Here is a 72,089-nt window from a genome sequence, read left to right as displayed (position 1 = left end):
CATTATCCACTGTGATTGTGCATTGCACAGTGCAAGGAAAGGTTGATCAAGGTTGTGCATAAGGCAAGTGTAACTGGCATATTTGAGTGGTTGAGCACTATGATTGCACAGTGTGTAGTTGAGGGATATTGTCCTCTAGGACTGCACAATGTGTAGTGTGTAGTTCCAGTAAGCAGAATATGCTTCACTATGGCTTAGGATTATGTAATGCATAGTTGGAGGAGGCAAAAATTTCAATCTTTGATCGGGAAAGTCTCGAGGACAATGAGAACTTTGAAAATGACTAAGTGTGGGATCAATGACATAAGAAGGTAAGAGTGAAATCATATCACATGACTTGAACATTATCATGCACCCATAAACGGTCAGCCACATGAAAAGGAAATACACGGTATCCAAAATTATCCAACACACAGCGAAACAATAGTAAAATGACACTTCTCTCCAAGTGCGACACTTGAAACGTAACTTTACAACACTTAGGATACAATTTATGACACAAGTTTCAATTGCAACTAAAAAATGTGCTAAGTTGTGGGAGACTATCTAGCACATATGCTTATGATATATAAGATAATCTAATGCATGAGAGTGCACTAGAGCTGACTCTAGCAGTGCACTAAAGTGTGACACATGCAGGAGTGAAAGCAATCAAAAGAGACACTTGTGATAGGAAGAATAAGTGAAAATTATACTTGCAAAAGCTAAATAAAGTGGAAGTGACATGTGTGAAAGTGAAAGAAAGCAAAAATGACACTTGCAGAAGTAAAAGAAAGCAAAAATGACACTTGCAAAAGTAAAAGAAAGCAAAAATGGCAGTCATTAAAGTGAAATTGGCACTTAAGAAATCAAAATCGTGCAAAATAGATAGTTGAGAAACTCACCTAAATGATGGTACAATTGAAACTAATAGTGAGAGAGACTGTCAGATGAAATTGCGCACTGACTTTCCACATGGATTGTGCAGTCATTGTCCCTGTCAACTGTGCAAGCATTGTCATCAGGGATTTCCCAATGTATGAGGGTTGTGCAATGTCTTCCACTAAAGACTTCGCAATAATTTTTACCAAGGGCTACGCAGGCACTGTCTTCCAAGATTGTGAAATGCATATCTTCAAAGGATAGTCATGGGTTTCTAAGCTTGCCAAAATAAAGTGTGCTTGTGAAAGAATCAAAATCTAAGCATGTGTAATAAAGTGGCCTTAATAGTTAAAATCTCAAAAGAATACTTGAACCCTCATAAAAACATTAACCAATCACAAAGTGACAATGAACAACTTGAGATGGCAAATCATAAGATCACAAGGAGGCTCCAAAATTTAAGTGTAGGAAAAATTTTGGAGGGCCTTTTTCACAACGACAACAGAAAGTAAAGATTCTCCTCCCTTAACATAAAATAGGTGAGAGAGGCCAACAATAATAAAGTGGACAAGGTCCACAAAAAACTACCTTAAGCAACTTAACTAATCACTGGATAGGCCCACATTGGAAGCACTCCAACTCTAACATGACACATCTCAAGTTTTAAGGTAAGCATGCCCATTAACTAAGGGTATCACGTTGAATGCTCCACAAGACAAGGTGAATCACTCTCCTTCAAAGGCATCTAATGGTCCAATGTTACTTACTAACCCATGTGCTCCTCTAAGTGCACCACAACTCCATGAATGATACTAAGCCCAAGTGTCCTCAAGACAAACATAAGTCTCCATGTAAGCAATTAACTAGTGCATGCAACTTATCGCTCAATTCCCTCTTCTTAAATACCCCCAACAATCCTCCAAACAAGTTCTCATTCTAAGAAAGAAACCAAGCTCATCATGAACACTTCATTAATAGTCACCATATCACACAATATTCCAACCTCCCAAGGAAGTGCACCACATAAGTATTAATTCAAGATATAGCAATCCATGAGTACACTATGTCCAATGTGTATGTCCACTAAGATACAACCAAGGGTAGGCATCACACCATGCTCTCTACATCACATGAAACACCCCCAAGAATGGTGTAAATAATCGAAGTAACCTTAAAACCTATGAATGAAAAATTAAGTGATCATCAATATTGATTTCTAGCTCATTGATTTGATGTCTAGACTTAGTATTTCTTAGATATACACTTTTTCACTCACCAAATTGATATGAAATTATGATATGTAATGTATAGACTTCCCCTAACTATACTAAATACATGTTGGTAGAGGTAGATGGGTGGCTCGATGAACCTTTAGACTGATGGCTTTTGTATATGAGTTTCCTTGAAACCAGCATTCCAAGTGAAACGAGGTAATTACTAGAGCTATGAATTCCTCCCTCTGTGCAATTTTCCATGTGAGATGTGACAATCATTCTTCCCAAGGAAGGGTCCAATTATATATACAAGGAAGATGATGGATCAATATTTTCTATGCATGGAAAAGTATATATCAAGTGTAACAATAAGAAAACTAAATCCATTGGTGATCATTTATAATTAACTAAAGATGAATTTCATCTCCAATTAATCAAAATGGTTCCTAACGCCTTATGTCTCCCGAGGCTCTATTTTATTTGAATTAAACAAATCTTATCAAAGAATCAAGATTTATTATATATCAGTATAGACTTCCATTGCAAATAAAGTAAGGAGGTTTTAGCTCTTCATAAAAAATATGTTAACCTCGTCTCCTTGTCAAATAATAAGTGATCAAAATTGGAGGGATCATAGAAAGATCACAAGATTCCCTGCCTCATTTTTAAGAAATGGCACTCCTCATTATAACTTTTAGATTTTCTTTGTTAGCTTAATATGGGTGAATGTTAAACAACAAATCACAACATATTTTTCAACATTTGAATGTCTTTTCAGCGTGGCAATGTTGCCTAAGAAGGACCAAATAATCTTAAATACCAAAAGAAATAAAGTAAATATTGCAGGACATTATAACCAACAAGCTACCTATGACACAAATTTAGCCTTTCATTGTATAATGTAAGCACATAATCAACCGTGAATTTATAAGATGAAAGAAACAAAAAAAATATGGATGAGCCATAAAATAACTTTAAATAAGTATTGTATTAATAATCAAACAAGTTGAAAAAGAGTCACAACATTGATTGTTGGAAATACTGATAGGGGGTTGAATCAGTATTTCTTAGAAATTAGCAATTTATTAATCTTTTCAGAGCATTAGTTAATCTTCAGCAATGTTTAATCATATATCAGAAAGTAATAAACACCATTCAACAATGCACAATAATCAAGACAGTGGACACATATATTTTTTTAGTGGAAAACCCCCTCCGGGTCAAAAAACACCGAAGGCTCCTTATTTTTTTCTTCTTTTTTAAGAAGAATAATTACATCAAGTTTTTAACTCCAACTAAAGCGGGCTTCAACCCCCTTATTTATAGGCTCGAACCTATAGGATGCTCCAACACCCTGTTTACCAACAACAACTAGGAGGACACTCCAACGCCCTAGATCTCAGACTCCAACCTGACGGATGCTCCAACACCCTGTATACCAACTGCAACTGGACATATGCTCAAATTCCCTATGCAGGATCCAACCTGCCCTAGCACCATCCTACCACCCTAAAGTGTTCTTAGGCTCCAAACTGAAGGTGACTCCAATCATCTGCCTTACACCACCCTGCCACCCTAAAGTGTTCTCAAGATCCAACCTTAAGGTGACTACAATCACCTGCCTTGCACCACTCGACCACCCTAAACAAAATGACCACTTTTCACAATTTTCAGACTGGATCCCCTTTTGCTCTAATCAATATAAGAGAACTATAAACACGATTTGATGCTTTACTCAGTATGGATATCACTAACAAGTCTTGGTAGCCACACTACTCAACACTACTTTAATGGACCATTATACTTCAAATATTGTTCACTAAATTGACATGTGTGCAATCACAATGCCAAATCAAGCCACAACACAAACTACACATCAAACACTAATTGTCAAAGATGTTACATCCATTGACAACTACGCAATACGTTGGCACTGTTGTTGCTACTGTATTGCACTACTCATGAATGAATATGTGTTCAAAGGCTCATGAAGCAGTCTATCCAAATCACTATACCAAACTACTAATGTTGTTTAAGTATTGGGCACTGATGTTTGATGATGACTAAAACCAAGATGCCTTAGGTCATCCCTATGACCATCTTGCGATTGTCTCAAACTTTTCCCAAGGAGGGCTACTAGCATATGTCTTATAGTTGCTCAAATATGGCTATGAAGTATCATATGATAGTTTACTAGCATAAATATGTCAACATAACCATATTAAATTATTCTACAAATTTTCCCAATGCCTTCCAATCACTATATATGAGACCTTATATCAACTAAGCAAAATAATAATACAATCAAAACATATTAAAGTATTCTACAATTCTATACTTTTAATCACCCTACTACAAATTAAACCTTTTAATTTTGGACTTTTATTTAATCGCAAAATTAAAAGGACTGGAAAGAAAAAATATTGTTATTCCAAAGGGTGGGACCCAAACTACTTACCATATGATATATAGCATGACAATTGTGTTATGTATACTTGTAAATATATTTCACTTGTTTAAATGCCAATGACCTGAGATCTTAGGTGAACGAGTGTATGCAATTCTTATAAATTTTCTGACTTGTTTTTATAAAATTAGTGTAGCTATGTGGGGATTTCACTGCATGCCTCTCAACATATAGTTACAGTGTATAATAAAAAAATGAAATGTGATCTAACCAAAATACACTTAGCCAGTTTTTCAACAAAAATTCCGCATGCCACAAATGTGATAGGCTCAATGCATAACATAGCGATGTATTCACAAGAGAATTTGATTCCTTATGAACATAAGTGCCACCGAAACTAAGTGGTTTTTAATTCAAAATCCAAAAATTATATCTCAGAATAGGATTCAGATCTTCAATGATATTTTATAAGAGATTTAGATCAGATTCTTTGCTTGTCAATAAATTAGTTCTTCAATGAGACTATAGTTTTGATTTCATTGTTCTGGGCTTGTATCACGCTAATGAATTTCTTCAATAGATGTACTTGCAATCATCAACAAGATCCAACGAGACCCTTTTCCCAAGCCAACCAAATCTTATGATGCCCTAGCCGCAGATGATTTTTTGAATTCTCTTGCTCGTTAGATCATAGTGGATATGCTTTAAAATACGTCCTCATAAAACATGGTTGATAAATCACGAATTTGTTCATCCTTCTAGTTTTTGTATAGATTTTAGCAAGCTTGATCATGTATATTGTAGAGAGAACAAGCTTTGTTATTTATATAAGTTGGAGAGGCCAAAAGAGAGGTTCGACAAGATATCTGACGTGTACCAGGATACCTTAATATAAGATTTGACCAAATTGAAAGATTATATACATATGCCTTGATGGATCATAAATTCAATTGTTTTATTATTATTTCTCTTCCTTTTTTTATTATATATATATATATATATAATTTAAGTTATACTTATTTATCAGTCATATTGGTGAAACCCCTTCTTTAACATTATCTCTCCATGAAATATGACAAGAAACCCTTATGCTTGAAATTTAATGCTAATAACCAATAAAATTATGCCAAGTCACTACACCTTGGGGTTTTAGCCCAGAAACTAGGGTCATCAACTTCAAACTTAAATATCTCTCAAACTAGGAGGCCTCTCAGGGTGTGCCACATACCACTGGAAAGATCTTGACAAATAGAATCCAATGACAAGGATATATAAGGTAAAATCAAAGTTTTTCTATGTAAAAAAACCTGAAAACTTTGGGGCACGTCCTTAGTCCAAGGAACCCAAACCCCTAGGACTAGAATTTACAACCATCCAATAATGGATCTTCCAACTTGATGTAACCCAAAAAAATATAAGAGTGTTCATTAATTTTTTGACATCAATAACTTATTTAGAAAACAGTCTTTCGGATTAATCACATTGTAAGGATTGGGTCGACATTTCGAACCGGCTAATGTGGTTCATCCACATTAGTTGGTTTGAAACGTCAACCCAATCCTTACAATGTGATTAATCCGGAAGACTGTTTTCTAAATTATGGATCACAAAAGTCTTAGATCTATCAATAACTGATGTTTAGTCAAATTCAAACACTAGGGTTGACATCAATGAAAACATCGTCCAACAATCTCCCCCTTTGTCATTGATGGAAACACACATACTCCTTCTACGTGTATGACTCCCCTTGTCTTCATACTTCGATCTCCTTCTCATGATTTCTCTCCCCCTTTGACATCAATGGCTAAGGGTGACTCCACCCTAAAAATTTGCCTACTTCCTGTGGACTTGTAAATTGCTCATGCTTCCTCTTGAAAGAGATCAATGTGAGTCTGTAATCTACTTGTGCTCCCCTTGACGAAGTAGTTCTCTAACTTCCTACAAAGTACCTATCATTCTTTTGAAATTATTTCCTCGAGACTTGTTGCAACACCCTATCCCCCCATGTCATGTTATGCTTCACACGAATTGCAATTGCTGACTCTACCTGCCAAAACTACTACTCCACCGAAACTACCCATGACACTTCGTCACATATGCCAACTTTCAACCTATCAAAGATCGATCTTCAAACGTGCAACTACTGCTACTTAGACTCCCCCTCTTCAATATCCAAGGAGTCATCATGTTGGATTCTTCAAAATAATATATCACCCAACTCTTCGATTGGATCATTCTAACTTTCAACATCCTCCATTTGAGAGTAATCATGTTCTTTTTCCTATACAAACCCTGAAAACATGACTATTGAGACTTTCTCATTTTCTTGATCTTACTTCGTTTGTTTTCTTCTCCAAATCTTTATGTACCAGCCATTAAGTTTGTCATTCATGATTGATTCCATCTTGTACCAACAATCTCAAGCTATGTGTCCATAGTTACGACACTTGTAACATTCAATGTTGGGGTTGTCATTCATGGAAGATTCCTCAGTTATGAAATTTGAAACATTCAATATTTGGCCTAAGTGATGGAATAGTTGACATGTACATTATGCTGACAAGGTCATTGTGAAACATGTCTTGTGATCCTGCGAACCTGCTTCTAAAGTTTTGAGAATACCCTCAATAAGTGTACTTGTCAAAAACTTTACAATCCCTATCCATATGTCCAAATTTAATACATGAAAAACAATAACCATTAAATGAAGTAGCGTACCTGGATGAGTTATCTTGTCTGGATGGTCTTTCATATTCATTCTTCTTCGGAGGCAGTGGTGTAGTCTTTTGTTGTCATTCATCCTTGATTGCTTCAGCATCATTCTTAATCTTCTTCAATCTTTCACTTCGATCAGTCTTCTCCTCAATCTGACTTTGTGAAGTCTTGGATCTTGTGCCTTCGCCACATGGAGCCTTACCTACCCTTTCTACCTTCATCTTCAACTGAGCCAATTCTTGTTATTTTCTGTCAAAATATTACAAATGTTCCTTTTTCCAATCCTTGAAATTGGTGAGTTCATTAAGAACTTCGTTAAGTTCTTCTTACTTTTGAGCAAGGTCCTCTTAATGAATTTTCAATATTTGTCTTCTTCTTTCTACTTCTTCTATTTGTAGCTTTACAAGAGTGACCTTTTCCACTTCTCTGTTGAAAACTTGTATATGTTCCTTCTGCGTTCATTTTCCTAAGCATGTCTATTTCTACAACAACTATATCCAATTCCTTTTGCTTTCGATCAACTTCAAATATGTACCTTGTACTAGATTCCTTTTTTGGGCTTATCAGGACCTCCTCTTTCTTTTTTGCTTCGTGCACCTGGAGTTTCAATAGAGAAACTTTTTCTTTGAGTGTGTGGTTTTCCTTCTCTATGTTCTTCCATTCTTTGTTACTTTCTTCAAATTATTTTCTAAGTGACTCTTCAGCTTTTTTGGCTTCTTCTAGCTACACTTTAAGGATGACGATGATCTCCTTTGATTCTTCATTCTTCTTTCTGAGGCTTTTGGCATGTTATTTTTCTATTTTCATTTCAGCTTCCCCAAATTTGACCTTTTCTTTTTCAAAATTAAGCTCCTTATAACTCAATTTCGTTTTGAAATTTGATCTCGGTCATCTCTTCATCTTCTTAAGAAAATTCATTCATTTTGTCATTTTCTTTGTTAGTGATAGTAGAATCTAAAAGCATTTCAATACCTTAAACTTCCATTGAATCCTTTGAATGCTTGGCGGATTTGCTATTGGATTTTCCCATATCTTCACTCTGAGATCTGCCTTCCAGCGGTTAAGCTGCTAGTGAAGGAACATGCTCCAATACCAGTTGTTGGAAATACTAAGATGGGGGTGAATCATTGTTTCTTAGCAATTAGAAATTTATTAATATTTTCATAGCATTAGTTAATCTTCAGCGGTATTTAATCAGATAGAAAAAAGAAATAAAAAACACCATTCAACAATGCACAATAATCAAGACAGTGGACATGAAGCTTTTTTAAGTGGAAAACACCCTTTGGGTCAAAAACCACAGAACCTGTTTGTTGATGGTGCTGGACCCGCCAACATTCAGGGGATCTCCCCGGTATGAAGTCCCAACTAGACCTCACACCATTTGGTGTAGGAGTCCCATCCGATACGATGGCCTGGTTTCCATTTACTTAGAGATTTTCCTTAGCTCTTGTTGTTCAACACATGAGAGTGTTATACTTGTATCTTCAAAAAGTGAGGTGAGTATGCCTAGTGAGTGCGTAATGTAAATTGTGTCCAAGTTCTCTTACTGTAAAGGGGGAGAGTAAAGTGATCCTCTAAATGATAGGTATTAGTACCACCCAGGAAGAGACACACGCGAACCAAAAAGGGTTTGTCCAGCATCCAACGGAGTAGTCCATAGTGGATGCAGCAGTCATTAAAACCGAAGTGTAAGGTAAAACACATACACCATCCAACAGAATAGTCCACACAGATGTGACGGTCGTTATAACCAGTAAACAAGATAGGTTTGTCTAATGTCCTGCGGAGTAGTCCATAAGGACGAGACAACAATGATAAGCAATACAACACATATTCAACAATGTATGCACTAAAACAACTAAAGTAGTTCAACTATCTTATTACATGTTAAGCAAACATGCATTAAAAATCTTTAAAGAGTAGTGTTACAAACATCTACAAAACATGCATGAAAATGTGTTGGCCTTAACAGTGTTTTGAATTAAGCAAAATTCCCAAGACACATATGTACACCATACATTACTAGTCCCAATAGTAGGACATTGGAGCCACTCCTCACTCCTCAAAGAACATATTGAAAACTCTCAAGGCTATGTGAGAGGAGCCAAGGTGAAAATTCCTTGTTCATACAATGGGAGGGGTATATAGCCAAGGGTGATGCTTGACCCTTGTGACTCTTGGACTACCCTCATGACCATTCAACTTCCTATGAATTTTCAACTGACATGACTCTTCAACTTCTTGTGTGCATCCATTGGACTTTCACTTTACATTACATTTAGTTACAACGGATATGGCCCATAGTGGTGTTGTGGCCTCGACAACACAACTTGAATGACACTACTGACATGTACTAGCTGGTTGTGGTGGCCATGTCAAGCTGTTGCATTGCTAAGTGATGGATGTACTCTCAAGTGTGCTTTGTCTTCTCATGCACGTGTTCCTTTCGCTTGTCATTTGATGTGCTTCTTTCATCTGTCCAACTGCAAGTAAGTCTTCTACTATGTGTGCTCCTTATTCATCCCATTCGTCATCTCGACATGATCTATCAGTGTACCTATCCCTTGAAATTCACTCATGACGGGATGACATCAAATCAAAAACCTCCTAGTCTAGCATGATGCATTTTTTATGTGTTCTAGGCATGGGACAAATGACAAGTTGGGAAGAGGGCCGAGTAACTACACATTGTGCAGTTCCAGGTGATAGGGAGGGGGGACTAGTCACTCAAATTACACAGAGCGTGGCTCAAGATTGGACAAGGAACTTTGGGGCATAGTCTTCACTGTCGGGGGAAACTGCACAGAGGCTACTGCGAAGCAGCATTGCGAAGTTGAGGACACCAGTGGCAGCTGCAAGATGGGACACTGAGGGACACCTCTGCACAATTTCCAGAGGGAATACAATGCAGGACAGCAAAGGGGCCAAAAAACAGTTCCACGCAGTTTTTGAGAGCAGTCAGTCCCGGTTGAGGGAGCTCATTGAGAGGAAACCTCTACACAGTTTCTGGGAGTAGTGCAAGCTCAGGTCTCTACGCAATGCGGGGTTCCAGCGAGCGAGAAGGAGGCTTGATAATTGATCTTGCGAAGTGCGCAGTTCAGGTTGGGCTTTGAGGCAGTTTTTACGCAGTTCTGGGAAGGAATACAAGCTGCTCACCTCTGGGATTGCGCACTGCAATTGACCCAGAGGACAGCCTCAAGAACTATGTAGTTCCAGACAGCAGAGCAGCACCATTGAGGGTTGAGACTACGTAGTGCAGCTCAGTCAGGGTCCGGTGAAGTGGGGTTGTTCTGTCGAGAGATTTTCAAGAAAATGGATAAGTATGAGAGGCAAGTGAACCTGTGAGGACTCAACATTATGATCACACACTTAGCATACTTCGACAACATGACAACATAGCAAAGCATGACCCTATATGGGACTGTCTAGTGCTGAAAGTGGCAAGTGCAACACTTAGGATAGACCTTTGGACGACCGTGACGACACTTGTGCGATAGTGCTTACAACTTTGTGTGTGAGTGTGACGGGTGTTCACATAGCTAAGACAACCCAAACACACAAAGACAAACCTTCGAAATCACCAGAACACGAACACAAGCATGACAAAGAAATCAACATGCCAAAAGACGGTAGTTAGTTAAGCAAGCAAAAGGGTGAAAAGACTTTGAAGGAGCTCAAGGAATGAGCTCGAGCATTTGCAACCATAAAAATAAAAACCAAGGAAGGCTCTGAAATTTTAGTGCAAACCAAAATTTTGGATGGTGTTGCAGCCACTACAACACTTGGCGACGCACTGGTTGAATACTAGCTTTTCTATTTTGGTTCGCTTTTAGTGTAGGGCCTTGGTCCTTCAAGGAGTAATGATTCACCTTGCAAATTACTTCGACTTCCACACTTACCCCATGGACAGACATGGTTCACCTTATACCGGCTCAATTGAACATAGCATAAGATTCAATCACATCACAATGTTTTGAATTGGGAAGGGTAGTTTGGGTCGCGAGCTTAAGATTTTCAGGGTATATTTTTTTGTCTCTAGTGTTGCTCCGCTACCAGCAGGCCTGGAAAATACCCCGGCGGAGTCACACAGGAACACAAGCATTGCTCCACTGCTAGCGATCTTACACAGTACCCTAGTGGAGTTTCCTACTTCACCTCTCTGTGGAAGAATCATTTCTCTTCTTTCATCTTTGTTATTTTTTAAAGAGAACTGTGCATAGGCACTTATTTATTTTTGGGGCAAAAGAGGGATCCTGACTTATTAAGAGCAGGAGAGGTTGATCCTTCATAGAAGCATGTAAAGACCTCTGATTCAAGTTTGCTCGTTTATATTTGCCCTTCTTCTTTTCTACTAGTTGGATAATCTTGAACACACCAAAGCAGAAGACTGAGTACAGGCATGAGGTTTCCCAGACTAGACACAGGTTCATGGTTTGACCAAAACTCTCCTTACAGACGGATCGTATTTTCCATCAAGGCTTCATCGACCAAAAGTTACAACCAAAAACAAAGAATATGTAGATAGGACTGGCCAATCGTTGCAGTGTCACAAGACTCTTTGAACTTCAGCCACATACATATTCAGAAAACAGAACGTAGTGTGGCACAACACTTATTTACAAAATAAAAATGACAACAGAAAAGCAAAGAAAACAAAATAGCAAATAAAAACAACACAGCAAGCAATGAAAATACTATGTACATAGCGCAGGGCGTGGCCCCGGACCTCATTGAAAGTAATATTTTAAGTCTTGGCCATTGAGAGGGACAGTGTCAATCTTCCTGTCAAGTGATTGAAGACGATATGTGTGTTTTCCAATATTCTCGTGGACTGTGAATGGACCAATCCCCAGGAATTGAAACTTTGTGTGCTTGTCTTTGTCCTCGTGGGGTTTGTCCCACTTTAAGACTAAGTCACCAACACTGAAGCTAGCACTCCTTGCAGACTTTTTTTTGAACCATCTCTTGATACGGTTCTGGTGGAGTGTAAACTCTTCTTTTGCTTTCATCCTTTCTTCCTGTAGCTTGTGCAATGTGTCCATGCTACGCTAAACTAACAGACGCGACTTGCCTTGGGATTCTTGGGACAACTGGAGAGAAAGCAAGTAGATGTTCGACAGGAGGATGGCTTCCTTTCCATATACCAAGAAGTAGGGGGAAGTATTCAGAGAAGGCTTAGGTGTGACTTGGTCAACCCATGGAGCATTCATCAGAGCAGAGTGCCAGTTTTGTTGCTTAGAGTAAATGGTCTTTTTGATGATGAGGTTCTTGTTTGTAGACTCAGCAATACCATTTCCTTGCGGGTAGTAATTAGCAGAATGATTCAACACAAAACCATTTTACAATACAAATTCATAAAGCTTTAACGAAGAAAAGTACATTGCATTGTCAAAAACAAGTGATGTAGGAGTGCCAAACCTGGAACTGATGTTCTGTTGTAGGAATTTGATGACTTCTTGGTCATTCACTTGTTTTAGTGGAACTTCTTTTGTCCACCGTGTGAAGTAATCTGTAGCAGCACGAATATAGTGGTGTTTCTTTAACTAATATGGGAAAATTTTCCCAATGATATTCAAGCCCCACTTTTGGAATGGTTCTTCCGCTACAACAGGATGCAGTGGGGCTGCTAACCTTCGGTTTCTGTCGGCACATCTCTGAGAGACTGGACACTTACGGGCATAGGCATGTGCATCCTTGAATAATGTAGGCCAGTATAAACCGGCTTGCATGACCTTATGCATTGTTGTATTACCTGCGAAGTGTCCCCCATCTGGTCCATCATGGAGATCACATAACACATTTTCTGAATCATGTGCCTCTAAGAACCTAAGCAGTATACCATTGTGGTTATTTCTATAAAGCACTCCATGCACCAATTGATAAGATAGAACTTTAAGTCGAAGTGCCCTCTCCTGCCGTATAGAAAAATGAGAGGGCATAGTGCCATGCTCTAAGTACTGGTGCACTTCTGCATACCAAGAGGTTCTGTGCGAAGTGGGAGGGGTTCGCTCAACATTATACATCTATGTTTCTTGCCCCGAGCCTACGAGCTCTTCTTCTTCCTTTTTCGCATGAACTGCTTCCGCTACTAGTCTACAAAGATCGTGACCCTTTGTGGTGTGAAATACTTGATGTCAAGTTCATACTCTTGTAGTCCTATCATCCATTTCTCCATCCTTTCACCTAGATCTTGCTGAAAAAACAGTGCTCTGACTATTGGGTGCGGCACAAAGACAATACAATGGTTCTTCAAGAGGTAAGGTCTGAAATGCTTCACCGCCTTGTACATTGCATATGCTTATTTTTCCACGATGGGATAGTTGAGTTCGGTTCCTTACAAGCTTACACTCATGAAGGAGATGGATCATTCGTTGTTCAACTCGTCCTTCTGAGTGAGTACAATAGTGAGTGAAGTATCGGAAGCAAAAGTATAGAGCAAGAAATCTTTGTTGAAGTTTGGGTTGTACAGCGCGGGTGCTTCTGCTATAGCTTGCTTGATACGGGCGAACTGTAGACTACATCTTTATTGATCATCTCTTGGATGGGCTTGACAATCTGCACATAATCAGAGATGAACTTTCCGAGGAATTTGATCTTCCCCAAGAAAGACTGCATAGCTTTCTTGTTCATGGGGTAAGGAATCTGTGTGATGGTCTGAACTTTGTCTGAATCTACCTTGAACCTGCTTTTAGCAATGATGTGTCCAAGCAGGTTACCCTCAAACACTGCGAAGATGCTCTTCTTGGGATTCAAGGATATCTCGTATTTTTTACATTGTTCGAAAATTTCTTGAGATGGCGCAAGTGGTCTAACCATTGTCTAGAGAATATTGTCACATCATCGAGGTAGACCATTGCGCTCTATGAAATGAGCCCATGGAATGTGATTTTCATTGCGCACTGAAATGTTGTACCTCCATTCACTAGCTGAAATGGAATTCTACGAAAAGCGAACGTACCCCACTTGGTATGGAACATTGTTTTGAGTTTATCAGGCTCTGCTACCAGAACTTGGTTGTATCCTGCAAAAAATTGTCAAGCAAAGAAAACATCTCTACTCTAGATATTGTCTACAGTATATGCTCCATAGACAGTGCTAGGTAGTTTTCCTTGTCTGAGGCGCGGTTGAGATTATGGAAATCTATGTACAGGTGAATCTCCCTGGACTTCTTTCTAACATGGACTAAATTGGAAACCTGTGTGGAATAACAAACTTTATAAATGATCTGAGCATCTAGCAACTTACTCAGCTATTTCCGTTTTAGGGGCTCAAGTGAAGGATGAACTTTCCTTAGATTCTACTGAAAAGGGTTGGCCCCTTCCTTGATTGGAATGACGTGCTGGATTATTCACGTGTCATATGTCTTCAGGTCATCGTATGTCCACGCGAACACATCAAGGTACTTTTGAAAAGGCGGACGAAAGCTTTCCGCTCTTGTGATGTACAACATGTATTGATATTTACGAACTCCGGATCCTTTTATGTTCCTAGATTAATTTGTTCGTGCAACAATGTAGAGTTGTAGGTGTTGGCATTCAAAAGGCTTGGCCCCTTCCTTGATTGGAATGACATGTTGGATTATTCACGTGTCATATGTCTTCAAGTCATCATACTTCCACGCGACACATCATGGTACTGTCTAAAAAGGAGGATGAAATCTTGTCGCTCTTGTGATGTACAACACGTACTGAGATTTACAAAATTCGGATCCTTTTATGTTCCTAGATTGATTTGTTCATGCAACAATGTAGAGTTGTGGGTGTTGGAATTCATGGGTCCCTAAAATCGATTTTTCAAGTCATACAACTTATCAAGTGATACCACACCCTTGGGGATGAGGTTTCCTTTGCTTATATCGGTTGTGTCCTACAGAGACTGCTTATGCTCATCCTCTTCTATCACTGGGTCTTTGAAGACGTCAGCGTTAGCCATGAAATGCAGTATCTATTGATCATCATCAAAAACGTGTAAATTATTGATGTTGTCCAGGACAGATGGCTTATACAAAATCTCAACATAAATTTATCCCTTAATGGTGACATCCTAGCAGCTGCATTTTCCAAGGAATCTGCAGTTGCATTACGCATTCTTAGTACTGAAATAATATTAAAAGCTTCGAATTGAGAAATGAGTCTCCATACCTCTTGTTGATAACTCTTAATGACACACAATGTCTAGTGTTACATACCTAATGCACCACGCTCTCTGAGTCACGTACCACTTTTAGAATAGCAGCGTTGAGGCTGATGGCTTTCTGTAAGCGCAAGACGAGTGCTTCATACTCGGCGGTGTTGTTCATGCACTCGAACTCCAAACGGCTAGAGATTAAGTGTTTTCTCTGCAACAGGTATGTTAAAACACAACTGGCTCTAGAGCCCTCCTGCGCCTTGGGTCCGTCAAAGTACATGGTCCAGATGTCATTTGTGCAACACTAGTTGACATTGCATACGTGTAGTAGTTGGTAGTGATGGAGTCATGAGTTTTGGTGTTTGCGTAGAACTTGTTCAAAATGCGGTTAAACCTCTTATTGAAATCTTTGAATTTCTCTTTATGCTCCATATTAAGACTACGCAACTCCTTCAGCAACATGGCGAGGGTCTTGTCTTCAACAAACTTTTCAAGGAAAATTCTCTTGAACACCCCCCAGTTCTGGATGGAATTTGGTGGAAGGTTGTGGTACCATACAGCTGCTCTACCATCCAAGGTACATGGAAATAGTTTGCATGCAACATCATCATAACGTACCTTGAGTGTCTGCATATGTAAGTAGAATGTGTCTAAGTGGTCTTCTGACTTCACTCTCTTGTCAGGGTCATATTTTGTTAAAATCTTCTCCACATGTCTTAGCATCATGTGCAGGACACCCGGGAGTGCCAATGGGCCCTAAGTTATCCATTCCAGATTTTTCTCTGCCACCTTGTCCTCTTCTTCGTCATCCTCCTCTTCTTTGGAATCGAATGGTTCATCCTCTGAATATGTTGGTTCATCTTTGCCTCCACCTCCTCCATTGCCTTCTCCTCAACCTCCTACGTCGGAACTCAAGCCCAAGCATAAGAGTTCGTCTTCTTCTTCCTTTTGAAAGGTTAGAGGTTCCCCTTCTTTTTTCACAACTTCTGCCAACTCTTCAAGAGTGGCGAAGATTGCTTCTTCCACAAGTTAGACTACCACTCTTGTGGGATTAGTATTTTTCTTCCTCTGTGAATATGGAAGAGATTACACTCCCAGAATAAGTCCAACAGCTTTAGTGAATTGACGGGTGATGAGACAGACAACATGTTTATGCTGATACAGGATTTCACGTTTGGGTCTGAGAGGTGAGAAATGACCAACTTCAGAATTGTGTGTATGGGAGAGGGAGTGAGTGTTACTGCCTTGACCAGACGATGGATGAGTGGGGTTGGTGGGACAATCAGCGATAAACTGCCAGCAACCCTCCTTCTAGCACCAGAAATGTTGATGGTGTTGGACCCACCAACATTCACGGGATCTCCCCGTTATGAAGTCCCAACTAGACCTCACATTGTTTGGTGTATGAGTCCCATCCGATATGATGGATTGGTTTCCATTTACTTAGAGATTTGCCTTAGCTCTTGTTGTTCATCACATGAGAGTGTTATGCTTGTATATTCAAAAAGCGAGGTGAGTATGCTTAGTGAGTGCGTAATGTAACTAGGTTCTCTTACTGTAAAGGGGGAGAGTAAAGTGAGCCTCTAAATGAGAGGTAATAGTACCACCAAGGAAGAGACACACACGAACTAGAAAGGGTCAGTCCATCATCCAGAGGAGTAGCCCACAGCGAATGCAGCAGTCATTAAAAATGAAGTGTAAGGGAAAACAGGTACATCATCCAACAGATTAGCCCACACGGATGTGACGATTGTTATAACCAGTAAACAAGACAGGTTTGTCTAATGTCCTGCGGAGTAGTCCACAAGGACAAGACAACAGTGATAAGAAATACATCACATCTTCAAAAATGTAAGTACTAAAACAACCAAAGTAGTTCAACTATCTTAGTACAGGTTAAGCAAACATGCATTAAAAATGTTCAAAGAGTAGTCTTACAAACATATACAAAACATGTGTGAAAATGTGTTGGCCTTAACAAACTTTTGAATTAAGCAAAAGTCCCAAGACACATTTTTACACCATACATCACTAGTCCCAGTAGTGGGACATTGGAGCCACTCCTCATTCCTCAAAGAACAGAAAGAAAACTCTCAAGGATATGTGGGAGGAGCCAAGGTGAAAATTCCTTGCTCGTACAATGGGAGGGGTATATATAGCCAAGGGTGATGCTTGACCCTTGTGACTCTTGGACTACCCTCATGATTGTTCAACTTCCTATGACTTTTCAACTGACGACTCTTCAACTTCTTACGTGCGTCCATTGGACTTTCACTTTACATTATACTTAGCTACGACAGATATAGCCCATAGTAGTGATATGGCCTCGACAACTCATGACACAACTTGACATGACACTGCTCACATGTACTGGCTGGTTGTGGTGGCCATGTCAAGTTCTTGCGCTGCTAAGTGATGGATGTACTCTTGGATGTGCTTTGTCCTATCCTTTGTGTGGCCTAATGGCGCGGGGTCTTTGCTGGTCTTGGTCATGTAAGATGGTTCCATGCATATGTTCCTTTCTCTTGTTGTTTGATGTGATTATTTTGTCCATATAGATGCAAGTAAGTCTTCTAGTATGTGTGATCCTTCTTCATCTCATTCATCATCTCGCCATGATCTATCAATGTACCTATTCCTACAACTCACTCATGACGAGACGAAATCAAAACCAAAACCTCCTAGTCGAGCATGATGCATTGTTTTCCATGTTCTAGGCCTGGGATAGATGACAGGCTAGGAAGAGGGCCTAGTAACTGCGCACTGCGCAGTTCAAGCTAATAAGGAGGGGGAACTGGTCACTGAGATTGCGTAGATCGCAGCTCAAGCTTGGACAAGGAACTGTGGGGCACAGTATTCACTATCGGGGAAAACTACGCAAGGGCCACTTGGAGGCAAGATTGTGTAGTTGAGGACACAAGTGGCAGTTGCAAGGTGGGACCTTGAGGGACGCCTCTGTGAAGTTTCCAGAGGGAAGACATGGAAGGATAGCAGAGGGACTAGAGGACAGTTCTGTGCAGTTTTTTAGAGTAGTGAGTCCCAGCTGAGGGAGGTCGTTGGGAGGACACCTTTGCGCAGTTTCTGGGAGTAGCGCAGGCTCAAGTCTTTGTGCAATGTGGGGTTCCAACAAGCAGGAAGGAGGCTTAATAACTGAACTTGCGAAGTTCACATTTCAGGTCGGTCTTTGAGGCAGTTTTTGTGTAGTTCTGGGAAGGAAGACAGGCTTCTCACCTTTGGGATTGCACAGTGCAACTGACTCGGAGGACAGCCTCAAGCACTGCACAGTTCCAAACAGCAAAGCAGCACCACTGACGGCTGAGACTACGCAATGCAGCTCAGTTGGGGTCCGATGAAGTGGGGTTGTTCCGTCGATATATTTTTAGGAAAATGGCTAAGTGTGAGAGGCAATTGAACTTGTGAGGACTCGACATTGTGATCACACACTTAGCATACTTGGACAACATGACAACATTGTACACCAGGAAACCATAGCAGAGCATGACCCTTTGTGGGGTTGTCTAGTGCTGAAAGTGATAAGTGAGACACTTGGGATAGACCTTTGGATGGCTGTGACAACACTTGTGTGATAGCGCTTACAACTTTGTGTGTGATTGAGACGGGTGCTCACATAAATAAGACAACACAAACACACAAAGACAAACCATTGAAATCACCAGAACAAGATCGTAAGCATGACAAAGAAATCAACATGCAAAAATACAGTAGTTGGTTAAGCAACAAAAAGGGTGAAAAGACTCTAAAGGAGCTCAAGGAATGAGCTTGAGTGTTTGCAACCATAAAAATAGAAACTAGGGAAGGCTCTGAAATTTGAGTGCAAGCCAAAATTTTGGAGGGTGTTGTAGTCACTACAACAGCATCTTAATATTTTTCTTCTTCTTTAAAAAGATAATTACATCAAGTTTTCAGCTCCGACTGAAGGAGGATCCAACCATCTAATTTACAGGCTCCAACCTGTAGGATGCTCCAAAGCCTTTTTTACCAATTACAACTGGGAGGATGCTCCAATGCCCTAGATCTTAGGCTCCAACTTTACGGTTGCTCCAACACCCTGTGCACAAACTGAAATTGGACGGATGCTCCAAGGCCCTGTGTAGGCTCCAACTTGTCCTAGCACTACCCTAATACCCTGAAATGTTCTCAGGCTCCAACCTGAAGGTGACTCCAATCACCTACCGTGCACCACCCTGCCATCCTAAAGTGATCTCAGGCTCCAACCTGAACGTGACTCCAATCACCTTCCTTACATCACCCTACCACCCTAAACAACCGGCAGACCACGTTTCACAATTTTCAGACTATATCCTCCTGTGCTCTAAATTAATATAAGAGAACTGTAAAGGATATTTGTTTCTCTACTTGGTATGGATATCACTGATAAATCCTGGTAGCCACATTTATCAACACTTCTTTATTTGACCACTATACTTCAAATATTGTTCACCACACTGACATATTCTCAATCACAACGCCAAATCAAACCATAATACAAACTGCACATCAAACCTTGATTGTCAATGATGTTACATCCACTGACCACTGCACAATATATTATCATTGTTGTTGCTACTGCACTGCACTACTTATGAATGAATATGCGTTCAAAGGCTCATGAAGCAGTATGTCCAAATCACTATACCAATCTGCTAATGCTACTCCAAGTACTTCACATTGATGTCGGATGATGAATCAAACCAAGATGCCTTAGGTCATCCCTATGACCCTCTTGCAATTGTTTTGAACTCTGCCCAAGGAGGGCTACTAGCAAACATCTTATAGTTTCTCAGATATGGCTATGAAGTATCATATGATAGTTTACTAGCACAAAGATGTCAACATAACCATATTAAAGTATTCTACAAATTTTCCCAATGTCTTCCAATCACTATATATGAGACCTTACATCAACTAAGTAAAATACTAATACAATCAAAACATATTAAAGTATTCTATGATTCGATACTTTTAGTCACCCTACTACAAATTAAACCTTTTAATTTTGGACTTTTATTTAATCAACAAAATGAAAAGGACTCGAAAGAAAAAATAATGTTATTCAAAAAGGTGGGACCCAATTTACTTACCATATGATATGTAGTATACCAATTGTGCTATGCATAGTTGTAAATATATTTCACTTTTATAAATGTCAACAACCTTAGATCTTAGGTGAACGAATACATCCCATGTAATGCTCGATTTTCTTATGAATCTTCTGACTCGTTTTTATATAATAGCATAGCTATGTGGGTATTTCACTGTGTACCTCTCAGCCTATAGTTACAATGTATAATACAAAATGGAATTCGATCTTACCAAAATACCCTTTGTTGGTTTTTCAACAAAACTTCCACATGCCACAAATGCGATAGGCTCAATGCATAGCATAGAGATGTATTCACAAGAGAAGTTGATTCCTTATGAACAATAATGCCACTAAAACTAAGTGGTTTTTAATTCAAAATCCAAAAATTATATCTCAGAATGGGCTTCAGATCTTCAATGTGATTTTAAAAGAGATTTAGATCATATTCTTTGCTGGTCAATAAATTTTTTCTTTAATGATATTGTAGGTTTGATGTCATATTTTTGGGTGTGTATCACGCTCAGAAATTTCTTCAATAGATGTACTTGCAATCAATCATCAATAGGATCCAACGAGACCCTTTTCCCAAGCCAACCAAAACTTATGATACCCTAGTTGCAAATGATTTTCATAATTCTCTTGCTCGTTAGATCATAGTGGATATGCTTTAGAATATTTCCTCATAAAACATGGTCAAGAAATCACAAATGTGTTCATCCCTCTAACCATTGTACAAAATTTAGTAAGTTTGATCATGTATATTGTAGAGAGAACAAGCTTTGTTTTTTATATAAGTCACAGTGGCCAAAAGAGAGGGTCGATAAGATATCTAACATGTACAAGGATGCCTTAATATAAAGTTTGACCAAATCTGAAGCTTATATACATGTGCCTTGATTGATCATAAATTCAATTGTTTTATTATTCTTTTTCTTCCTTTTTTTATTATGTATATATTTTGTTATATATATAATTTAAGCTATACTTATTTATCAAGCATATTGGTGAAAACCCTTCTTTAACATGATCTCTCCATGAAATTACAAGAAACCCTCAAGCTTGATTTTTAATGCTTAACAACCAATAAAAGTATGTCAAGTCACCACCCCTTGGAATTTTAGCCCAAAAACTGGAGTCATCAACTTCAAACTTAAATATCTCTCAAACTAGGAGGCCTCTTGTGGTGTGCCACATACCACTTGAAACATATTGACGAGGATCTCTAACACAAACTCAATGATTTTCTACGTCAAAAAACCTGAAAAAATTTCGGGGTACGTCCTTAGTCCAAGGAACCCAAACCCTAGGACTAGGGTTTTCAACCATCCAACGGTGGAGCTTCCAACTTGATGTAATCCAGACAAATATAAGAGAATTCATTAACTATTTGACATAAATGACTAGTGTTTAGTCAAAGTCAAAAACCCTGAACAAGTTTGGGGTACGACCTTAGTCCAAGGAACCTAAACCCTAGGACTAGGGTTTTCAACCATCCAACAGTGGAGCTTCCAACTTGATGTAATCCAGACAAATATAAGAGCATTCATTAATTGTTTGACATCAATGACCAGTGTTTAGTCAAAGTCAAGCCCTAGGGTTGACATCAATGATAACACCATCCAACATTGACGTCATTGATTTGAAACCATAAGATGAAAGAAACAAAAGAAATATGGATAAGCCATAGAAGAACTTTAAATAAGTTTTGTATTAATAATCAAACAAGTTGAAAAAGAGCCATCTTTGATGTCATTGATTTGAAACCACATATTCATAAATTCTAAATGGGCACTTAGGTAGTTCTATGTGGAGCTAAATAAAATAATAAGTCCTAAATGTGATAAATTCAATAGTCTAAAATGAGAGGGTAGAGAGAGCCTAAACTAAATTTCAATGGCAATTACTTAAACAAAAACATTGTATTTTCTTTGAAGATAGAATGGGGCTCCCATGAATATTTAATTAAATAGGAAACACTTAAAGGTAACAAGAAAAAGTTGATCATTCCTAGGTTCATTGCATAGCATACAAGAAAGGGAACCTTATGGCAAATAAAAACAAGGACAAGTGGAAGGGAAGTCATTGTAGGAAAACTTACAAAATTATGAAAGGAATGAGATCTAGGAAGTGGACCCTTTGAATGTCCTCGAAAATTTTCTTTTATATACTTTCTTCGTCCTCTTGGTCATTGTCTTGGAAGTAAGGGTTTTTTTTCTCCTTTTATAATTTCTCGTTGTAATGTCCCTAGCTAGAATATACTCACTCACTTGAAAAAAATTATAATTTTGTCTTTTAATCATTTTTACAAACACTTTGCATGCAATAATTTTCTTCAAGAATTAGGCATAAAAATAATGAGAATCCTTACTCCATGAAACTATAATACCGCCACTTAATTTTAATCAATGAGATTCATCAAAATAAACACCAATTGTCTCCAACAATTTTTATTTAATTAGATCAAGAAATTACATGAAATAATTATTTTCTAGGACCTAGAAACTGCTTCGACAATCAATAAACTTGGCTTCACACTTTATTTAGTTGTTGTCATGAGATTTGATCTTCACAATATGGGATCACCCTCCTTGAATTAATTCAACGTCCTCAACTATTTCATCGTCCAAGATGAACTCAGACTACTACAATTAATTCAGTCTCAAAATTATGAGCTACTACAACTAGATGAATCAATTCTCCCTCCAACTCCCACAATCTATGACAAATGAACTTCTTTTTTTGAACACTTATGAGGAATATAAATGATTCCTCCTTGACTGGGTAGGGTGGAAAACAAATGGGCTAATAAGTAGTCACCCTCCTGTAGTGATTACTTGAAAAGGGACATTATACTTACATCCTTCTATTTTATTAAATAATTATTTGGTCACTTAGTCAACCTTATCAAATCTCTTGGTAAATGTGCACTTAGGAATTCATGCACCCACCTAGGGCCCACTTTTTATCTTCATAAATATCATCCAATAAACTTTTGTCCTAGAATAATTAAAAGCCATAAACTAGAAATAGTCATGATTGTGTTTCAATATTTCGATATGCTATTGCCATTTCATCTATGGAAACCATTCTCACAAAGCTACTCATGTCCATATCTTTCTAATGAGCTCTTGTTTCTGTAATTTGGATGTTTGCAATTCAGGTTATTGTCTTGGGAAGCCATAGTTCAAAAAATCATGCTTACAAAGGGTAGCCATGCAAACCCAACTATCCTTTGAATTTCTTAGAAAAATATGGCAAGACTCATCTCTTCAAACTATACCCAAGTTATTATTTGTCTCGTTAGCTTTCCAAGAAGCTATAATTTTCTCAAATCTAACATTGGGTGTTTGGGTTATGGGCTCTCATAAGTGGAGGCTCAACCTCCATTGATTTTCCCCTCTGCATTTATGGCCCTCGATTTAAAAATCGTGCCAAATTTATCCCACATACATCAGGGCGAGGAACCTACATAGCTTGTGATTGGTGTATCTTTTGGTCATCACATTACTCCCCAATCACCTTTCCATGTCATTACCTAGTCACCACTATCCAACTCATAATTGCCACATGTTTAGCTAGGATAGGTTTGTCTTCTTCCACATGTCATGTTGTGGTTGGATCTGTCACATGTCACCTCTAGTCACCCAACTTGTACTTGCCAAGTGTCCAACAAGGATAGGTTTTTCCACTACCACATGTCACATTGTTGTTGGATGTGTCACATGTTACTATCTAAAAGGTTGATTGGTGTTTTAGGCTACATGTAAGGCGAAGGTCATTTCAAAAATTGGAAATAAAAAGTAATATATATATATATATATATATCCTAGCCAAAAAAATAACCTTGAGTTTGGGATGTTGGGATGTATGTTGGGATGCGTGTAAGGAGAAGGGGCAAAAAAAACTTAGGATAAAACATAACACAATGGTTGGGATGCATGTATAGGGAAGGGGGTGCGTAAAAGAAAAAAAACTTAAGATAAAACATAGCATGAAGGTTATGATGTATGTAAGGGGAAGGGGCAAGAAAAACTTAGGATAAAACATAGCATGAGGCAAAAAAACACTTTATATTAAACATAGCAGAGAGTTTGGGATATGTGTAAGGGGAAGGGACCCAAATAAAAATACATAGGATAAAACATAACACAGAGATTAGAATGCATGAAAGGGAAAGGGACACAAACAAAAATCACTTAGGGTAAAACATAACATAGAGGTTGGGATGCATTAAGGGGAAGGTGATGGGGATATTGGGACACGTGTAATGGGTAGGGGCAAAAATTAACTTAGGATAAAACATAGTATGGAGGTTGGGACGCATAGAAGGGGAAGAGGCAAAAAGACTTAGGATAAAACTTAGCAGAAAGGTTGGGATGCATGTAAGGGGAAGGGAATTTTGTGATGCATATAATGGGAAGGAGCAAAAAAAAAATTACAATAAAATATAGCATAGAGTTTAGGATGAAAGGCGAAGGGGATAGGGAAAAAAATACTTATGATATAACATAGCATGGAGGTTGGATGCATGTAAGGGGGAGGGGACAAAATAAAAACTTAGAATAAAACATAGTGTAGGGTTAGGGAGGATGGGCTCATGAACAAAGCCACCACTGCATCTCTGTTATGAAACCAACTCACAAAAAGATAGATCAACGCCTTAGAAATAAGCCTCTTTGAGAGGGAAACCTCCTTTACATTACACAAACGAACAATTATTGGATGATAAAAATGACAAGGCCTCCTTTCTATATATAGGATTCTAAGGGGTCATAATATAATCAGAGCCGACATAACAATAATAATGTAAAGGCACAATAATAACAATAGTGGGCTTCTATGGGGCACAATAATAACAATATGGGGACTACATGGGCACAACAATATAATAAGGGGGTTGTACTAATAACAATAAGGGGTTACACTAGTAGTATAAGGACTTAACATGCCCCTCCTTCAAAAAGTGTTGTCCTCAACGCTTGAGTAAGTTCTTTTGTATAAAATTTTTGTCCTCCCATGTGGAATATTCAGTGGGTAAGTTCTTCCACTTGATGAGATACTCTGAAATTGATCGATTTCGTAGCTGTCGGGTTCTTGTTTTTGTGACTGCTCCAGGTTCCAATATGATTTTTCCTCCCTCATCAAGTTCTGGAAATATTGTTTGAACTGGGATCTTCTGCAACTTGTGAATAAATGGCCACACTTCTTCGTCCTTCTTCCATTCATCCCTTGTTTCATTTATCCAATCTAGTTGGATAATAGAAATAACACAAAACAATGCTTCCACATCCTCATCCTTTCTTGAAAGTGCATCTGTAAAAACATTTTGCTTCCCTTTTTTGTACATGATTTCAAAGTCATAACCCAACATATTTGTGACCTGTTTTTTATGTTCTTCTAAAGATAATCTTTGTTCTAAAAGTATTTAAAACTATCGGGATCCATTTTTACCTTGAAGTGTCTTCCCATTAGGTAAGGTCGCCATTTCTTAAGTGCATGTAATATTGCCAACATTTCCTTCTCATAAATAGCTTTGTGTAAATACTTTCCTTTGATTGGATGACTTTCGAAATGGGTCTTTCATATTGCATTAAAACGGCACCAATTCCATTTCCTAAAGCATCACATTCCACATTGAAGGTTTTTGTAAAGTCTGGTGTAGCTAAGATCGGTGCTTGGCACATTGCCTCTTTAAGATGTTCGAAGGCCTTTGTTGCTTTTGGAGTCCATGAAAATGCATCTTTCTTCAATAATGTTGTTAGAGATGTTGTTATTCTCCCATAATTCTTAACAAACTTGCGATAATACCTTGTCAACCTGAGAAATTCTCGCAGATGCTTTATAGATGTGGGGATTCTCCATTCCTTAATGGCTTTAAATTTGTTAGGGTCTACCTTAACACCTTCATGAGATACAATATGACCCAAATATTCCACCTCTTGTACTCCAAAGAAACATTTGGAGCTTTTTGCATATAATTATTTCTCCTCCAATAGTTTGAGCACCCTGTCAACATGTTAAACATGATCCTTCCAAGATTTGTTGTAGATTAGTATATCATCAAAAAATACTAACACAAATTTTCTAAGGGTGGGTTTGAAAATGGAATTCATCAAAACTTGAAAAATAGAAGGTGCATTGGTAAGGCCAAAAGGCATGACCAAAAATTCATAATGACCCTCATGAGTTCTAAATGTTGTTTTCAGAATGTCTTCAGTTTTCATTCTGATTTGATGATATCCTGAATGAAGATCCAACTTGGTGAAGTAAATTGATCCATGCAATTCATCAATGACAGGAATAGGAAATTTATCTTTAATAGTGAGCTTGTTGAGCTCCCTATGATCTGGACACATGCGCCATGATCCATCCTTCTTGTGCACCAATACTACTGGAGCAGAGAATGAACTTTAACCAGTTTGAATTATACCATCCTCTAGTATTTCTGCAACCATACGTTCAATTTCACTCTTTTGGGCATAGGGATATCTGTATGGCTTTATGTTTGAAAGAACACTTCCTGGAATCAAATGAATAGCATGATCATGATCACGAATAGGCGGGAGGCCTTTGGGAGTCTCAAATACCTTGAAATGATTGTCCAAGACTTTTTGGAGATCTGGAGAAATAGATGATTTCGATGTGGGAACCTCTAGCGAACATAATTGTGCAATTACGCCTCGTTGTTCCTTCTTTAGAAGCTTTGTCATACCGTTAGAGCTAATTATCTTTCCCGATTTCCCTGCAATACCCATTAATTCAACTTCATTTCCTTCTGCACAAAATTTCATGAAAAGTTCTTGAAAATTAAAAGCTATTGTATCCAAGGATTATAGCCATTAGACTCCTAGCACAAGATCAACACCACCCATTGGAATGGAAAGCATTGGGCTATTCAATACATATTCTCCCATGGATAGCTTGATATTATGTCACTTTCCAGAGCAATTTATTGTTCCTCCACTTGCAACCATCACTTGACACTCTGATGTTGGATATAGGAAGCAATTCAATTCCTTGGCTATCTTACAATGAATAAAATTATGGGTACTTCCCAAATCAATCAACATTGTTACCTTTTTCTTCTTGATATGTCCTTCTATCTTAATAGTTTGAGGAGTGGTAATTCCAACCAATGCATTACAATATATGGTCGGATCCATTTATTCTTTATCTAGGGTTTGCTCCTGGAGTATATCCTCTTCTTTTGACATTTCTTGTTCATTTTCTTCCTCCTATTCACAATCTATATAGAATAATTTCTTCTCAGCACACTTATGACCTTTAGTGTATTTGCTATCACAACTGTAACAAAGCCCTTTTGATCTTTTTTCTTCCAATTGTTGTGGTGTCAACCTTATAAGTTGTGGAAGGCTAGGGGCAAAAACACTTCCATCTTTATAGTTGTGATTGGTAGGCTTCTTATTTTCCATAATTTTTCTTTCCATTTTTCTTGTTAACCTGAATGCCTTCTCCAATGAATCAAGTTCCCGAAGGCGAACCTCATGTTGGATATTATCTTTTAAAGTCCCTATGAACACATCAATCCTATGCTCCTCTAGAATATATTTTACCTTTATGTTCAATTTTTGGAAGTCCTCAATGTGCTCCATCATTGAACCCTTTTGTTTGAGATTTATCAATTGGCTAAAAAAGGTATTGATTTTTGTATCCTCATAATGTGCTATCATTTTTTCCGTAAAAATTTCCCAAGTGACAATTTGTTTACGAGAGCAAGTTCATTGATACCATACAAACTGATTTGGTTCCAAATATAAAGTTACAATACGTACCTTTTGTGTATTTTGCACATTATGGAGATCGAAAAATTTCTCCATCTGTAGTATCCATGTTCGGGGACCCTTGCCATCAAACTTTTTCATATCAATTTTTGGAACATGGTGGGTCTTCAATCCAACATTAGAGTCTATGAAATCATGATTAACATTTCTTTTGTTCTCATAATGAGTTTCATTTACTACTCTTTCACCATTAGTAACCATTTCATGTAGCAACTTATTGCAATTTATCTTCAATTCTTCCATCTTAGCGTCCATGCCATTCATCTTAGCTTCCACACCATCCATCTTAACTTGCACGCCATTCATATTAGCTTCCATGCCATTCATCTTAGCTTCAGTTACCTTTTGTGAAAGTGAAATTTGTTGTACTTGGTCTTGTAATTTTGATATATCATGTTTCATTTTTTCCTCTTCTTCACAAGTCATGCTAAAGCTTTCAGATTGTTTACTAGGTGTTTCCATTTTCTTTCTTCGAGGCATCAATTAATGCTAATAATTCTTCACTATTCCCTTTGAATTCCTTCAAACTAATTTTTCAAACCAATCTTATGCAAAATTTTAAAAAACTACACACTTTTTTTCACTTTGTAAGATCTCGATATTGAATTGGTTGTATCTCTGTAACTGCGGATTTTGAGTATCTGAAATCGTGTCCTGCGGTATCCCTTTGAGTCCTCTTTCTAACCCCGTAAGTCTGATCAAGATTGGATTATCCAAGAAAGAGTTATGCCAAATCTCCCACGATGACCTGATTATATATTAGTTCAGTAGAGCAAACTTGTACGAAGTTCCACATGTCATTGTTTCGACCTTAGTATCTGAAACTAATATAAAGAAAACTACAGGTCGTCCTCTTTCTGAAACTTCTTACGAAATGTCAATCTCATGCTCAGAACAAAAGTTATGACGATTTTCCCTAGGTCACCTATTTGGAATGTAATTCGGGAGTCTACAAAAACCCTGACGTCCTCAGATCATATCTCTGAAAATATAGCAAGACAAACTCTGAAATTTGGACCCAAAGTTTAAGACGACTTCGTCTCAAATGAGTTTTTTTTTAGCTTCTAAAACATCGCAGAAAAAATTTATAGCGAAAATTCCACGATGACCTGTTTGTAGTAGGGAAACCCTAGAATCCAAAGCTCTGATACCAAATGTTATAAAACCAGCTCACAAAAAAATAGAAAATATAGATCAACGCCTTAAAAATAAGCCTCTTTGAGGGGGAAACCTCATTTACATTACACAAATGAACAATTCTTGCATGATACAAATGGCAAGACCTCCTTTCTATATATAGGAGTCTAAGGAGTTATAATATAATCAGAGCTCACATAACAATAATAATGTAAAGGCACAATAATAGCAATAGTGGATTTCTATGGGGCACAATAATAACAATATGGGGACTACATGGGCACAACAATATAATAAGGGGGTTGTACTAATAACAATAAGGGGTTACACTAGTAGTATAGGGACCTAACAATCTCGCATGGAAAATGGGTGCATGGGAGAAGGATAAAGGGGGGAAATACCTTGGGATAAAACATAAAATTGAAGATGGGATGTTGAATTTTGTAATTATGCTCTGTCTTCATAATGTTTCATTTGTACTTGTAATGATGAAATATAAATTATATTTGTAAAAGAGAAATTATTTGAAGCATGTTCTTCATGCTTGCAAGAAAAAGAAAATAATTGTTGATTTTATAATCAAAAGAAAATTTTATAAGGCATGTTCTTCATGACCTTATCAAGAGTGGGAAAATGAAAATTTAAATTTACATTCTAGACACCACAAGATGCCCAAGTTGACCTCCTAGTGATGAAGTTGGCATAGCGTAGGAGGCACCTATTCGACCCCTTCCAACATGTATATATAGAGACCATTTGATCTCCACTCCAAGGCAATTTGCATTACTTCTTAGTGAGTATATTTCTGATTTAGCATAACAAAGGAGGACGAGAAAGAAAAAGGTTGAGTTGAATAAAAAGGAGAAGCCAAGCTCAAGAAGAAGTCTCATCACATGTGTGATCTTCGATTGCCCTCGCATGTGTGATTGAAGCTCTGAAATTTTTGTGGTAAAGTTTGGTCACAGATCTAAAGTTCTAAGATAAAGGAGAGGCCAAAATGTGGCCCTTGTGTAGACCTAGAGTGAGTTTGTGGAGAGGCTTATTGCAGTGATTTGGTGAATTTTGACTTCGCATCTTGAGGCATCTCGTGGTTTTCATCTTGTTGGTTAGTTCGACTTTGATGTATCTCTTGTTGCATTAATTCTCTAAGAAAAAGGTTGGTTGGGTTTTTCCCCCTAACGGATTTTCCTAGGGTAAAATCTTGTTGTCTCTTTATGCATTGTGATCTCTATTTCTCTATTTTAACTGTGATTGCATTTATGAATGTGTAATTGCTTAATGATATATTGAAAGTGCAAAATAATCATCTACATCATTGGAAATAATTATCAAGTTTCGGAAATAAGAGATTGTATAATTTGCACTAGTAAAATCAACATGGTATCAGAGCTTTGGTGAAGGAAAGAGCGCAAAGATCCTTCTTGAAGAAGACTCACCTTAAGATCACTTTGAAAAAACCCTAGATCTACAATCAAGTTGCATCCATGGCTTCTATGAAATCAGAGAACAAGTTAGAAGGGGCTACTAACTTTAGATCTTGGAAGACAAGAATCGGCCTAATTCTCGCAAGGGAAGATATTTTGGAAATTGTGCAAGGAAAAGTGATTGAACCTACAAATGATGCAAGAAAGATGACATCACTACCATGAGCATCATTGTGGAGATGTATGGCATCATCTAATTCCATACATCTCACAACTTGACACTTCAAAGAAGATGTATGATGCCCTAATTGATTTGTATACCATCATCAATATTGGCCAAGTCATGAGTTTGAGAAATGAACTTCATGATATGAGAATGACAAAGAACAATACAGTGGCTTCATACTTTGTGAGAATCTCTCAACTGAGAGATCAATTACAAGTTATTGATGAAATTGTGTCTAATAGAGAACTTGTGACATTAGAGGAAATTCCAGCCTAAAAATGCCCATAAAAAATTTCCTGTAATTTCCATGCCATAATATCTAAACCAAACAAAATCTTTTAAATTTAAAAAGAGGTACATGTCATGAATAATTTTAAATTGTTTAATTTGGATATTTGTGAAATATTTTATTATTAATTTGGGTGTCAGTGAAACATTTTATTATTAATTTGGGTATTCATGAAATATTTTATTAATGTTATTTACCTACCTTACCCATATGAATTAAAATATCGAAAAATTATTAATGCGGTGTAAAACTTAATATTAGTGAAAAATATATATATATTAAAACTGTGGGCCCATTTGACATTAATAACCATGCCCAAAACAACAACAAAAAAATCAAGTATAAAATATATATTGACAGTTAAATATAAAATATAAATATAAACACTTAAATATTAAATAGTTAAAAAGTCTAAAGTATAAAATAAAAAATAGTTAAATATTTAAAAATAAAATACAGTTATAGTTAAATATTAAATAGTTAAATACTTTAAAAACTTAGTTCGGAAAGGACAAATTACTAGATTCCGACCAAAATATAAAATATATAGTTAAATATAAAATAGTTCAAAAACATATTCCAAAAAGGTAATTTAAAATGTGTAGTTAAGTATAAAATAGTTAAATATAATTAAATATAAAATAATTAAAAAATAGTTAAATATAAAATAATTAAATAGTTAAAAAACATATTCTAGAAATGGTAAATTACCGCATTTCAACCAAAAATGTATTTCGGGTGAAATTGTGGCTTCAGTAAACAATGTTGTTAAAAAACACCAAAAAAATTAGTTAAATATAAAATTTAAAAAAAAAATAGAATTTGTCTTTAGTGCGACTTTTTGGACTTTCCTTTGCCCGAATCCGGTGGAAAAATTTGAGGTGAAATCTTGATTTGTGTTTTTTAAACTGGTTTTTTGACTGTATATATGGATTAAGCACCATGAAAAAATCCTCAGGCAAATTTTGAGGTGAAATTTTGATTTGTGTTCTTTAAATTGGTTTTTTCACTGTATATATGGAATAAGCATCCTGAAAAACCCCTAGGGCACTTCGATTGTGCAGGGGTTACCCATCAATCTTGTGATTTCAATAAATCCCTGCCTGATTTTAGAGAAATTAGACCGGAAAAACTCATTGAAAAAACTTCCAAAGAGTCTCACTAAAAACAACTCGTAAAAAATATATAGACAATTAAATATAAAATAGTTAAAATTAAATATAAAATATATATATATATATACGATTATTTTAATAAAAGTGACATATATTGAGGGATTTCGATAAAAGTAAAAAATTAGAAAATAATATATTTTAAAAATGTATTAAATCTCGTGCTAATAAATATTGTGGAACATAGATAAAAGTAAAGTAATATTAAGAAATTGTCTCAATGGCATTTTTTATTGATTTCTTTATTTTTCCTTATGAGACCACTTTTAGGCTGAAATTTGCTCTAATGTCTCAGCGCTTAATGGACTAACACAGTCATGGGATTTGTTTGCATCGTGTATACACAGCCGAAAGGAAGCTCCAAGTTAGGAAGAATTATGGGCAGCTTATTCTCAAGAAGAATCGAGACTTATGTCTAGAGGAAGAAATTCAAAGGAAGAAGAAGATTCCCAAGCATATGCAACTCGTTCCAAGAAAGCTAGAGGAAGAAAGATGTTTGGTTTTTTAGAAGAAGAAGAGGGATTTTGATGAAAAACATAATCCTTGAAGGAAGAAAGATATGTCACAAATAAAGAGTTTCCATTGCAATAAATTTGGACACTTCAAAGCCTAGTGTCCTCAAATATTCATTGGTAGGAAGAAAAGAGGGAAGCAACATGCTACCACAGCAAAATTTGATGAACATTCCAAGAGACCCAACGCTGAAGGAGATAAAGACTACATCTATTATTCTGCACTTGCAGGATCTCTTGCAGATGACAACAACATATGGTTGATCAATAGTGGAGCTTCAAGACATATGATATGGGATCGTGATCATCTTACAATTTTGATTGAAAAGAAAATGACTAAAAAAGTGGAGCTTGGAGGAAATAACAGCTATGCAGTCAAAGGATTGGGACCATATCCATTGATTTGGAAATAGGTAAAAGTGTTCACTTGAGCAACATACTATATGTTCCAGGTTTTAAAAAGAATTTGGTTTCAATTTCATGTTTAGATGATAGAGTAGCCTTTATTGATGGGAAAGCCCTTGTGTGTGTCAAGGGCTCTAGTATAAATTTTGCTAAGGTTATTGGGACTTGTGAAGGAAGGTTGCATAAACTCCTAGGGAAATCATCCCAAGTTTTAGTACATAATGATATCAATTCAAATGGGTTATGGCATAAAGATATGTTCACCTTCATTATAGAGCCTTGCCACCTTCGAAGCAAATTGTTTCAGGTGTTCCTAATTTTCAAATAGATCATTAAGGTGTGTATAAAGAATGTGCTCTTGGAAAGAATGTCAAGAAAACCTTTCCAAGTAGTGCACATAGGTACAAAGAGATTTTGAATCTAGTCGACTCTAATGTGTATAGTCCCATGCCTATGAAAACACTTGGAGGTGCTCTCTACTATGTATCCTTTATCGATGACTTCTCTCGCAAGAAGTGGATCTATCTTATGAAGTCAAAAGATGAAGTCTTCAAAAAATTCCAAGAACTCAAAGTTCAAGTGGAGAATCTGACAAGGAAGAAGATCAAGACTCTAAGATCAAATAATTGAGGATAATACATCTTCAAGGAACTAATTTCCTTCTATAAGGACGCTGAAGTTAAGAGGGAGTTGATAGTACCCTATAATCCTCAATACAATGGAGTGGCTAGAGAAAGAACATACCTATTGAAGAATTTGTGAAGGCAATGATACAAGATCAGGATGGGCCAATGTTCTTGTGGGGAGAATCAACCATAACAGTTATCCACATTATAAATAGAAGTGCTTATTGAATTTTAGAAGATAAGGCTATTGAAGAATAGTTTTGACTGATGAAAAACCACAAGTTGAACACCTAAGAGTCTTTGGTTGTCCAATGTTCATACATGTACCCAAGGATAAGAGAAATAAGTTAGAGCCATCCGGAAAGAAGAGGATATTTTTTGGGCATAGTGAGTCATCAAAAGCCTATAGTATATATGTTCCAAGGCAATGACAAATTGACACAGAGGCGTGACTTTTGATGAAGAAGTCGCTTATTGGAAATCCAGAGAAGATCACATGGACACCGATGATGAAGAGGAGCATGTGGCTCCCAAAGAATAAGTTACAGGTCCTCCCACATCCTCAAGGCATCCTGAAGATCATGAAGAAATGCCAGAAGGACCTTGTGAACCATTGGATCCTATGGTTGTTCCAAAAACTAAAAAAATACTAGCTTGCCTCAAATATACTTTGCACGATGCAAAAGGACATGCGGCTCCACAATGCACCTTCATGGAATCTAAGAGACCTAAGAGGTATTCTAGTTATGCAGCATTAACGACTAAGTTGATTGACTCTGAACCTTCCAACTTCAAGGAAGCAACCACCCAACAAGTTTGGAAGGATGCAATGATGGAAGAATACCAATCTATTATGAAGAACGATGTCTAGAGATTGCTCCAAGACCTAAAGGAAAATCTATGGTAACCTCAAAGTGGATATATAAGATCAAGCATGCAATAAATGGGAGCATTGACAAATACAAGGCAAGGTTTGTGGCTAGAGGGTTCTCCCAAAAAGAAGGAGAAGATTATGATGATACCTTTGCCCCAGTTGCTAGGTACACCACGATTAGATCTCTCGTTTCTCTTGCTTCGTTTATGGGATGGAATTCACAGCATATGGATGTAAATATTACCTTACTCAATGGTGTGATTGAGGAAGAGGTCTACATAGAGAAACTTCAAGGCTTTGAGGTTCATGGGAGAGAATCTCATGTGTGCATATTGAAAAAGACCTTGTATGGACTTAAGTAAGCACCAAGAGCTTGGTATTCTAGAATTGATGGATATTTGACAAGACTTGGTTTCTCTAAGAGTGTTGTTGATCCAAACCTATATATCGAGGTTATGAAGGGTGAGTCTGTGATATTACGATATGTTGATGATTTGTTCCTAACAAGTGTGGAGCATCTTATTATTTAAAGTAAGAGGGAGATAGCCTTTGAATTTGACAGAAAGGTTCTTGGCTTGATGCATTTATATTTAGGATTGGAAATCTGGGAGAAACTTGATGAAATTCTTATTGGGCAAGGAAAATATGTCATCAAGATCCTTCAGAAGCTTGGAATGTTGGAATGCAAGTCTGTGGCAACTCCTATAGTGACGAATCTGAGAAAGTTTGAGGGATTTTGAGTTTGATCTGGTAGATCTATCCATGTACCAACAATTGATTAGATCATTGATGTATTTGGTTAATACCAAGCCATACATTTGCTTCGCAGTGAACACCTTGAGCCAATTTTGGATGGAACTAAGACATGAGCATTAGATTACAACAAAGCATATATTGAGATATTTATGTGGTATTATTTATTATTGTTTGAGATATGCCTCAAATGTGAGATATAGGGATTCTGACTAAGCAAGGAGTGCAGATGACAAGAAGAGTAAATCTGGTGTATGTTTTAGTTTTGGGCTCTGCTATGATATCCTAGATGAGCAGGAAGCATAGATTTGTTGCACTCAGTATTGCAAAAGCAGAGTATATTGTAGTGTGTTTGGCATGTTGTGAGGAAGTATGGCTTCATAAGCTACCCTCTGGATTGATTGATCAAATGTTGGAACCCATTGTATTAGTCTGTGATGATCAAATTTGTGTGAAGCTAATAAACAATCTAGTGTTTCATGATAAGATGAAGCATATTGATATCAAGTATCACTACATCATAGACACCACAAGATCCCTGAGTCAGCCTTCCCGTGATGAAGTTAGCCTAGCTCAAGAAGCACTTATTCGACCCCTTCTGGCATGTATATATAGAGACCATTTGATCTCCACTCCAAGGCGATTCGCATCACTTCTCATCAAGTATATTTCTGATATAGCATAGCGAAGGAGGACAAGAAAGAAGGTGGTCAAGTTGAAGAAGAAGTCTCCTCGCACATGTGGCCTTATGTTCCCTCGCACGTGTGATTAAAGTCCTGAAATTTTTTTGTTAAAGTCTAATCACGGGTTCGGAATTATGAAATAAAGGAGAGGCTAAAATTTGGCTCCTGTGCAAACCTAGAGCGAGTTTGTGGAGAGGTTTCTTGGAGTGATTTGGTGAAGTTTGACTTAGCATCTTGAGACATATTATGGTTGTCATCTTGATGGTTAGTTTGACTTTGATGTATCTCTTGTTGCATTGATTCTTTAAGGAAAAGGTTGGCTGGGTTTTTCCCCTTAGCGAGTTTTCCCAAGGTAAAATTTTGTTGCATTATTATGCATTGTAATATCTATTGCTTTATTGTATCTATGGTAGAATTTCTGAATGTGTAATTGCTTAATGATATATTGAAAGTGCAAAACAATCATTTACATCATTGGAAGTAATTAATAAGTTTCAAAAATAAGTGCTTGTATAATTTGCACTAGTAAAATCAACATGGGATGCATGAACGCGAAAGGAAAAGGGACCCAAAAAAAAATTACATTGGAAAAGACATAGAATGAAGGTGTGGCTGCTTATAAAGGTAAGGCGCAAAAAAAAAATACTTTAAAATAAAATAGTGTAGAGGTAGGGAGGAGGAGCACATGGATGAAGCTACCTTTGTATTTTGCATAGAAAATGGGTGCGTAGGAGGGATAAGAATGATGTAGAGATTAGTGGAGTTCCACATGTAAAGAAGAGGTTGAGCAGAGTGAGGCTAGAGGAGGTCCACAAGAATGCAAAAATGTGAATTGTGGTGGATTGGTGTTTTGGGATGTGTGCAAGGTAAGGGACAAAAAAATACTTCAAATAAGACATAATACAAAGGTAGGGTCGAGAGGCACATGTAGGAATTCATTTAATCATCCCACATGGAAAATGGGTGCAAAGGAAAAGGGATAAGGGTAATGTAGGGGGTAGTGGAAGTCCACATGCAAAAAGGAGATTAAGAGAGTAATGGTAGAGGAATTTTGCATGGATGTAAATATGTGAAGTACAGTGAATGTGAAGGAGAAGGGAGGAAGGCTAAAACACCAATTAGGCTTCGTGTTTTGAATGCATGCAAAGGGAAGAGAAGACCAAAAAAAAACTTACGTGTGGATTAATTATATGCATTTTGTAAAATAGTTGATATTTTTGGAGGTTCATTATGGGACATTCTCCTAGGAGGATCATATAGTGTTACTTTTGTCATGCAACTTAGAAGGCGCACTTTGTGAGCTCTTATTATATTGTGTATAACCATATTGGAAGACAATATCTTTATGGACCCTTTGCATGTTGACCTAGCTCTTATAGCTATACTTAGCAATACCCCCTCCTAGAGATTCTTAGTGTAATATTTTTCCTTTTTTGAAGTTCAGTTCTCCTTGAGAGAATTTCATCTGACATGATCAACCATGGATCAAGGTGGAATCTAATTATTTCACTTTTATATTATTTATTTCACTTGTCATGGATTTATTTAACAAATAATGAATTTTTATGGTATGAGATAAGAGACTCCCTCCACAAAAAGAGCTCTCTTTCCATTGTAATGTTTGTTGAGAATTTGGGGATTGGGAAACTCTCCCCTCATACTTTATATCTACATCACATGCTTGGGACTATTTGCATTATGATACAGGTGTTGTCTTTGATGGAAACTCACATATATGATACCCAAAAATGATTCAGTGATGTATGATGGCAATTCACAGTGCAACAGGTCAATTCAAAGGCAACAGCAAAGATTACAGATCATACTCCAGAAAGTGAAGAAAGAGAATAGTTTAAGTTGTATACGTTGGTTCACCTTGTCCAAGTAATGTATACACGGTGGTTTACAGAACAAAAAGAGCGTATACATATGCACGCACTTTCACACAAGGAAAAGCGCGTATGGGATGGAAAATTAAGGATAATGAATACCAAGGGTTCCTATCATGGTATTGACCCATGGTAATGAGCGCAGCAAAGAATATTGATTCCAGCAAAGAATATCAACAACATTACTATGGTTTTGATTCGAGGTATTGACAAAGAATCTAAGTATATAAGGAGGACAAGATCAAAGGGTTAAGTGTGCAAGTGAAAGGGTTTTTCATGAATACTTCGATCTGAAGTATACTTTATGTTGTAAGGGCTATGGTTATGATATGATCTAAAAAATCATGTGCACCTTTGAATACAACGTTGGATCACGATCATGAGACCTAAAACGACTTATCATTGTATGATCTGATAATGGATGGGCTAGATCTGAATGCTAACCCATGTTTTATTCTTTAAATGGTATAATCTGGGTATGTCTGAAATTTGGATTCGCTGCGAAGTTATAAGTTATTATTTGCAGATATATACGTTGGTTCGTCTTGGTGAAAGTACGTATACAAGCTGGTTCGACACTTCTAAGTAGTGTATACATTATGACACGATGTTTGAAGTTGTAATTGGTTCTAGTTGTTAATGCAAAGTTCTAGGTTCAGCTCTGTGTTCTGATGACAGTGATCTGATTGTTCAAATTGATTGATTGTGATTTGCTTTAGTGTTGATGGGTTTTAGTGATTGGTTATATTACAGTGGTGATTGATTTTGAGCTTCAATGTTACTGAAACATGGCCTTCATATTGTGTTGTTGTCTACCAGAAGTATCCAGCGTGAAAATTTATGAAACGTGATCCCTGGAGGAAGAGAGAAGGTCGTAGCCTTCTGTAGGTCGGCGTCTACGTACCAATAAACATATCGCCCAGTACAAGAGCCAGGGGGTTGAAGCTCCCTTCTAATAGCAACTGGAAAACGAGTGAAAGTTGGAGCCCCCTGTAGGTCTACGCCTACGTACTGGTAAACATATATGCTAGTACAAGAGCTAGGGGTTGTAGCTCCCTTCCAGTAGAAACTGGAAAACGAGAGAAGGTTGTAGCCTTCTGCAGGTGGGTGTCTGCATACTAGTATGAGTCTACGCCAATATAAGATTGTAAACAGATTTTTTTATATTAAAAAAAGACGGAGATGACAGCAGCAGATGGTTTTTCTCCCGCATTGGTTTTCCACCTTAAATCCTGGTGTTCATTCATGTGTGTTGCTTATGTGTGATGGTTTACTCCACATGGTTACTGTTTAATGGTTAATAAAGTACTAATGCACTAATTAAAGATCAACATATGATGAATTCACTGAATCATATGTTCAATACGTTGGTTGCCTTGAGAACAGTTAGCGAGTTCCCTTCTCTGAAGTAGCGTATATAAATCTAATTATGAAATGGAAAAAGTTATTGGTTTGTAAATGACTTGCAAGTTTCAATCTAGGGCAACACGTCATGCATGTAACTGTAATGATATCTTTAAATGCTTGTTTATTATATTTCTATTCATTATTCTGCAGTAAGATACGGTGGGTTTCTTGCTTGACTATAATATTTTCCTTCCTTCAAACAAATACTAAGGTATGTAATTTTAGATTACAAATGGCCGTATCAAATTATAACAATCCCTGCGATTGAAAGATGAAATTACCTAAGCATTTGCATAATACACTACAGATGAAAAGATGTAAATGTTCTCTACCAATGAGAAAAATAGCTGTAGAAATCTAACTTAGAGCATAAAGTTGTCACTACGAATCTTTTTAAAAAAAGATTGGACAGGCACTTCCTGGTTCTTGTTTGTCGTATTGGCTGCCGGGATATGATTCCAGTCCTCTTTTGGCGCACTTGCCATATTAAATCACAGGCCTTCGAACCAACTCAATCTCTCAAGAATAAGTCCAATACGTCAATAGATCCACAGTAGGAAAAGCTCTTTGGCCTTAAGATTAAAGAGAAATTGTTGGAAACCTAACCTCGAATTAGAGTTGGCATGTACTCATCCAAAATAATATGCTAACGATTAATCACGATATTGAGTTGCAAAGATTATGTTAAAGATTGATTTACGATGCATGATTGAGATTTACAATATTATAGTTTTATGTGTATCCTATCTACCGAATATAGATCACCTTCTCAAGGTTCCCGGACACTTTCCTTGACTATCTAAAAAACCTAGAACTATGTTAGGCTCTAATAACCAACAGAATCTTTCAAACATATAGCAAAATTAAAAAGCAGCAAATGAAATTTTCACTGAGAAGGAGCAAATGAATTTCCTTTTTTTTTTCCAATCCATAAATATCTGGTCCTCTGGATTCTCTAGCCAAATATCATCCTCTTTTAAGAATGTCCTGCTGCTGAATACACATGAAAACAAACTGCTCGATTGATAACAACTGTGAAAACATAGACTTTTTTCCTCGATTCCAAAACATGTAAGAATATGGACCTGTTGGAAGGATACGCAGCAGATATACAAAACACATGCTCACAGTTACACTAAGCTTATTATCTAGGTTCTTTCTCGAAAAAATTCATGCTTCAAAGCTTCTTTAGCAGAAATACGCTCAATTGGGTCAAAAGTTAAAAGACGCTGAAGCAAGTCAATGAGGGCTCCCGCTGAGTGGTCAACATTTTGCATGATGAGATTCTGGTGAAACAACACAAGCCACAGACTTGACTATCAATCCTTCATGTGTAAGGATGTGCACACTACAGGCAGAAAACACTCATTACGTTAGTGTTGTGGGATTAAAACTTAAAAATTTAAAATTTAATTACCCGTAGATGGGGTAACCTCCGAACTGCTCGAATACTCTCCCTAGATGATGCCCCCTCAGGCCAATTAAGTTCTCTACCATTTCGGAAGTACTTCCCTGCATGTTGACTGCCATACCATTTCATGTCAGAGTTCCAAAGAAGAAAAAATATGGCATACAAGAAATGCTGAACTGGTTAGCTTGATGGCTTGTAAGAGTCTGCAGTATAACTCACCCAGCCCTTTTGATCATGTATTGGGGAATAGGTCCCAATACCTGCTCCATCATTGCAAGGTGCTCCAAATTTTCATGGGTCTGAAAGAGGGCATCGCCCTGCCAATTTAAACAACCTTTAGGGAGAAAAGAAATTATAAAAGTGGCCAACTGCATATCTTTGATTACCGATAAACACCTCCCAAGCAATTCAACCTAACAAAACCATGTAGTATATTGACACACCAAGCACAATTCCACTAGAATGCAGCCAACACTCCACAGATCGCAAGGATAACTCCATCCAAGACCTGAAAAGTATATGTATTAGTTGCACTATAACAAACAATATAAATTACAAAAATGACGCTACAAGTTGATAAAAAATGAAAAAATAAAAGAGACAAGCAAATAAGAGTAGGTGGAGCAGAATTAGTTAATAGCAACCTTCCAAAATACCCAAAAAAAAAAGGGTAAAATGATTGTAGACTATCCTAAACAAAATTGCAGTCTGTAGCGAAGGGAGAAAAGTACCCAAAATCACCTCAGGTGCACGGTAATGTCTGGTGGAAACAACTGAGCAATGGCGTTGGCTTTCATATGTGGCACTCCCAAAATCTATTAGTTTAATTGCACTTGACACAGGCACACGCATGTAATGTCTTCCTGGATCTGAGGAATTCTAACAGATACAAGCAACATAATTAGTTATTAAGATATTTTAACCAGACTATCATCAAGCCTTCTATAAGAACCTAAACACTGAAACGAAGAGGAATAAAAAATTAAATATATAAAGCACTTAATAGCCAGTTGGACATGAGATTGTCATCATCATTTTGTAAAAGAAAGTGTATCCAATGAACATTTACATCCGATTTAGAAGCTGCAAAAACATCAGTTTAGAGAGCAGAGTCAAATTGCCCTGATGAAAATATTTCCCAGTTATTTTACCTATCGTTCATTTACATGAGAACTACAAAAGCTAACCAACATGTTGTCTCTACATTGATAAGAACGTTCTATTTCAAATCCATGCACAAAGAAGTTACACAGATAACAATGGTAAAAATCTAAGTAGCAAAGTTGTGAACACATTGCCAGATGGCAGATATAGGAAGTACATGTCACATAGGTTTAACAAGATGAATTTTCTCACATGACATAATTTATCAGGCAAGCTACATGCATCATACATATAACAGCGGAAACAATTGTGTATACTTGAGGAGAAAGACTGCCTTTTCCTATTAATATATAGAAAAATATATATCAAGAGGATCCTAGAAATGCCACATAGAATGTAGGAAAAAGAAATGTCAAGAGGATCTTGATCAGAGTATAAGGGTATGTGACAAGGTTGAATGCTGACCTCTTAAGATTTAAAATATGATAGTTTCTTGTAAGCAGGAACATAGACTTTTCCGTACAGACTACTCGAGAGCCATGACAAATAAGTCCGTGATAAGATATGCTAATAGTAACTTGCAATGATACCAACTTATTTTAGCATGGTTAAATTATAATAAATCAATCTGTGTTGTCTGTTGGGCTGTGGTCTAGTGGCAACTTTCAGCAGTTGTCACCACAATGACCCAGGTTAAAATCCTGGTGGGCATGATGCTACCCTGCATACTGTATTTTCATATGTGGCTATCAATGATTCTTCTGATGAGCCAGCATGGTACCAGCACCCTCTTTCCTGGATTAAAATGTCGGAGGAAGAGAATGATTTATTTCTGAATTTTCATTGCAATGGACTGTTTTCCATTTGAAAAGAAGAAGATATAAATCAATCTGTGTTTGCTCCATTGGGCAGCCATTTTCTTCCACTCTCATGGTTTTCAGGAACTCTTTTCTCTACACTTTCCTCAAATTAGAACAATTTTCAGTGGCTTGGATTGTTACAGATGTCAAGGAACTCTCCATGCCATACACCAGTTTAAAATTCAATTCCTTTGGTGAGTTGCCAAGCTCTACCTCCTCATGTGCTGATTTAGTTTAGTTTTCTTTGTTTGTTCGTTCCTTTTTTTTTAAGTTGATAGTCGAGAAAGCTTTAGGGATTAAAAGAAAACCAGGGCAAGGAGAGGGAGAATAGGAAGGCCACATTTAGAACCCTAAAGAGCAGATCAAAGTCAACATCTACTAGGTGTTGAAGCAGCAGATGGCTGGCAAGAAATTTCCAACTAGGACGATCATTTGTGCTCAAGGAATTAACAGAATTGAGGAAGTAAGCCCTGAAGAGCAGAACTGATGCCAAAATATTGTAACAGGGGCATCTCAAAGCTGTGGATCCATCTGGCTCTCATCTACATGACCCCAAACATTCAAGTTCTTGACAGAGCCTTTAAAGTTTATATCCTAACCAAGGAACTGAAGCAGGAGGTGAATTCTGCATTGGCGGAGCTGGGAGAAAATTTTTGATACAGAACGAAACCCCGAATTCACATTGACGCAGTTATGGGAAAGCTTGGATGTAGTTAACATAATTCTAACCTAGGATGAAGTTTTATGAAGGGTAGGTCCTTTGCCTTAGTAGAAGGCAGGTGGAACGACAGTTTTTAAACCTTATTGTAGGACCATGTTCCAAGCCCTATGCTTACCAAAGAATAATTGGATCCTTCTGGCAAACTGCCAATGCTGCTTAGCCCCTTTATTCATGATGCTTCCAGTCCTTGATGTTCGCTCGCTAGGAAGATAGGTATTGGTTTATCAGAGGCTGGTCTTTTTTAACATCTGATTAGCCAGTTTCAAGCAAATTTGTATTAGTTTTGGTCACAGCAGACTCTCTATGGGTATTCCTTACTAGGCTCTAACTCTTAGTCTGATTCTTTTTCTTATCTGCTAAATATCAAAATGTGGACGTGTAGGTTCTTATCTGCCAAATGAATCTGTGTTTCCTCCATTGGACAGCCACTTTCTTCCAGCCTCATGGCCTTCAGGAACTCATTCTCTACACTTTCCTCAAATTCAGAACAATTTTCAGTAGCTTGGATTGTTACGGATGTCAAGGAGCTCTACACGCTATACGCCAGTTCAGAATTCAGGTTCCTCTGGTAAGTTGCCAGCCTCTACCTCCTCATGTGCTGGTTTAGTTTAGTTTTATTCGTTCCTTTTTTTTGGAGTTGATAGTGGAGAGAGCTTTAGGGATTGAAGGAAAACCAGGGCAAGGAGAGGGAGAACAGGAAGGCAACACTTAGAACGCTAAAGAGCAGATCAAAATCAACATTTAGTAGGTGTTGAAGCAGCAGATGGCTGGCAAGAAATTTCCAACTAGGAAGGTGATTTTGCTCAAGGAATTAACAGAATTGAGGGAGTAAGCTCTGAAGAGCAGAGTTGGTACCAAAATATTGTAGCAGGGACATCTCAAGGCTGTGGATCCATCTGGCTCTCATCTACAGGACCCCAAACATTCAAGTTCTTGACAGAGGACTTAAAGTTTGTACCCTAGCCAAGGAGCTGAAGCAGGAGGTGAATTCTGCATTGGCAGAGATGGGAGAGAAAATTTTGAAATAGAATGAAACTCCAAATTCGCATTGAAGCAGTTACAGGAAAGCTTGGATGTAGTTAACATAATTCTAACCTAGGATGAAGTTTTAGGAAGGGTAGCTCCTTTGCCTTAGCAGATGGCAGGTGGGATGACAGTTTTTAAAACTTATTGTAGGACCATGTTCCAAGCCCTATGCTTACCAAAGAATAATTGGATCCTTCTGGCAAATTGCCAAAATGCCACTTAGCCCCTTTCTTCATGATGTTTCCACTTCCAGTCCTTGATGTTCACTGGCTAGGAAGATAATTTACTAGTTTATCAGAGGCTGGTCTTTTTAATTATCTGGTCAGCCAGTTTCAAGCAAATTTGTATTAGTTTTGGTCACAGCAGATTCTATATGAGTATTCCTTACTAAGTTGCTAGGCTCTAACTCTTAGTCTATTTCTTTTTCTTATCTGCTAAATATCAAAATGTGGACATTTTGGTTTTTTCAAGTCACACATGAGGCAGATTTTCTATTCTTTTTTGGAAATTTCAGTCAAAATATGGTTAATTTACTGTGATTTTGGATCCATGAGACCAAAGCAGTTCCTTTGTGCTCCTGTAATCCAGGAAACATAAACTACATTTCAAAAAGAAAAAACTTATATTTTCAAGCAAAAATAATTAAATATATAACACAACTTAAATAGTATTTTAATATTGTTTAATATTACTTTAAATAATATCTTTGTCATACTTGAACAATATCTTAATATTGGTTGAATATTGTAATATTTTATAAGCCAAAGTGAGCTAACAGCTAACATGTGTGCATCCAAACACATAAAGGTCGATGGGTGAATGTATAGTCCTATTTGGATAATTGTTTACTCTAACCAAATGACCTATATATTACTAGTTGCTCTTGAAGAATTACTTCAAACCTATGTTACAAAGATACTGCTCCTGGCCATTGGAGAGCATGTACCCCATATGCTCCCACGCTCCTAGGAGCAAGTATGAAATGCTCCAAAATCGTCAAGAACATCTATGGGTACTTTGGAGCGTTTCGGGAGTGTGATTGTGCATATTTGGACATTTCGGGTACCGGTCTCGACTGGGAATGTGGCTCATGAGCTTGTGGCCCATTCCATCAAGGAGCATGTAGACTCTAAAACGATGGAACCATGAAAATAGTATTGAGGCCCTAATGTCAATACTTTAGACTTGAAAAAAACATTGGAGATGAGGTGAGTCCAACAGACTACACTATATGCAAGTGAAATTTTAAGAACAGAAGAGAGAGATCTAATGAGTGTCACAACTGAACTGTTCACCTTGCTCTAGTTCGTGTTGATAACCTGTCAGGAAAAACGGGAAGGGGACAATAATACTTTCCCTTGTTTTGATGACTTTCAAAAACAATGGGTCTTCCTTCTTGCATTAAAACAACACCAATTCCATTTCTTGAGACATCATATTCCCCCATAAAGGTTTTTGTGCAATTTGGAGTAGCTAAAACCAGAGCTTGGCACATTGCCTCTTTAAGATGTGGACTTAGCTGGTTCTAAAATCCAAAAAAATGCATCTTTCTTCATTAATGTTGTTAGAGGTGTTGCTATTTTCCCATAATTCTTAACAAAATTACGATAATACCATGGCAACCCAAGAAATCCTCGAAGATGTTTTAGGGTTGTGGGGATTTTCCATTCCTTGATGGCTTTAATTTTGTTAGGTTCTACCTTAACATCCTCATGAGATACAATATGACCCAAATATTCCACTTCCTATAACCCAAAGAAACATTTGGAGGTTTTTACATACAATTGTTTCTCCTCCAATAGTTTGAGGCTTTGAGCACCCTATCAACATGTTGAATATGATCCTTCCAAGATTTGTTGTAGATTAGTATAACATCAAAAAATACTAACACAAATTTTCTAAGGGTGGGTTTGAAAACAAAATTCATCAAACCTTGAAATGTGGAAAGGTGCATTAGTAAGACCAAAAGACATGACCAAAAATTCATTATGACCTTCATGAGTTTTGGATGTTATTTTCGGAATGTCTTTTGTCTTCATTCTAATTTGATAATATCCTGAACAAATATCCAGCTTGGTGAAGTAAATTGTTCCATGTAATTCATCCTACAATTCATCAATGGAAGGATTGGAAATTTTATTTTTAATAGTGAGCTTATTAAGCTCCCTATAATCCACACACATGCCATGATCCATCCTTCTTGTGTACCAATACTATTGGAGCAGCGAAAAAACTTTGGCTAGGTTGAATTATACCTGCCTCTAGCATTTTTGCAACCATACGTTCAATTTCACTCTTTTGGGCATAGGGATATCTGTAAGGTCTGATGTTTGGAAGAATGCTTCCTGGAAACAAGTGAATAGCATGATCTTGATCAGAAATAGGTGGGAGGCCTTTGGGAGTCTCAAATACCTTGAAATGATTGTCCAAGATTCTTTGGAGATCTAGAGAAACAGATGATTTTGATGTTTGCACTTTGCACATCTAGTGAAGATAATTGTGCACTTATGCCTCCTTGTTCTTTCTTCAAAAGCTTTTTCATGCCATTAGAGATGATTATCTTCACCAGTTTCGCTGTGATGCACCTTAATTCAATTTTCTTTCCTTCCCATGAAGATTTCAAGAAAAGTTCTTGAAAATTAGAATTTATTGTCCCCAAAAATTGTAACCATTGGACTCCTAATACTATATCAGCACCACCCATTGGAATGGAAAGCATTGGACTATTCAATACATATTACCCCATGGTTAAATTGATATTATGACACTTCCCTAAGAAATTTATAGTTCCTCCATTTGCAACCATCACTTGACATTGGTGTTGGATATAGAAAGCAATTCAATTCATTGGCTACCTTACAATTAATAAAATTATGGGTACTACCAGAATCAATCAACACTATTACCTTTTTTTCTTAATATATCATTCTATCTTGAGAGTTTGAGTGGTAATTCCTACCAATGCATTACAATATATGGTCAGATTCATTTCTTCTTTCTCTAGGGTTGGTTCTTGGTGTATATCATATTCTTTTGATGTTTCTTGTTCATTTTCTTCCTCCTCTTCACAATCTATGTAAAATAATTTCTTCTCAGCAAACTTATGACCCTTAGTGTCTTTGTTATCACAAATGTAACAAAATCCTTTTGCTCTTTTTTCCGCTAGTTGTTGTGGTGTCAACCTTGTAGGTGATGGGAGGCTAGGAGTAGCAACACTTTCATCTTTATAGTTGTGAGTGGTAGACTTCCTCGTTGTCATAATTTTGCTTTCAATTTTTCTTGCCACGTTGAATGTCGTCTCCAATGAATTGGATTTCCAAAGACGAACCTCATGTTGGACGTCATCTTTTGAAGTCCCTACGAAGGCATCAATCCTATGCTCCTCTGGAATATCATTTACCTTGATATAACAACCATAACAAAGCCCTTTTGCTCTTTTTTTCTCTAGTTGTTGTGATGTCAACCTTGTAGGTGATGGGAGGCTAGGAGTAGCAACACTTTCATCTTTATAGTTGTGAGTGGCAGACTTCCTTGTTGTCATAATTTTGCTTTCAACTTTTCTTACCACATTGAATGTCATCTCCAATGAATTAGGTTCCCAAAGACGAACCTCATGTTGGATGTCATCTTTTAAAGTCCCTATGAACGCATCAATCCTATGCTCCTCTGGAATATCATTTACCTTGATATTCAATCTTTGGCGGTCCTCAATGTGCTCTATCATTTAACCCTTTTGTTTGAGTATCAATTGGCTAAAGAAGATATTGCTCTTTGTATCCTCATAATGTGCTACCATTTTTTCTGAAAAAATTGTTGCTCCAAGCAACAATTGATTTACGAGAACAAAACCATCGGTATCACACAAACTGATTTTGTTATAAATATAAAGATGCAATGCGTACATTTTATGTGTGCGGCACATCATGTAAATCAAATAATTGCTCCATTTGTAGTATCCATGTTACCAGGTCCTTGCCATCAAACTTCCTCATATCTATCTTTAGAATGTGGTGGGTCTTAAACCCAACATTGGAGTCTCTAAAATCATAATTCATATTATTTTTGTCTTCATCGTGATTTTCATGGATTACCTTGTCACCACTGGGAAGCCTTTCTTGCAGCAACTTTGTCAACGCTTCCAACTTGACATTCATCATGTCTATGTCTACTTTAAAAACCCTCATGTTTGTTTTTAAACCATCCATCTTAACTTCCAATTCATTTTTGGTTACTCTTTGCGAGAACGAAATTTGTTGCACTTGGTCTCGTAATTTTAATATATCATGTTGCATTTGTTCCTCTTCTACATACGCCATAATAAAGTTTTCTGGTTGCTTACTAGTTTTATCCATTTTTTTGTTTCGAGGCATTTTGGAATCAAACAATGATACCTATGTTTCACTATGCCTTTTGAATCACTTCAAATTGATTTTTCAAACAAAAGTTATGTAAAATTTAAAAAAATACACATTTTTTCTTGCTTTTAAGAGTCCAATCTTGAAATTGTTGTATCTCGGTAATTTTGGCCTCCCAAGAACTGAAATTTTGTCCTATGGTAGCACTCTGAGTCTTCTTTCCAATGCCATAAATTGGACCAAGATTGCATTCTTCAAGATAAAGTTATGCCAAACTCCCACATGACCTGATTATGGACGGGTTCAGTAGAGCACACTTGTACGGGATGCCACATATCATTGTTTCTGCCTTAGGCCCTAAAATTGATACACGAGAAACTACATGTTAATTTTAAGTATGTTCTATGCTTAGAGCAATTTGCTTTAATTTTTCCATTTTAGCTCAATATCAATTCCAGGTTAGCAATCACATCAGCATGATAATAAAGTGCAGATAGAACATAAACATAAACATCAGAAAACAAGTCAAGACAAGAGAACACAATGTTAGGTCCCTATAATACTAGTGATTCCCCCATTACCATTGTCATTGTATCCCTTATTGTTATTGTTGTGCCCCTATTGTCCCCATATTGTTATTATTGTGCCCCATAGAAGCCCACTATTGTTATTTTTGTGCCCTCATATTATTATTGTTAGGTTGGCTTTGGTTATATTGTGACCCCTTAAAGTCCTATATATAAAAAGGAGGTTTTGTCATTTGTATCATTCAAGAATTGTTCATTTGTGTAATATAAAGGAGGTTGCCCCCTCGAAGAGGTTGATTTCTAGGTCGTTGATCTATCTTTTCTATCTTTTTGTGAGCTGGTTTCACAGCATTTGGTATCAGAGCTTGGATTCTAGGGTTCGCTGCTCCAAACAGGTCATCATGGCATTTTTGTTATAACTTTTCTTCTGCAACATTTCAGAAGCGAAAAAAAACCCATTTGAGCTGAAATCGCTTTGAACCTCAAGTCCAAATTTCAGATCTTGCCTCGCTATATTTTCGGAGATATATTCCAAGGAAGTTAGGGTTTTTCAGGATCCTGAATTATATCTCGAACAGGTGACCTAGGGAAAATCGTCATAACTTTTTTTTAGGCATCAGATTGAACTTTCGTAAGAAGTTATAGAAAGAGGACAGACTGTAGTTTTCTGTGTATCAATTTCAGATCATAAGGTCAAAACAGTGACACGTGGCACTTTGTACAAGCTCGCTCTACTAAACCAGTATATAATCAGGGCATTGTGGGAGATTTGGAATAACACTTCATTGGAGAATCCAATCTTTATCAGACTTTCGGGGTTAGAAAGAGTACTCAAAGGGTTACCACAGGAAGAAATTTCAGATCTTGGAGATCCAAAATTACAAAGATACAGCAGATTCGATATCGAGCTCCTACAAAGTGAAAAAAGGTGTGTAGTTTTTTTTAATTTTTGCATAAGTTTGGTTTGAAAAAATAGTTTGAAGGAATTCAAAGGGCATAGTGAAGCATTATTATCAGTAATTGATGCCCCGAAGAAAGAAAATGGAAACACCTAGTAAGCAACCTGAAAGCTCTAACATGACTCATGAAGAAGAGGAAGAAATGCAACATGATATATCAAAACTACGAGACCAAATGCAACAAATTTCACTTGCACAAAAAGTAAACAGAAGCTAAGATGGATGGTTTAAAGAAAGACGTAGAAGCTAAGATGTATGGCGTGGAAGCTAAGATGGATGGTTTAAAGAAAGACGTAGAAGCTAAGATGTATGGCGTGGAAGCTAAGACGGATGGTTTAAAGAAAGGCGTAGAAGCTAAGATGGATGGCGTGGAAGCTAAGATGGATGGGATGGAATCTAAGATGGATGATTTAAAGAAAGGCGTGGAAGCTAAGATGGAAGATTTGAAGACATATTTGACAAAGTTTCTACAAGAAATGCTTACTAATGGCGAAAGGGTAGTAAAAGAAACTCATGATGAGAACAAAATAAATTAAAGAATTTAGACTTCTGTGATCCATAACATTGTCTAGATATCTTCGGCAAAATCACATAATCAATCTTTTGTCGACGCGTTTCCAACCAACCAGTGTGGTTCATCGTCAGGACAAGTTGAAGAACTAATCTGGCTTAGCTTGATTAAATAGAGTGTGCAGAGACTCCAACGGCTATATTGCAACGGCTAATTTTGACCTGAGGATCAAAGTCAAACCACTGATTTTTATTATTAATAGAAGTTAATTGAATAATATAATAAATTTAATGTTTTAAATATAATGGTCATTATATCTTCATATTTATTAAATAACTTATATTTATTATTATCCCCAAATTATTTAAATACAAATAGATAGTATTAAATTACTATTAATCTTAGAATTTAGTTACAATAGGTAATTGTTTAAATTAAAGGGTCCAATGGTAAACTAGATATAATGGACATTAATAAATTATGGTAAACTAAATAATGGTAAAATAAATAAAATGGTCATTAATAAAATTATATCTTCATATAACCTATATTTATTATTATTACTAAATAATTTAAATACAATAAATAGTATTAAATTACTATTATTCTAATAATATAGTTACAATAGGTAATAATAATTATTAAAATTAAGGGTCCAAAGGTAAACTAGATCTTCTCCAAAATAAATCATTTTTAATAAAAATGATTTATTTTGGAGAAGATCTAGTTTACCTTTGGACCCTTAATTTTAATAATTATTATTACCTATTGTAACTATATTATTAGAATAATAGTAATTTAATACTATTTATTGTATTTAAATTATTTAGTAATAATAATAAATATAGGTTATATGAAGATATAATTTTATTAATGACCATTTTATTTATTTTACCATTATTTAGTTTACCATAATTTATTAATGTCCATTATATCTAGTTTACCATTGGACCCTTTAATTTAAACAATTACCTATTGTAACTAAATTCTAAGATTAATAGTAATTTAATACTATCTATTTGTATTTAAATAATTTGGGGATAATAATAAATATAAGTTATTTAATAAATATGAAGATATAATGACCATTATATTTAAAACATTAAATTTATTATATTATTCAATTAACTTCTATTAATAATAAAAATCAGTGGTTTGACTTTGATCCTCAGGTCAAAATTAGCCGTTGCAATATAGCCGTTGGAGTCTCTGCACACTCTATTTAATCAAGCTAAGCCAGATTAGTTCTTCAACTTGTCCTGACGATGAACCACACTGGTTGGTTCGAAACGCGTCGACAAAAGATTGATTATGTGATTTTGCCGAAGATATCTAGACAACAAAATAAATGTTAATCATGATTTCATAGACTCTAATGTTGGATCGAAGAACCACCATGTTCCAAAGATTGATATGAGGAAGTTTGATGACAAGGATCCCGTATCATGGATACTACAAATGGAGCAATTTTTCGATCTCCATAATGTGCAAAACACACAAAAGGTACACATTGCAACTTTATATTTGGAACCAAAACAGTTTGTATGGTATCGATGGCTTTGCTCTCGTAAACAAATTGTCACTTGGACTTATTTTTACAGATGAAATGATAGCACATTATGAAGATACAAAAAGCAACACGTTTTTTAGCCAATTGATAAATCTCAAACGAAAGGGTTCAATGATGGAGCACATTGAGGACTTCCAAAAATTGAAGATGTGGTGCCAGCCAGGGACAAACCCCAATGTGGGGAAACCCTTGATCAAATCTTCTTATCGTCTTCAATAGTTCAGCAGAGAGAGATAGTACATATACATTTAAAGTCAACACTTTGACTTGCCAAGATAGGAGATCAGACATCAGAGATCTTCACCATGAAGATGACACAAAGCAGCAGATGATAGGCCTAGAGCAGCTCAACCAAATACCCAGAATACTGAAGTTGTCCTTCTATAAAGCTCTTCTGCCTTCGTTGCCTCACTGATAATGACAAGGTTGTTGATCTGACACCTTTCATATGCAGTGAGGACTGAAGCATTTCATAACAGACCTGGGCACTAGATAGAGCACAAACGTTGTGAGCTACAACACTCTAAACAAACCCCACAGTCCACCTATTGAATGCGGCTTGCTTGCACACATTTTCTCCAATGATACACGGCCTTATAGCATCTGAACACAACACTTAAAGAGGCCTCCAAATGCTGGCTATGGCCTGCCGCCTAGCCCAGTGGTTGATTGTAACCTTGTCCCTTCATACAGTGACCCAATCAGCGTTTATGCAGCAACCCCATATCTCCTCCTCATTGGATACTTTTACCCAGCATATCATTCCCAAACAATACGGAAATGGCCATGTTGTCACCTCTAGCAATGTGGCATTATCCCAGGGGCTATGTGACTGCGTAAGGCCTCCTTCTGGACAGCAACTACCTATTAGAACTCTAGCTATGAAACAGCGTGTAAGGGCCTCTTAGCACAGTCACCCTTAACTATGGATTGAGGCCTCTAATAATAGTGTATTTAAGACACCTCAGAATAGCATATAAGGACTTCTATGTCACCCTTAACTGCGGATTTATGGCACCTCTTGACCTGCGGTTTAGGGCACAATGGAACAGCAGATTTGGTCTCCTCTTTACCAGCGTATAGGGTTGTTGATCAACCCTCCCTTTGTTGCGGATAAGGCCTCTTCCTTTACTGTGTACATGTGCCTCCTTTGCTGCATAAAAACCCTTATTGACTGCGGCCTAAGGCACCCTTAAATGTGTTTAAGTCTCCTTTAGGACTGCATATGGGAGCCTTCTAGGACAGTGCATTAGGGCATCATTTGTTGTGGTTAGATCTCCTTCATGGCTGTGATTAGGGCGTCTCCTTACCTGCGTTAAAGCCTCTCCTAGGACTGCGTAGGAGAGCCTCCTTTAGGTCAGTGTAGGTGCCTTTCCTAGCACTGCGTAGGAGAGTCTCCTTTAGGTCACTGTAGGTGTCTCTTTTCAATATGATAATCATCCTCCATGACTGCGTCTATAGGGCCTGCCTCTAGATGTCTCATGACTGTAATTTAGGGCAGCGTATGGGTAGTTTTAGACAGCGTCTAGAGCTAGGGCATCTCCTCTAGGGCAGCGTATTCTCTTAGGGACTTCTCCTTCCACCAAAACCCAAACAAGTGGAGAGGAAGAGATCACAAGAGGTGTGTGTCCAAATGACTTGAAGGCCACCTCTATTTATGGTAAAACGTTGAGGTTGGTTGGGGATAATTTGGTTGTTGGCCGACCTTGACAAATTGTCACATAACACAAATAAATTCATATCTCCATGAATACATGTCGAAATCGGATGATCTTTAGATCAATCCTACACCTCTCGACGAGAGAAATCCAAGAAAAGTATCAGCTGCCATAAATAGTAGACCCACATGGAGTTTGGCCCTAGTTACCAATTTTAACACTAAAGTCTATTCACTTTCAGTCACTTTTTATGAAGTTCAAATCCAATGCTCGAAGAGGAAGTTATGACGATTTCCCCAAGTCACCTATTTAAAACTAAATTCTGGAGCATGGAGAAACTCTAACTTATTCGACCATATCTTAGAAAATATAGCAAACCAAGATCTTAAATTTTTACACAATTCACCAAGATTTCTACTCCACGTGGTCGAAATTTCAACATCTGAAGCCTCGTATAAAAAAAGTTATAGAGAATATGCTAAGATTGACCTGTTTGAAGCAGCGAAGCCCTAGAATCCAAAGTTGGGATACCAATGTTATGCAATCAGATCACAAAACAAAAGAAAGAATAGATCGACGACTTGAAAATTAGCCTCTTCGAGGGGGCAACCTCCTTTACATCACATAAATGAACAATTCTTGAATGATACAAATGACAAGACCTCTTTGGTATATATAGGAGTTTAAGGGGTTACAATATAATCAAAGCCTACATAACAAAAATAATGTAAGGGCACAACAATAACAATAGTGGGCTTCTATGGAGCACAACAATAACAATAAGAGAGTGATGCTAACAATAACAATAAGGGGGCTACACTAATATTACAGGAACCTAACACTTGCCATGAATTTTCAATTAAGGCATATCAAGTTAATTATCAGTCATTCAAGTGTAAGGTTCAAGGGATATTAGGTGGAGCATAGCATTGTACCCGTGGCATACATTAATAAATAAAATATAAGGTGTCAAGTCAAATGAAAAATGTGCCTTTTACCAATTGCCAAGGCTAAAGTTTACTCTCTAATGTCAGAACATCAATAAACTAGAGTCAATGTTGATGGACTGGTTTTACCATTAGTGCCCATAATACTTAAAGGTAGGACTAGAGCGTCCCAAGATAAAGACTTGATTCTATGCAAATCAAGATATGGGAATCATTAATGCCATGGGTGAAATGTATAAGGTCTCATAGAAGGCTATCACTTTTTAGTATTTACATTATGCCTATGGTTATGTAATTAAATAAAAGGGGTAGATTTATGATTCATTGATTTATGTCATATGATCTTCATTTTCAACCTTCAATATTGGGTTTTAAGCATTTTGATTTATGATATACTCATATGTTAATTAAGTATTTTGAGTTACATATGTTAATTCTTTGTTTTAATTTGGTATGTACATTTAACCTTTATACTTAATTTAAAAAATAATTATTATTTTATTTTTTAATATATATTAAATTTAATATATTATATTATTGTCACTCTGAACTTGACGTTTCCTGTAAATTTTGGCAAAGCTTTTGGCCTTGTTGCCGTGTACCGGAGGTATCCACACACCAGAAACTCGTGCAACGTAACTTCAAACGCATAAAAAAACATTTTCATTACCAAATTGCACACTATGAAATTCACTGAAATGGAGAATCTATCCATTATATGGTTACCCACAAAACGAATACCATCCACACATATGATGAACGTCCAAAGCTCATAGCATAAGGGAATATTTGGTCTGTGTTTAAAATTTCCATGTAACAGTACTTGCAAAACTTATGACACATTGAAGTCAATCAAGGATGGTGGGTCTTTTTATTTATAGTCTCTTTTACATTTTGTTTTCTTAAAATATTTAGTTCTGAATCTTTTTTAGTAGCCAATGGGATAAGCAAGAAAAAATATGGACATGAGTTCCCGGTCTAAACAGCAAAGTGATCAACTCACCAAGCATATGTCTCAACATCCACCCTCTTCAACTCTATCTGTGGTAGTCAACAAGCAACCGGTTATTGTTTGGATCTCATGCCTAAGGGCGATAGTCAAAATTCAGACTAACTACTGTTTGAATTTTGTGCCTAAGCTCTCTACCATGTGTGCACCTAATGCTACTTTGACATGCACTGTATCAAAAGAATTTCCATAGAGAGAGATCATATTTGCAAATATTTCAAACTTTTAGGACCAATGACTGATTTGTAAATTATAACAAGGTTGAAATTTCACACCACCCACTATTAGCTTCAACACTGCCATCCCAGAGAAGGAGATCCATCTATACCTTATCAGGTATCTTTATATAATCCGATGACACAAGGAGAATATTCTCGGGCTTTAAGTCCGTGTGGGTAAGTGTGAGATCATGCATATCTGCAAAAGAGTAATATGTCAGAGGAAGATGTGCAATCTCAAGAAAAAGCGGTAAGAATAAAAAAAAAAATAAAACCATAAACTTATGCAATTTAGTCTTTGCAGATAACTAACTCAATCTTAAGATATCTTAGGAGACCTTCTAAAAAAACATTTAGACTATTTCTTAACCACACAGTCCCGATGCCAATTATCTATCTGCTTAACATAATTGAGTAAAGAGATCTAGTCCTGGGCAAAGAAAGGAGCATAATATTAATAAGAAAATGCAATATGAAGAACAATAAACTTGGCTAGCTAACAAATTCAAGAGTTTTCTAATCATTCCTCCTGAATAGGATGGCTGAATCTCCAATTAATTAAAGACATCCAAGATATTTCAAACAAACTGCATTTGGTAAGAGTGAGACAACATACATGCAACGGCCTTGAGAAGCTGACGAGAAATATCTCGAACAAGATCAACAGAGAAGGGGCAATGATTATTTTTTCTCAAAAAATCATATAGACTCAGCCCAAGCTTCTCACAAACCTGCCAAAATCCTTTGAATATATAGATGACCATCCCAAACATGCTTAAATTGCCAAGATAATATCTAAGATGCTCGTTTTGGAAAGAAGTTTGGAATAAAAAGTAATGGCTTACAATGCACACATGATTTCGGTAGTCAAACCACCTCTTCAATTGTAAGCAACCCCTGCAAGTAAATGTCAATCATGTTAAAAGCAAGGAACTATAAAACCCAATCTCAAAATAGGAAATCACACATCCAAGTTAACTGAAAAAAATGCCCAACCTTTCCATATATGAAACCCACGAAAAAAGTACAGAATGCAGAACGAGCTACATTAAATGGAGTCAAAACAAAATACAGACCGTTTTCCAGCCTTATCATGCTCTGCAAGTGTACGTAGAACATCAATTTCAATCATTGCTGCATCCCGATATTTTGGTACATTCCGCACAACCTTAATGGCTACATATTCTTTCTTCTCACGATCCCAACACTCCAGAACTCTCCCAAAGGTCCCTACATATCAAAGATGAGAAATCAAAATCGACATCAGTAGCATAGACAATAACAAAGACATAAGCTTCTGTATGTGAACAAACTCTTTGCAATGTTCAGTGTGAAACAAAAATTGTAAGTCTTAATTCCAATAAGTATGCAGGCAATATTCATTAAAATATGTCTATTTAAGTTCTACTAATAGTCAGACCATTACTATGAACACTCTGCAAGAAGTGTTCCAAACTTTAATTCCTATTGTCTTAAATGTCATCTCTACTGACTAGAAGCCAGAAATAATCATATCAGGAATACACATTTAAGTATGTTGGAAGCACAGTTCTTTTAATCTGAACAGTATAATATGAGAAGTATATGTTTCAGTTCTTTTAACCTGAAATAGTTGCAATTAGATTAATAAAGCGCAGAAAATCTTCATCATTTTTTGCATTAATGAATGGCATTACATAAATGCATTCATACACTGAATATAGCTCTGTGCTATTCTTTACAGTATAAACCGTTCAGTGAGAATGTATTTCAACTCAATCATCTACACAACGTTCAAGCCATTCATTATCTACCCTCTAACGATGGTGTTGCTTGCCCTTGCAATGTAATTTCACCATGGATCAACTAAATCCAATTAAATGGTTCAGAATTTGTTCAGGAAAAACAGTTCATATGCAAGACAATAAGAATTGAAAGAAAGGAACTAATCTATTTCTACTATCTAGGTAACAAAATAGTCATTCAAGAACCAAGAAACCAATTTTCACATATGTTGACCTTTCTTTATCTGCTGGGCTCCAATAAGAAATGTTGGATGTTCTTCTGCAACATGGAACAATTTTATGGCTGTGTATTTATGGCTTTTTATCATGACCCTTGGTAGCAATTTAGTGCTGCAGTTCATAAGAGTAAAATTGAAACAAGTTGATCTGAACAGAATAGCAAGCCAGATTAGCAGCCAATAATACATGATAGCACAGCATGAAGGCCCTAAAAGACTCTACCACATCAATACTGAACTTTGGCAACAAAACTGTAACATTGTTTCTGCAGCAAATGATACTTAAAAACTCTATTTTCAATTTAATTAGTGGTTTGTTATTTCAATTGTAAAAGGTGTTTGAAGTCAGAGAGTCATTGCGGAGTCACAATATCTAAACAGTATCATTGCACAGGTCTTAAAAGTGTAGGGTACTCCACTAACTCTAGTACACCGTTGTACAGGAGATCAAGAAAACCTCTATGGAAGTTTTCAAATTGCAAACTTGTAAGTCACCCCAATTAGAGAATCCATACACTTTATTTTGTTGTAGCATATACTCTTAAAATAGTGTTTGCTGTTGATTGAGCCCATGGATATGCCAAGCATATTTGCATCTTAGAGTGGGTACATTTCAAATGGGAAAAAGTAAAAGTAAAAAGATTGAATACTATTGTCCAATCCTAATTCTGAATGTTAATTCAATGGAAAGGAAAGGAACTCTCAAATAGATATGGTTAAGAGGCAATAATCGGTAAATATTCATGTTGTCAAACAGTAGAAATAAAGGAACTGCAACCATACAATAATAAATACCATTTTGGTTCAATTCCACAAACACCCAGAGGTATAAACAATTCAACAGCAATGAAAACGCCTTTGTTTTAGAGATATGTGTACATAATTAACCAGTTAAAAACAAACAAAACAGTTGCCTTCTGAGTCTGACAGTGTCATGCATCACACAATATTTATAAAAGATTAGACTTTGTGATTCAAGTAGCTATCTCATAACAGGAACAGAACATTCTAGAACTTGATCATGTAATAATTAATAACTTTGAACTCTTAATTACTGCACACATTTTACAGTAATAGATCTCGAGCTCTGGTCTTTTTTACTTGCCCTTCTGCAGTAAATTCTCTTGCCTTGTTCTTACATGTCATCCCAGTTTTCACAGAGTGACGAATCGTCCTCACTAAACAAACTGTTGAAGTTAGTTATGTTGGGAATCAACATTGCTTCTATTACAAAATCCATGGAACTTTTACATACCAAGTACAGCCCATAACATTAATGAAAACTGACTTCCAGGATCTAATAATCCTCTGTGACAATAGTAGATTGACCTAAACTGTATTCCTCATTATTGACATGCCTTTACGAAACATTGCCGTCTTCATCTTTTTAAGGAAAATCTCACAGGATCCCCCCTTCTTCCCCAGAATATCCAAATGAAGGGCAGCTCCCCCACCAGCCACAATAGGGACTGGTAGGGCCAAGGAACTCACGAGATTTTGATATGTATAATGTAATCTATGGCCTCCTCATTGGCAACATGCCTGGGGTAGATGGTTTCACCAATTGAGCTAACATTTGCCGCTTCAATATTGCCATCCTCATAAGTGATTTATTTCCCCAATTTCTTATTAAAATCATCCTTCATTCTTCTAAGAATATCTGTGAAGTTTGAACCTAGTCTGTCACTCAAAATCATTTTTTTATCCACTTCTATGCAGTATCTAAATCGGGATATGATTGAAGAAAATGGTGTATCTAACACATATATGCACTTGCTGCGACCCTTTCTACAAGGAACTGAATTTAGTTTAGATGCTACTTCACTGAAAGATAAAGCCTATCTACTCTTTGACTTTGTCTCATTATGAAAGAAATCCATCCACTGAATTTGTCAAATGCAAAAGAACAACAGGAGCCACATCATCAACAAAAATCCTACGGGACTGACTTCCAAATCCCTATTTTAGGTCCATCTACAATAGCGTCGAGAAATTTGGAATGCTACCTACTGAAGCAACAAAATTCTACAAGAGACTGTGACTGGAATATTAGGGAAATATTAGAGCAAATCATGGTAGGATGAAATTCAAAGGTAACATTGCTGCTGATGCACTAGAGTTGCTATTTAAGAGAGTATTGGGATCTCCAAAACAGTGATCAATACTAACTTAAAACCAGCAGCCTAAGTTATGTTGAATTGTTCAAATTAAGAGATAGAGCAAAAGACACAAATGCTTGAGTAAATAGAATAGCAACAGTACCTTCGCCCATTTTGCTCATGATCTTATCTGCATGGTTCAAACACAAACGCAAAGCTCAAAGTCAGTTATTTCCTCGTGGTTTGGCACAATGGCAAATGCTAACAAAAACATCTCATTAAACAGAAGTTCCATATGACTAAAGAAGCACCGAAAACCCTTCTATGTGAAATTCCATAGCAGCACCGAAAACCCTTCTATGTGAAATTCCATAGCAGCACGGAAAAACCTTGTATGTGAAATTCCATATGATTATGCAGTGACATGTACAGTTCAGAATCCCGAATCCAATTGAAAGATTATTATGGTGAATAAATTTTCAAAATGCAAAACTTGTAAGGCAGCATAGGAACTTCTAGATATATGGCTAAAATCGACCAATCTTTAAAAATTAAAATTTGCAAAACCCCAACGGCACACCTGCCTTTCAAAAATAAAATTTACAAAAAACTAACGGCAACCCAATCCTGCATAGTTAAGAATAAACAATAACCTTGTTTAAACGTCTAAAACAGAATTCTAGTAGTGATTAGATATTAAAAAACAAAAAAAAACCAGTGGAAACCAAATATTACGAAACAAAAAGCCATCGGGATCTGACTGAAGACGAGGCCAATAACAGCTGGGGGTAAACACAGCAAGGATTTTGTTGCGATAATGAATAGGGTTAGGATTTCATTTAGGATTTTGCCGCGACAATGAATATGGTTAGGGCTTCATTTTTATCCCAGAAGAATGAACAGAGAAAAGCAAAAAGAAAAACAAACTTATAAGGACTAGGGTGAAATTCAAGAGTGATTCAATTACAGCGAGATGTTAAATTTTCTCCAAGCTCAAACACGTAGTGGCCATCTTTGTCATCTGGACGCCGTGGAGGGGAAGCTAAGCGTGTGGAAGCAGAAGAATAGACAGCAACATCAACATTCGATCCCTTGTTATCATCATCATCAACATGCAGAGGCTCCTTTTGCTTTTTCTTCGCAAGATTATTAGATGCAAGCTCTGCCTACACACACCATTTGCTCCTTCCTTATCTCCTCAAGTCCGACCAAAATTATAATATCTACTTACAATTCAAAGTTTCCTCCTTTGATACTTTTGCTGTTTTTTATTATCGATAGAGAACACACATTACCTCGCTGTTATCAATTCGAGGGCGTTTCTGAGGGCGTCTGTCACGGTCAGCGCTCCCCATGATTCGAACCCCAAACCAGACGACTGCACAGCATCAAGATGGCTCTTCACAAACTTATCCACTTCGCAACAACAACAGAGAAAGATTCAGATTACATAGCAGTTTCAGCGCCGGTTTCGTTGGTCTTTTCCTTTTCTTTTTCAATTTCACATTAGAATGTTAAATTCACCAGTGGTCTTGTACCTTCAATGGAGCAACCGAATATTTGAACAACGACCATGAAATGCAAAAATTAAAGCAAACCCATTTTATTGTAAGGCATTTGTCAACATTTGTACTAACTCAGGGTTCTTGATCTGACCATCTGGGGCAGATCTGTAGAATCTATTCTTGTATTATCACAGTACGTCGATGCTGTGAATAATGGGCCGTATGGAGAGGAATGCAAATGGAGGTCCTAATGTTAAATATTCTTGTGATTATTTTAATTTCTTTTGTACTTTGGTTGCTCTTCTCACTCCCATTCTAACACTTTTTTAATAAAGAAAAATTGTAATTCGCCACTCTTCTGATTCTCATTATATAAAGTGAGTTGACATATTTATTGTGAACAAACCCTTATTCAATTATAACACTCTTTAATAATAATAAAAATTGTAATTTGCTGCTCTTGATTTTCTTTTACACATTTATTGTGTTCGACCTTTTTGGCTTACTCATATTGATTTTTTTATGGTCAATGATTTGAGTCATATTGAATTTTTTTGGACAATGATGTGAGCCATCACATGTTTATGGTCAATGATTTGAGTGATATTGAAATTTTTTTATGGACAATGATTTGAGCTATCAAATGTAGTTCATTTTCAAAATAGAAATTGTGAACAAACTCAAATAAGCTTTGTCTAAATAGATGAGGATTTCTCCCAAAAAAATAATGGTTTTTCCAGTATGATTTTGACGAAATTTTTAGAATTCTAGGTTATGGTAGTTTGGGAATTTTAGGTGCTTCAAGGGTTCATGAGGGTGTTGAATCCATTTCCACCATTAAAAAAACAATTCAAACACACCTAATATCATTTTTTTTTTTGGAAAAAATAAAATCACTGGATTTTGATGAGAAAATCACCATCCAAGTGAAATCGTCGTCTACTTAGACAAGTCCCCAATATAAGAGTGTTTAAGCAAAATATTCGAGGAACCAATCTAGGGTATCGTGACAATAAAACATAATTAAATTCTTGATTCTTCGTTCACGTCACCCATGATATGAGGATTGCAAAGCTTTGTCTTTCTCTTAGTAAAAGATTATCATAATATGTCAACTCTTTTTGCAAGGTGCATTTTAAGGAATTTATCATTGGGTTTACTCAATTTCTATGAGAGATATGTCATTCTATTGTGCCAAGGTTTAAAGATTAGGTGGGGGTTTAAAGATTAGGTGACCATTAGGATAGAGCTCTTTTGTATGATTCAGGGCATTATGGGTCTTGCTAAGTTACAAATTATTGGTATATTTTGCTTGTGGGTTGTTGGATATATTCTTGGTTTTATAGTGACAACAAATAGGTTTGATCATTGGCTTAGTCTATATTACTATATTGAGTTATCAATTCACTATGGTTAAAACAAAAAAAATAAAAGAAGTTTGGTGATGGCAAAATGTGATTTATTGTTACTTAAAATGTGTTTTTGAATATATATATATATATATATATATAAATGGATTTAAGGCCCTGAAAAACACCCAGAACATTTGGATTCTACAAATTACAAGGCTCAAACTTAAGATTCTAAAAAAATCCTACCAAATTTCAAAAAAAAAAAATTGAGAAAAAATATACCCAAAAAAAACAAAAAAGGTTGAATAGATAAACTATGCCCTTTTGAAATGAGAGTTGCTTTGTGATGTGTACTTATTAAGTTTTATGATGACTACTTATTTTTATATAAGGAAAAATTACACACATTTTATAATTTAATATTAAAAAATTAACTATTATTTTACTTGTTTGTCTTAATATAGGTTGAGTAAATATAATATTTTATTAGATAAATAAAACTTTGTAAAGAAACTTATTTTGAGGGAATTTTGCATATTTTCTTTAGTGGAAAGATTTGGCTTTGAACATGGATCTTGAATCCAAAGGGGTATATTCCTCCCCTTTGGACCTTGAAGTGCTCACTTTCTATGCTTTAGTTTTAGTTTTTGCACTAGTGAAAGCTACTAAACCACAAGCCTCTCGATTTGTAAGAAATTGGACAATGTATCTAAAGTTCTTCTTTCTGCCTCTTTTTTTTTTTTGTATGAAACTAAGCAAAACATGTCACATCGTATGTGACTACTTCTTAATTAAATTATAACTAATTACAATAATTACTACTTTAAATCCAGTGTGGATAATTAATTACAATGTTGAGATCATCTAGACATAGTTATATTATGAACATTATATTCTTTTACGAATAAAATGAAAATGACTAATTGAGGCATGAGCACTTATGAGTGAGGAAAATTGAGAAGGATGAAGGGAGTTCAATATGCCTCGAAAACTCTAGCCACTTTTGCTAAACTATTTGTATGCCCAATTTAATTTTGAGAAATATCCTCAACCTTTCCTCATTGACTTGGCAAACAGCCAGTGAATGTAGTGGGTGGAAAGACCACCTTCTGCAATTATGAGAGAATGGTCTATGTAACCTGAGGATGAGACTTGTGGGGTCAAATCACCCTCTAGAAGCTTCATCTTGCCTTGGAAATCATTCTTTGACTTTAAGGGGGAGTTGCATGGGAAGGAGGATGTAACTTAATGGTGAAGAAGGAAAAACACCCACATGAGTATGCAAGATGGCACATGAAGGGATTGCAGATAGTTTTTGGCATGCAAAGAGGAAAACAGAGGCAGACACGGGTGAATTAGTTGCTGATTTGAATCAATGAGGAAAATCCTTAATTTTGAGTTGGATTCTCCCTTGGCAAGCTCCCCAACACTTATGAAAACTCAAGAGAGTGATTATGTGTCTAGCTTGGTACTATGGAAACATTAAGGGAGGAGATATTTGAGGGAATGTGGAGTAGTGGAGGTGAAGATTGTTCTTATGTGAGGTAGAGTTAGTAAGAGAAACCAATAAGAATTCATGGGAGTCCTAAGAACTTGAGAGGAGTTTCCTTGTAAAAAATTATCCCTGAAAAGTTTAACCATTGGTCAAATTTTTTGAGAATCACTCAAGTTTTCCATGGTGGTATCGTTATCTGACAAGGGAGTAGTTAGACGTATAAAGAAAAAGTGCATCTATGACGATGGTTGGGTAGAGAAGGGCTTACCTTCAATCAAATGGTGGTTATTTCCATTTCATATAAGTGCTCATCCATGTTTATTTGTTTCATGCATTTTATTTTGCTTATTACATTTGCTTTTAATTGTGGTATGTAACTTGCTATGAAAAATAAATATAGAATGATGAATGTTGGCTTGAAAATGAAAAAAAAAAACCTTTTATATATGCCTTGAAAATTTATATTGCAAATGCATTTTTAGATTATAATTTGAAATAGGATTATAAAGGATCACATGAATGATGTTATTCCCTTATTGTAGACATGATGTCAGTAAGGGACAAGATGGACTTGCTAAGATAGTAAATTAAACAATGGTGAACTCTAGTTTTTATTGCCAAAATGATATAGTTTTAGTCACTCATGGATTAGATGCTAAGAGGATACATCTTTGTACTTTTTTAGTAATGATCCAGGTGGATGTTGGTGGCCACCCACCTATCCCATTTGGACCCCCACAACTGTCTCTTTCAGTCTTTTCAGTTTCCTAAATTGTAGCACAGTTTACTATTTTTAGCAGTTTTTTGGGTCCTAAACTTCTAAAGCCGTTTTGAGGCCCTAAACGACATTTTTTGGGAAATCTGGGGGCAACATGGGTCCATGGACGCATGTGGACCCATGTTGCACTTCCCAAAGTGGTAGTGCTCGGATAGATCTTTTTAACGAGCTATTGTACACGTTAAACGGAGATCGTATGCCAAAGTTAAGACCCCGAGAAATTGATGTACCAATTTACCCAAACGGGGCCCACAATTTGGCGTTTCATCTTCTAGGGATAGGTTTTGGGATATGAAGGGTTTTCCATCGTTTCTCAATAATAAATAGGCCTTCGAGCCTCATTGTAACACAATTCAGAGGCATGTAGCCGCCACATCTCTTCTCAAAGATAAGCTACCATCGTCCTAGTTGGTTTATTTCCATTACTGTTTGTAAGCATATTTCAGTATTTTAAATTAATGAAATGAAGTATTATTTCTGTTGCATATCTGTGTTTATGGTTCTCTCTGTAATTTGTTGCGTTCCTGTTAAATCCGGATCAGTGGTATCAGAGTGGTTTGCTTTTTCTCTGTTTTTCTTTGCATGTCCCCAACGAGGTCGGGATATAAGGAGTTAGGGCTTGAATGGTCAAACCTTTTTAAGACCAGCCTTGCAAATCCTAACGGCCTCCCATGGTGGATGAGAAGAAAGATGAGGGGGCAGGAGATCCTATCAAAATATTGCTCGAAAAAGCCCTCGAGCGACAAAGGAATGCGATGATGGATAGCTTTGCGCAGATCCTTCAGCGGCTACCCAGAAGCGACGCATCGGCTTCCAGTAGCTACTCTGGAAATGCCACACCGTTTAAGGTACAAGTGAATTTTGAAATCCCCATCTTCGAGGGTCAAATAGACGCGGATGCGGTAGATAAATGGTTAAATCTGCTTGAAGGGTATTTTTCTGTTCATAAATTTTCAAGTCAGGAAAAGATTGTTTTCGCTCTTCTCAAAGCAGCCCCCCACATCAAGGACTGGTGGGAAACCTACTGCGAGCAAAAGGATGAAAGCACAGGCTCTCTATTTTTAGCTCCACCCACTTGGGATTCATTCCGAGATGCCATCAAGGAGCAATACTACCCTGTCAAAAGCTATGAGGACAAATACATCAAATGGGCCACACTGCAGCAGGGACGAGACCAAGATGTGCCAGAGTTCACAAACATTTTTCATACCCTTCACACACAGTTGGGTATCAAAGATTCTGAGCTACATCTCGTACTCAAATACTGCGGCTGCCTACATAGATACATCCAGGAAGAAGTGGAGTTCTTGAACATCTCCTCACTTGGCACAACATACCGATACGCTGTCAAAATCGAGCAAAAGTTCAAACAGAAGAAGCAAGACGTTGGATCTGCAAATCCGAAGCCCAAAGGACAAAGCCAAGGCGAGGTGACCCAAGACAACCCCTCTAAGCCGCAAGAAAATAACAACACCACAAAGCCGAAGAAGGACACAGGAAAGTGGTGTGAGTTTCACAAGAGTCCCACTCATAACACAAGTGAGTGCCGGACCAAGCAGTCATTGGTGGCCGAGTTGAAGGCTTCCGAATCAGATGCATGTTCTGACCCTGAGCCAGAACCCGACAAGGGGAATGGCAAAGGGAAGCAAATCATTGATGTGGAACCCAGCGCCACTGTTGCTATCGCTAAGATCCAGAAGAATGAGCCTGAAGACCCAGAGGAGGGGGAGCGCCTTTTCCACTCACAAATGTGGGTGAAGGTTTCACCGTTGCAATTCATTGTTGACAGTGGGAGCCAGAAGAACCTCGTTTCAGCAAAGGTCGTGAAGCGGTTGGGCCTACAGACTACACCACACCCACTTCCATACAGTATCGGGTGGCTTCATGAAGGACGAGATCTCAAAGTCCGCCAACAGTGTCGCCTTCCCTACACCATCAAGCCCTTCACAGATGAGGTATTATGTGATGTTACACCTCTGGATGTTTGTGATGTACTATTAGGCCAACAATACGGCAACCTGCTAGGCTCAGAAACTGTGCAATCCTATCAGTTAACATTCCCAGTGAAAACTACGCAATCTGCCCCAGTAGGACTGCTCAACCCAGAAATTACACAATTATGGGTAGCAGTCCGTTGCTCCTCCCAGAAATTGCGCAATGCCTCTGGGCAGCCAGCCCAACTTCCTCTCAGAAACTGCGCAAATTTCTCCCTCAGACAAGTAGGTTGTTTCATGTGCCCCCAGGTTGCCCGATTCCACCTGGGATCGAGAAAACTTGACTTGCATGCATGGCTGCTTTTCCCGAAAGAGTAAAAAGCAACATGCAAAAAGCATCCCTAGGTTATAGGGAGTTATTTTTAGCAGTTGGAGGTTACATGCAAAGATCGTTTTAGAAAGTTTCCTCCAAGTGTCACTTTTTCCTAGATTTGTGGTGTGCGAAACATGAGCCTCAAACTTATTTATTCGACACTTCAGAGCTCATTCTTCACATCGATCTTAGAGCTCTGACATCCCACAGTACATCTAGGAGTCTTCAACACATCGAGCTTAGCTATTTACAGGTAAGTCTGCTTAACTTGTCTTTTGTAGCATTTCTATCGCTTTTTGTGTTTTGGCTTGTTTGAGTGTTGTCTGCTTAATTTCTGTGAACGCTTGTTGTCGTTTACATGCATATTAGCTTGTACTAGAACCGTTTCAGTTTTCGTTAGCATCTCACTACTGTCACATGCATGACAGTGTTTTGCACGAACGATCACCAATTTGACGACTCGCCTCACACACATGCATGTTGTTTTGTTTCTGAATCTTGCATTCACTATTTGCATGCATGATCATTCACCTCTTCCTACACTCAGTATTGCCATGGATTCACATCTTCGTTTGCTTTCAGTTTCCCATCAGTGGGTCTAGGCAACCTTGGCCTGGACTCTGCCTCACCAAGTCGGCATTGAGTAATTATGAGAGGGAAGGCTCTGCCTTCCTCCTAGAAAATGGGCATTTCTGGCCAGTGATTGTCCTCCAGTCTTGCCTTGTGCAATTCTAAGAGGCAGTGACTGCTAGCCTAGAAAATTGCGCAATGCAGTCCCTGGGCCTACATCACTTGCCAGCTGGAATTGCGCATTGCACAATCCCAACACTCAGCAGGCCAGCCTGGATTGTGCATTGCGCAATTCCAGCAGCCAACAAGCCTCCCATCATCTCAGACTACCTTTTGCGTAGTTTTGACAGCCAGTCTGCCGGCCTCCCAGTGAAAATTGTGCAATCCTTGTCAGTCAATCCCTGGGTATGTAGCATGTCATCCCCCAAGTTTTCTTTGTTTCTAGCTAATAGATTTCTTGTCATGCATGTCTCTAGATATAGCATGTGTTCGTCTGTCTCTCAACAGTTCAGGATCAATGGCCTCAAAGAGAGCAGGATCAAAGGACACTAATGGAAGCACAACTAGAGCAACAGTTGAGCAAGTGTCTACAAGTTTTTCGATCTACGAAGACACCAAGTTGATTGTAGACAAATACATCGAGCTGAAATGGCAAGAGGTCAATGATACATTCTCAGGCACTTTTGGGGAAGATCTCGAAGACCGCCAAGTCTATGTGAACATTCACAAGTCCGGTTTATACCGTATTGCATGTAGGTATCCCACATTCCCATGCGCGAACATGATACATTAGATCGTCTTGCACACTAATCCCGAGATGATGACATTAAGCAGTGTCAACGGGATAGAAATTGCTACCTTCAGGGCATAGGATTATTAACAGATGTATCATTTGTCGAAACCAGTGATCACCATGGACTGATCCAAAATGGATCAAAAAAAAAACCTCTAAGTCTTCAATACTTAAGAACTATCGCTAAGGATAAACCTTCAAGAATGGCGTAAAACACTATCGGACAAGAAAAACACGCAGAAATGGTGAAAACAGAGCCTATCGGAGGCTAAAACAACAATGCACAAGAGCCGTCGGATCTGGCTGATCAACGGTCCAGATCTAATCGGCATATCGCAATCGGAGGCAGCAGGCAAAGTAAATCGGAAGCGGTCTTATGGAAATCGCGATGGTGATCAAGTGCGATTAAATGAGGATCGTCGATCAAGAATGCAGATCAATGGTCCAGATCTACTTGCGCAATATCACATCGCAATATCACATCGCTCATATGCATATACAGAAGGACTTAGCCTGCGGTTGGAAGGATTGGCGATATGCAATTGCGATATATCGCATCGCAATATCGCATCACTCATATGCATATACAGAAGGACTTAGCCAGAGTTTGGAAGGATTGGCGATATGCGATTACGATATATCGCATTGCAATATCACATCGCAGTTATGTAAGGGGTGATGCCACAGGCCAACAACCATGCGATACGCTGATAGCCGATAAGGCCGATCGGAGCAATCGGCGATCGGAAGTCAAAAGCGATATGCAATAAGCAATATAGCCAGACCCGAAAGGGTTATGAATGCGATACAATAATATTTGAAGTCTGATATGGAGCAATTTTATGGGTTTTCCTGTGTATTTGGGGTTTTTTCATTATAAACCCAAATACAAAGGAACCCGCGACTTGCGATAGCTATACAAAGGCGGACCCGATGGAGTCTAGGGCGGAATTGATAATATTTGAAGTCCGAAAAACGATAGTTTGGTGGATTTTATAGTGTTTCTGTGTAAATAGAGAAACAATATTTTTTTGGGATTTCAACGTGTCGATGGTCCCTTTCGTTGTAAAATAAGTGGCCACCATATCTGAAGACCTTACACCATGATTGGTTAATTCTCAGAGGGGATTTGAGCGGACAGAGGCCGGGAGCCAAAGAGCCCGAAAGGGAAAACGAACAGACAAGCACCGATAGGCTTAAAAGCCACTCAGTGTCAGAGACAGAGACAGGCAGTGCAGAGACAGAGAGCGAGAGGGAGAGTCTGTGTACTCAGAAAGACTTGAGGGATTCAAGCAAAATCCTGTTGTTTGTTCCTGTTATGTTGAGACTCAATTTGAGCTCACATTTGTAAAAACTATGCTCTTGAAGACATAATAGAGAGGTCACCACTAAAAGCTGGACCAAGAGACGTAGCCCAAGAGTTTTGGGTGAACTCCTTGATTATTTGTTGTGTTATGTGTGTGTGCCTGTTATGTTTCTCTAACTGCTCATTGTCTATATTATTCGCAATCTTTTCGATCCGTTGCACTAAGTAATATAGGCAAATCTTGCACATGAGTCTGTAATACCTTAATATTAATCTAAGATCTCATTTTCAGATCAAGTGATATCAAAACTTTAGGTTTTGTTAAGGTTAGACAAGCTTGTGCTGGATTTTTGAATGCTAACTAGGTCAAAGCTCAAACTAGGAGAAGGAGAACTTATTGAGGCTAATCCAGAGATTGGAAGAGTCTATCATCAGAGGAGAATGGCCGAAGAAGCTCCATTGGAAACAAAATCTCAGTTTATGAACAGTTTTATGGCCATGTGAGCCATGGTGGAAGAGATGTATCGGGAATTTAAGAAGGGTCGAGGTGAAAGCACTTCAACACCCAAACAAGACAAAGGAGCAGAGGAACCTACTCTAGTTGACCCCTCCAGAGGGAAAAGGGAAAGGGGAAAATCCTTCTCCATCGTCTCCTCCACAACCGCCTTCATCATCCTCATCTCCTAGCCCTGATAAGAAAAAGAAGAAAACATCTTTGATTAAATTAGATGTAAAGTTTGATTTGCCAATTTATGATGGAGAACTAAATGCAGAAAAGCTAGATAACTCGATAAGACATATTGATGTATATTGCAGGGTGTAGAACATTGATTCAGAAAGGAGAAAGATTCAACTGGCTAGCCTTCGACTTGGAGGAACTGCACTAGTGTGGTGGGAAGGCAAGACGCAAGCTGATCTAAAGAGACATGGTAAAATTCTTTCTACCTGGAATGAATTTGTTTTTGCCATCAAAAAACAATTCTATCCTTTAGCTTATATGCAGCAAGCAATGATGAGTTTGCAAACTCCGTGCCAATTAAAGGGTCAAAGTGTACAAAGTTATACCCAGGAATTTAGAAAAAGAACTTTAACTCTAGGAATATCTCTAGACTCACCTGAAACTTTGTTGAAGTATATAGGTGGTCTACATAGCTATTTGAAGCACATCATTCTCATGTTTAATCCCACTAGCCTAGATGATGTATCAGTTCAGGCTACACATTTAGAAGGTAGAGGCAAGAATGTGAACCCAGAGGTTGGGGGATCAGCAAAACCCTTTGCAAGCAAGAACAAGGAAAAGAAGAAGTTGAAATGGAAGGAGAGGAAGACAAACGTTGTACAGAAGGACAAACCTTCATGCACTCATTGCAAGAAGG

At 37.3% G+C, this 72,089-nt stretch overlaps 1 protein-coding gene across 2 annotated transcripts; it reads right to left on the bottom strand.

Annotated features, from left to right (window-relative positions):
* Positions 1-40,513: 40,513 nt before the first annotated feature.
* LOC149222793 (serine/threonine-protein kinase AFC2-like) lies at positions 40,514-62,382 on the bottom strand. Of its 2 annotated transcripts, XM_089385632.1 has the most exons (13): positions 62,245-62,372; positions 61,903-61,985; positions 61,575-61,773; positions 60,771-60,797; positions 57,583-57,736; positions 57,352-57,403; positions 57,123-57,237; positions 56,617-56,705; positions 41,773-41,920; positions 41,485-41,549; positions 41,261-41,358; positions 41,048-41,153; positions 40,514-40,916 (listed from the first exon to the last, which is right to left on the bottom strand). In XM_089385632.1, exons 1-13 carry the CDS (start codon positions 62,264-62,266, stop codon positions 40,779-40,781), a joined length of 1,296 nt encoding a protein of 431 aa, XP_089241758.1. In that variant the 5' UTR covers positions 62,267-62,372; the 3' UTR covers positions 40,514-40,778. The 2 variants fall into 2 exon arrangements, with proteins under 2 accessions (XP_089241758.1, XP_089241759.1); XM_089385633.1 differs by lacking the exon at positions 61,575-61,773 and having other exon boundaries at positions 61,903-62,382.
* Between the last annotated feature and the right edge of the window lie 9,707 nt (positions 62,383-72,089).

The sequence above is a fragment of the Pinus tabuliformis genome, chromosome Q, assembly GCF_031772625.1.
Source record: "Pinus tabuliformis cultivar Carrire ecotype Pingquan chromosome Q, CPIR1, whole genome shotgun sequence".
Taxonomy (NCBI): domain Eukaryota; kingdom Viridiplantae; phylum Streptophyta; class Pinopsida; order Pinales; family Pinaceae; genus Pinus; species Pinus tabuliformis.
Note: the sequence above shows the minus strand (reverse complement) of the source record. Positions and strands in the feature narration are given on the sequence as shown.

What these genes read in the sequence shown, in the direction of transcription:
- LOC149222793 (XM_089385632.1), bottom strand. Translation starts at nt 62,266, where the DNA reads ATGGTCAGATCAAGAACCCTGA. An exon ending in CATGAGCAAAATGGGCGAAG is followed by an intron (nt 57,737 to 60,770) that starts GTACTGTTGCTA and finishes TTTGATATGTAG; the next exon opens with GGACCTTTGGGAGAGTTCTG. An exon ending in ATATAAAGATACCTGATAAG is followed by an intron (nt 41,921 to 56,616) that starts GTATAGATGGAT and finishes TGTATCTGTTAG; the next exon opens with AATTCCTCAGATCCAGGAAG.